General features: G+C 28.6%; 1 protein-coding gene across 2 annotated transcripts; it reads right to left on the bottom strand.

The window, feature by feature from the left end:
* Nucleotides 1-22,657: 22,657 nt before the first annotated feature.
* Nucleotides 22,658-56,233, bottom strand: LOC124819331 (uncharacterized). 2 transcript variants are annotated; one of them, XM_065818351.1, is made up of 6 exons: nucleotides 55,917-56,233; nucleotides 26,824-29,676; nucleotides 24,016-24,869; nucleotides 23,759-23,907; nucleotides 23,279-23,482; nucleotides 22,658-23,199 (listed from the first exon to the last, which is right to left on the bottom strand). In XM_065818351.1, the coding sequence occupies exons 2-6, from the start codon at nucleotides 29,646-29,648 to the stop codon at nucleotides 22,936-22,938; spliced, it is 4,296 nt and encodes a 1,431-aa protein (XP_065674423.1). In that variant the 5' UTR covers nucleotides 29,649-29,676; nucleotides 55,917-56,233; the 3' UTR covers nucleotides 22,658-22,935. The 2 variants fall into 2 exon arrangements, with proteins under 2 accessions (XP_065674423.1, XP_065674424.1); XM_065818352.1 differs by having other exon boundaries at nucleotides 55,770-55,970.
* Nucleotides 56,234-72,089: the final 15,856 nt, after the last annotated feature.

Raw genomic sequence — 72,089 nt, 5'->3', positions numbered from 1 at the left:
ATAATATCTATTGAAAAAATTTTTAAGAATTTAAAAGATGAATAAAAAGAATAAAATTGAAGTAGAACTAGAGCAGAAACTAGATAGATATAGCAGAATTATAGATGAAATAAAGTATTCTTATGAATAAAAAAATTACGAAATTTTTTAATAGTAGTAAGAAGTTCTAAGACTTATATGGGGCTCACATACGTGATGCTTCCAGACAAATCATAGTAAAAATCTGCCCATTCATTTTTTAATTTTTTTAGCAATACACAGACATTTTGCATCCAGCCTAAATTTAATTGGTTTATTTGAAGAGAAAGTATAGTTTATTTGAAGATAAAAATAGTTGTTAATATGTTAATACAAACAATGAGCTCAGTGATAGCGCTTTTGGCATTTTTTCCATTCGGATCACATTATTTTTATTTTTTATTTTTTTTTATACATGTTTATTTTGCAACTACAAAGTATTTACAAGTAACCAATCACAGATTGGCGGTAATGATATACAAATATAAATCATAAATATAAAGTTCGAAATATACGAAGTAAATAAAAGTATAGTTGCATACAACTCCAAGACATGATTTAAATAAATACCAATTACAACAATGTAATAAGGTGTACGTAAAAATAATCCGAGAAATATAACTCTATGTTATTCCAATTAAAATAAAAAATACAATAAATAAAAATAAATCTGCTCATTTTTCGGAAGAGTGTTTAGATGTTACAATATAAGTTTATTTACCACATTTCAAAATAATTTTAGTGTATTAATATGGTAAAAACGAAATTTGCGTAAGATTGATAAAAAGAATTACTTATTTATAGTTATAGGAAGCTCGCAGAAGACTTAAGTCAGTCTTGTCATCGAGTATCTTTTTCAGAGACGTGTAATACACATAAAAAATCAGTTGCATACGTGGTGTATATATATACCTTGTTATTAATATTATTTTTTTAATCGATTTGTATTAAAAGTTAAGTTGCGTTTATTTATTTTTTTGTTCAAATTTAAAAAATTCCTTATAGTTGTTTAATTTGATCATTGTAGTTTTTCGCTTTATTTTCAAAGAGTGTTCATTGTTTAAGTTTAATAGTGATTTGTTTCTGGAAACTAATTTGTTAAATAAATAGGAACCACGATATGTAATTGAGAATTTTGAGAGCCTTGTTGTTTCAAAAGGTATCTTAAAGTTGCCTGTTGGTCTTGTATTATATTTATTTATATTGTTTTTAAAAAAGTGTGTTGTAAAATGTTCCGGAACCAGACTTAGCTTATATTTAAACATGAAAAGTATATTTTGATAAATATTTATTTGGAATATATTTAGTGCGTTTATTTGTTCCAGTAAGGGTTGAGCATGAGTAAATTTGCTTTTGTTGTATACTAGTCTTAAAGCGTGTTTTTGACGTAAGTAATGTGGTTCTAATTTAGATTTGAGGGTACTGCCCCATGCTATATTGGCATACATGAAACAGCTATGTATGAATGAAAAGTAAATAAGTTTTAGACTTTTTTGCGACAAAAATGGTCTTGCCTTGTAAAGTAAACCTATATTCTTTGATATTTTTGTGGTTACGTAGCTTATGTGGGGTTTTCAGCAGATGTGTTCATTAATTAGAACGCTTAAAACTTTGTATTTAGAGCTCTTTTGATGGTTACATTTTCTATTTTAATTGTTGGTAGGTTCAGGGGTATTTTTTTAATTCGTTGGTTAGAGTGGAATAATATATATTAGTTTTTTCTCTATTGAGTGACAGTTTATTTGATTTAAACTATATATTAATTTTTTTTAGTTCAGCATTTGTTTTTTCAAAGAGGTCTGCAATTGTCTTTGACGAGTAAAATAAGTTTGTATCGTCGGCAAACATTATAGTTTAAAGATATTAGAGGCGTTTGGAAAATCGTTTATATAAATAAGAAACAAAAGAGGAACAATGGAACCTTGGGGTACAGCACATTTTGTTTTTAGTAAATTTGAGTTGCTTTTTCTATCTAATATAACACTGTTATCTATTATTAAGGTAGTTTTTAAACCAATTTAAAGCTTGATTTTTTATACCATAGTTTTTCATTTTTGCTAGTAAAATCTCATGGTTGCCGGTGTCAAATGCCTTTGACAAATCAATAAAGATCCCTAATAGTTCAATTAATTTTTTTTTTTTCTATTTGAAAACAGCCGTTTACCTTACTCATTTTTATTTTGAAAACAGTGAGAACTTTTTAAAGTCTTTTTAAAATCAGGTAATAGTGCTTTGCAATTCCTTTATACGAATGAATAACAGTTTAAAGAACAAATAAAAAAGTTATTTTAAAATACATGTAATGTATAAGCAATAGTTTGATAAACAACCGTGTGCATTTAAACAAACTATATTTTTATCTTTAAAAATTGATATCATTTTTGGTGCTTTTCTATTAACTCCAACACATATACGATTATTGTCTTATAATAAATCTAACGTTTATAACGTTTTGTCAATCCAATTTATAAGCTGGGGTGTGTTGGATGTTCTACAGTAAAATATCTTCGTTATTACTTTATCGAATCAAACTTAATCTAAAAGAAGGTTGCATTCAATAATGCACAATATTTAAAAAATAGCTATAATTTATCGACGCTTATAATTTATAATATATAATATACAATTTATACAAATATCAGCATACAATATATCTGCATTAGTTCTATAATATGTTGTGGAGCATTAAGACAAGGTTTCATGTTTAATTTATGTTTTATAATAAAAAATTTCATACATAATTTGCTTGGTATAACAAATCATTTTTTAATTACTTATCTTTAAGGTCGTTTACATATCTGATGAAGGTGATAATTTCCAGGGTTAGCTTGTCTTGCAAAAATGTAATTATTTCACCGTATCAATGTATAGGCGTAAATATTGATATATTAAATAGAAAACTAAACTCGTTTAAGATAGTAGGGATACAAATAAGCTGTATTTTAAAATTCTTTATTGATTATTTTTTAGTTGAATAAAACTGTTAAATACATTAAATGTAAATTATTTCAATAGCTTTCCAATCAAACCAAAGCGTTCTAAAACATTCAATACTTCTTAGCAACCATTTTTAAAATGAATTATAGCTGAGTTAACACCCATTTCTACAACTTCCCTGCTGACAATTAAAGTTTTTGTTAACATTGACTATTTGAGTCCATTTAGGGCCTACTCTTTATCCAAAGAGAAATTGTATTAGAAGGTTTGTAATTTTTTTGGTCCACGGACCAAAATTTGGACCAACTATTGGTATAAAAAGGGAAACATTTGTGACGCTCAGCGGATCATTTGTGTTTGTGAACTGAATATTACATATATGGCTTTTTTATAGCATTGGAAAAGCTTTACACTGTGCTCTCCTGAGACCGCCAGGGTAAAGTTTGGTTTACTCTAAATTTTTGTGTTTAATTAATAATATTGGGTTTAGGTAAGTATTTTAAAATAATTTTTAAAATCCAAACTAACTTTTAAACATATTTTTTTTGCAAAAATAGTTTTTACTTAAAATAACATATGGAGGGGGAGGGGATAATATGAGGAGGGCGGGGATTTTTTTCAAAATTTATAGGGGTGTTGCACTTCTAAAACAATTTTTGTTAAAAAAAATACAACTTTAAAATGAAAAAATGAAGTTCCAGATTGAAAATATAACATCAATGCAATAAATGTAGCAGTTTAACATGAAATATTGAAATTCCTTATAAAATAATTCAATCATTTCAAAGTTCACAATAATTAAAAATTTTAAAAATGAGAGAAAAGGACTACTTGAAACTGTTTATAACAAACTCAATCACACTTTTCTTAAGCTGTTTTGCATAATCATTGTGTTCCAAACGACACTTGTATCGCTTTCATACTTGATAGTGATAGTGGTGAGCACTTTCTCCTGCCTGTATATACATTTTTTAAATTCCACCATGTGATTCTTTTTGCATTTTCAATGAGCTTGTTGTAGTTGATATCAATTGAATGTTCTTTTTTTTTCCACTCTCAAGAGTACTTTCCCTTTCACACCAGAGACATGCATACTTGCCGCTGTGACTGCTTAAACCAAATAAAGAGTTACCACATTTTAAATCAAATGCTATTGAATATTTCACATCACTCAGAGCTAGTGGTTTCAATAGTTTGCTAAGATTACCATTATGCTCTGAAACATCTTCAGCTAAAGCCAAAACCAATGATCTTTTTACACCACAATCATCAAGACTTTCTGAAGATGTATGTTTACATAGTGGGTCAAAAACATTTATAACGCATTTAAGAAAAGCCTGTCCACCATCAATGGAAATTCTAGCAATAGTGCTATAAGGATTCAAACTTCTTTCATTAATCATATGAAGAATTAAATCAGAAGTATCTTTTACAAATACCAAACTCCAATTTATCTCTTCATCCCCTGAAATGAATGATTCAGTTTTGACATCATAAAAATCTGAAAATATGTTATGCAGCTCCTCTATCTGAGTTGATATATTAGGTTCTAACATTTTCTTCCTTAAATTTTGTCGCATATGTTTACAAAGTAGGTAAGTCTTTCTTTTACTCAGGTTTAGAGTATTAGAGATTTCCATTATAGTTTCTAGAGATAACTTTTTAACGGATGCTCTGATGCATTTATTATCAGGTGTGCCAACAACAACAAGAAGATTGTTTCCAAATGTTTTTAAAGGAAACTTGTCTCCAGATTTAATATTGTCTTTTTTCATTTTTATTTTGAGAATCCCAGAAGCAACTTGCTCACTGGATACATTTCCAAGACCTTCAGCCAACATAATTAGGTTTTTTACAGCTTCACTTTTACAGCAAAAGTGAGAAATTCCTTTGCCTAAATAGAAATTTAAAGTAGAAAAAACTCTGATATTATTATATTTGTAAAACATATAATAATAATACACTAATATTTAATAAGTCTATCATAGACTATGCATTGATTAGCATAGACTCTATGCTAAATTAAAAGTTTTTTTTTTTAATAATTGAAGAAATAGTTTATTAAATAAAATATTTCACAATTTTATCAATAATACCTTGATGATTATTTGTTGTGATCTGTTCAGATATTTTACTAATATCAGATGATCTTCTGAGTTTTTGTCTGTTTATTTGAGATATTTTCTCAATCCAATCATTTAATTTTAATGTTTCACCCCTGTTCAATGCATATAAATTTGTTTTGCAAGAATTTTACAAATGTTTTTTTGGACAACACTCTTTTTCTACATCATACTCTCTCCAAAATAAATTTTGAATATGAAGTTGTACTGCGGGAGTTACTTTAATAAGTTTATGTGATCCATTTTCATAGGAAATAAAGCAACATGCACAAATTAGACATTTTTCGTCTGCCATTTTGACAAAAAATATAAGTTTTATATGATCGCTTTTAACCGTAAAAATAATTATTTTCATCGGTATTGCAACATTTAGTACCAAATAGAATTGATGATGCAATCATAAAATGACGCAACTTATTTTAGACATTTTAATTAATTAAATCTAAATTTCTATGTTTAAAAGTTAGTTTAGATTTTAGAAATTATTTTAAAATACTTTATTTAACCCATTAAAAGTAAATAAACAAAAAAATTTAGAGTAAAATAAAATTTACCCTGGCGGTCTCATAAGTGCACAGTGTTTATCTAATTGCCCCACCATAATAATTATGCAAATAGTTAAATAATTATTCATGGAGTTTGGAGCATGGAGTTAAACCATTTATTAGTAAGTTAACATTTTTCATAAACAGAAGTTTTTGTATCTCTATAACGGGTGATGCGGAAGTTATCGGACAAAATAAAAACGTCAATAACTTATTTATAAATAAAAAAACAAACTACTATTACATTTTTTTAAAATAAAGCATTTATCTTTTAATAAAAATATATTATTTTTTATATGAAAAAACACCACCATCTGCAATTAATCTCAATTTTGCTCTGACGCCTTTCATATGCGACTGTAAAAAGTTTAAATCAATTTCTTGTAGTTTTAGTTTAATGCGATCAATCAAAACTTGCTCTGTTGAAGCTTGCCAATCTCCCTCGTAAACCTTCTGTGCCAAATGTCCCCAAAAATTTTCAATTGGTCGTGCTTGAGGCACATTTGGGGGATTGGATTCTTTATCAACGTAATAAACATATAGGTCCATCAAATTTAGAGAATCTTTAGAATAATGAGAACTTTCTAAATCTGGCCAAAATAAATAGTTAAAGTCTCCATGATACTTGTGAATAAATGGAAGAAGTCGTTTTTCTAAACATTCATTAATATAGATTGATGAACTGATCGCTACAGCCTTGGAAGTGCGAAACAATGGCTCGGACATACCACGGTCAGATATGGCTATCCACATTTATAATTTTTTTGGAAATATCTCTTTTCCTATAAAACGAACACTTTCTGGGCATGTCTTTTTGTTGTTTGTGTAATATCCAGAATTTCCAGGCATGTTGTCCCCTGCAAAACAAAAGTATTTTTCATCATCGATGACTAGAAGCGATCTTGTGTTATAGAGTTAGTTAACTAGTTTCCTGCTTCTTTTCTTTGCCTTTATTTGTTGTTCTATAGTGTATTTTGGAGTCTTTTTACGTTTTCTATATTTAATATTCATTTTTTTTAACTGACGACCAATTCTCGATTGATTTGCACCGAATTTATAACCTATTTTTCTCTGACTGACCCCTTTTCGATTGTTGACAAGTCTTGTTAATTCGGCTTTCTTTTCTCTAGTCCAGGACGTCGGACGACCAGGGTGCTTTCTATCAGAAAACGATTGAACAGTTTCAAGTCTTTTTAGGTTATCATATATTGTACTTCGAGCAAATCCTTCCTTTTCAAAATGAGTTACGATTTTTTTTTTTTTTATAATAGATTTATTTACAAAAAACATTTTTAGTCGCTTTCGAAAAGATTCTCGTTCAGCTGCATTCAACCTCATTTTAAATAACTGTGTTTCGAATAATAAAGTTTATATTTTATAGAACGTTTATGTCTACGCATAAAACCACAAAAACTAATTATTATGCTCAAATAATGAAATTAGGATTTGTCCGATAACTTCCGCATCACCCGTTAGTACTTAACAAGGTTGTGTAATTGGGTTTCTTAATTTCCATATTTCGCATCCAAAACGAGTGCCTTGACTTTACTACCATATCAATACACTTACCACCAGATACTGCAGTTGCTATTCTTTGAAATATAAAAAGACGCATGTCCTCTCTTTTTCTATCAAAACACTCGCACATGGTACGATTTGTACAACATTAATTTTTTGAACTTCTTTGGCAGCACATTCCATACTATTTTCTGCAACATTTTGTATATGGTCATTAATTACTTGTTCAGCAATTTTAAAAGGGAATAAAGTAAAAGAATTTAAGTTGATGATCGAAGCAAACTAAAAGATAAAAATTACCCCCTGTTTCCCAATCCACTCCACCTATTTTGCGAGAACCAATTACAGCGTTGGCATTGACATTATTTGTTTTGTGACCTTGAAAACCAGATTCTGGTTTGTAGAAAGTCTCAGAAAATGTTTAATAAAGTTTCACAAAGTGACAAAATCAAGCTTTATGTATATAAATTATGCAAAGCCTATTCGCTTTGCATTCTGAGCAATAACAAAAACATTACCAGCACGATCAGAACATGCTACAAGTTCATGACAGTTATTGCAAGCACATTAAAATAGAAGACCAAGAAAAAGTCATTAATACCTACAAAAACATCGGATTTTAAATCTAGTGTTTTTATAGTGTAGTCTTTAACATTACTCAGACAGATAAACAAGCATATAATTATATGCTTATTTATAAGCATATAATTATATGCTTATTTATTTGTCTGAGTAATGTTTTGTGCTTCAAAATGTGATATTTAGACCTCAAAATTTCTTAGACCTTAAAATTGAGATAATAATTAAAAATATTCTACTTGTTATGCACCACCAAATGATAAAATCAATTATTTAAATAATTTGCATCGAATCATTATCACAAATAAGAATGAGAATCAAATCATTCTGCGTTGGTCAACTTAACATAAATATGTTAAAATACAATGAACATCGTAATTCTAAAATAAATTTTTTACAATATATTTTAACATGGTATCTTTTTTATTATTAGCAAATCTATTTATGTCACAAAAAACCTCCATTAATGAAACCAATTAATTGTAAAATATAAACTTGGTTTGTAAAATATAAGCTTTATATAACAATTCTTTGCATTCTTTATTCTGTAACAAATAAGCTGATTTAAAACTAAGTAATAAGAATTCAAAACATTCAAAATAATAGTGTTTTTATGTTGTTTTCTAAGTTTCTATTTTTCTATAAAATATTATATTTTTTACATTACTTAAGTGGTTTAATATTACAGCCACGTGTGGGCTATATGTGGCTACCACTTAAGTCGTAAAAAGACTATAGCCTCCTATTTGTTACTTTGAGATAGGAAGCATTTTCTCTTTTTTAGATGTCTATTTGTTACTTTGAGATAGGAAGCATTTTCTCTTTTTTAGATGTCTATTTGTTACTTTGAGATAGGAAGCATTTTCTCTTTTTTAGATGTCTATTTGTTACTTTGAGATAGGAAGCATTTTCTCTTTTTTAGATGTCTATTTGTTACTTTGAGATAGGAAGCATTTTCTCTTTTTTAGATGTCTATTTGTTACTTTGAGATAGGAAGCATTTTCTCTTTTTTAGATGTCTATTTGTTACTTTGAGATAGGAAGCATTTTCTCTTTTTTAGATGTCTATTTGTTACTTTGAGATAGGAAGCATTTTCTCTTTTTTAGATGTCTATTTGTTACTTTGAGATAGGAAGCATTTTCTCTTTTTTAGATGTCTATTTGTTACTTTGAGATAGGAAGCATTTTCTCTTTTTTAGATGTCTATTTGTTACTTTGAGATAGGAAGCATTTTCTCTTTTTTAGATGTCTATTTGTTACTTTGAGATAGGAAGCATTTTCTCTTTTTTAGATGTCTATTTGTTACTTTGAGATAGGAAGCATTTTCTCTTTTTTAGATGTCTATTTGTTACTTTGAGATAGGAAGCATTTTCTCTTTTTTAGATGTCTATTTGTTACTTTGAGATAGGAAGCATTTTCTCTTTTTTAGATGTCTATTTGTTACTTTGAGATAGGAAGCATTTTCTCTTTTTTAGATGTCTATTTGTTACTTTGAGATAGGAAGCATTTTCTCTTTTTTAGATGTCTATTTGTTACTTTGAGATAGGAAGCATTTTCTCTTTTTTAGATGTCTATTTGTTACTTTGAGATAGGAAGCATTTTCTCTTTTTTAGATGTCTATTTGTTACTTTGAGATAGGAAGCATTTTCTCTTTTTTAGATGTCTATTTGTTACTTTGAGATAGGAAGCATTTTCTCTTTTTTAGATGTCTATTTGTTACTTTGAGATAGGAAGCATTTTCTCTTTTTTAGATGTCTATTTGTTACTTTGAGATAGGAAGCATTTTCTCTTTTTTAGATGTCTATTTGTTACTTTGAGATAGGAAGCATTTTCTCTTTTTTAGATGTCTATTTGTTACTTTGAGATAGGAAGCATTTTCTCTTTTTTAGATGTCTATTTGTTACTTTGAGATAGGAAGCATTTTCTCTTTTTTAGATGTCTATTTGTTACTTTGAGATAGGAAGCATTTTCTCTTTTTTAGATGTCTATTTGTTACTTTGAGATAGGAAGCATTTTCTCTTTTTTAGATGTCTATTTGTTACTTTGAGATAGGAAGCATTTTCTCTTTTTTAGATGTCTATTTGTTACTTTGAGATAGGAAGCATTTTCTCTTTTTTAGATGTCTATTTGTTACTTTGAGATAGGAAGCATTTTCTCTTTTTTAGATGTCTATTTGTTACTTTGAGATAGGAAGCATTTTCTCTTTTTTAGATGTCTATTTGTTACTTTGAGATAGGAAGCATTTTCTCTTTTTTAGATGTCTATTTGTTACTTTGAGATAGGAAGCATTTTCTCTTTTTTAGATGTCTATTTGTTACTTTGAGATAGGAAGCATTTTCTCTTTTTTAGATGTCTATTTGTTACTTTGAGATAGGAAGCATTTTCTCTTTTTTAGATGTCTATTTGTTACTTTGAGATAGGAAGCATTTTCTCTTTTTTAGATGTCTATTTGTTACTTTGAGATAGGAAGCATTTTCTCTTTTTTAGATGTCTATTTGTTACTTTGAGATAGGAAGCATTTTCTCTTTTTTAGATGTCTATTTGTTACTTTGAGATAGGAAGCATTTTCTCTTTTTTAGATGTCTATTTGTTACTTTGAGATAGGAAGCATTTTCTCTTTTTTAGATGTCTATTTGTTACTTTGAGATAGGAAGCATTTTCTCTTTTTTAGATGTCTATTTGTTACTTTGAGATAGGAAGCATTTTCTCTTTTTTAGATGTCTATTTGTTACTTTGAGATAGGAAGCATTTTCTCTTTTTTAGATGTCTATTTGTTACTTTGAGATAGGAAGCATTTTCTCTTTTTTAGATGTCTATTTGTTACTTTGAGATAGGAAGCATTTTCTCTTTTTTAGATGTCTATTTGTTACTTTGAGATAGGAAGCATTTTCTCTTTTTTAGATGTCTATTTGTTACTTTGAGATAGGAAGCATTTTCTCTTTTTTAGATGTCTATTTGTTACTTTGAGATAGGAAGCATTTTCTCTTTTTTAGATGTCTATTTGTTACTTTGAGATAGGAAGCATTTTCTCTTTTTTAGATGTCTATTTGTTACTTTGAGATAGGAAGCATTTTCTCTTTTTTAGATGTCTATTTGTTACTTTGAGATAGGAAGCATTTTCTCTTTTTTAGATGTCTATTTGTTACTTTGAGATAGGAAGCATTTTCTCTTTTTTAGATGTCTATTTGTTACTTTGAGATAGGAAGCCTTTTCTCTTTTTTAGATGTCTATTTGTTACTTTGAGATAGGAAGCATTTTCTCTTTTTTAGATGTCTATTTGTTACTTTGAGATAGGAAGCCTTTTCTCTTTTTTAGATGTCTATTTGTTACTTTGAGATAGGAAGCATTTTCTCTTTTTTAGATGTCTATTTGTTACTTTGAGATAGGAAGCATTTTCTCTTTTTTAGATGTCTATTTGTTACTTTGAGATAGGAAGCATTTTCTCTTTTTTAGATGTCTATTTGTTACTTTGAGATAGGAAGCATTTTCTCTTTTTTAGATGTCTATTTGTTACTTTGAGATAGGAAGCATTTTCTCTTTTTTAGATGTCTATTTGTTACTTTGAGATAGGAAGCATTTTCTCTTTTTTAGATGTCTATTTGTTACTTTGAGATAGGAAGCATTTTCTCTTTTTTAGATGTCTATTTGTTACTTTGAGATAGGAAGCCTTTTCTCTTTTTTAGATGTCTATTTGTTACTTTGAGATAGGAAGCATTTTCTCTTTTTTAGATGTCTATTTGTTACTTTGAGATAGGAAGCATTTTCTCTTTTTTAGATGTCTATTTGTTACTTTGAGATAGGAAGCATTTTCTCTTTTTTAGATGTCTATTTGTTACTTTGAGATAGGAAGCATTTTCTCTTTTTTAGATGTCTATTTGTTACTTTGAGATAGGAAGCCTTTTCTCTTTTTTAGATGTCTATTTGTTACTTTGAGATAGGAAGCATTTTCTCTTTTTTAGATGTCTATTTGTTACTTTGAGATAGGAAGCCTTTTCTCTTTTTTAGATGTCTATTTGTTACTTTGAGATAGGAAGCATTTTCTCTTTTTTAGATGTCTATTTGTTACTTTGAGATAGGAAGCATTTTCTCTTTTTTAGATGTCTATTTGTTACTTTGAGATAGGAAGCATTTTCTCTTTTTTAGATGTCTATTTGTTACTTTGAGATAGGAAGCATTTTCTCTTTTTTAGATGTCTATTTGTTACTTTGAGATAGGAAGCATTTTCTCTTTTTTAGATGTCTATTTGTTACTTTGAGATAGGAAGCATTTTCTCTTTTTTAGATGTCTATTTGTTACTTTGAGATAGGAAGCCTTTTCTCTTTTTTAGATGTCTATTTGTTACTTTGAGATAGGAAGCATTTTCTCTTTTTTAGATGTCTATTTGTTACTTTGAGATAGGAAGCATTTTCTCTTTTTTAGATGTCTATTTGTTACTTTGAGATAGGAAGCATTTTCTCTTTTTTAGATGTCTATTTGTTACTTTGAGATAGGAAGCATTTTCTCTTTTTTAGATGTCTATTTGTTACTTTGAGATAGGAAGCATTTTCTCTTTTTTAGATGTCTATTTGTTACTTTGAGATAGGAAGCATTTTCTCTTTTTTAGATGTCTATTTGTTACTTTGAGATAGGAAGCATTTTCTCTTTTTTAGATGTCTATTTGTTACTTTGAGATAGGAAGCCTTTTCTCTTTTTTAGATGTCTATTTGTTACTTTGAGATAGGAAGCATTTTCTCTTTTTTAGATGTCTATTTGTTACTTTGAGATAGGAAGCATTTTCTCTTTTTTAGATGTCTATTTGTTACTTTGAGATAGGAAGCATTTTCTCTTTTTTAGATGTCTATTTGTTACTTTGAGATAGGAAGCATTTTCTCTTTTTTAGATGTCTATTTGTTACTTTGAGATAGGAAGCCTTTTCTCTTTTTTAGATGTCTATTTGTTACTTTGAGATAGGAAGCATTTTCTCTTTTTTAGATGTCTATTTGTTACTTTGAGATAGGAAGCCTTTTCTCTTTTTTAGATGTCTATTTGTTACTTTGAGATAGGAAGCATTTTCTCTTTTTTAGATGTCTATTTGTTACTTTGAGATAGGAAGCATTTTCTCTTTTTTAGATGTCTATTTGTTACTTTGAGATAGGAAGCATTTTCTCTTTTTTAGATGTCTATTTGTTACTTTGAGATAGGAAGCCTTTTCTCTTTTTTAGATGTCTATTTGTTACTTTGAGATAGGAAGCATTTTCTCTTTTTTAGATGTCTATTTGTTACTTTGAGATAGGAAGCATTTTCTCTTTTTTAGATGTCTATTTGTTACTTTGAGATAGGAAGCATTTTCTCTTTTTTAGATGTCTATTTGTTACTTTGAGATAGGAAGCCTTTTCTCTTTTTTAGATGTCTATTTGTTACTTTGAGATAGGAAGCATTTTCTCTTTTTTAGATGTCTATTTGTTACTTTGAGATAGGAAGCATTTTCTCTTTTTTAGATGTCTATTTGTTACTTTGAGATAGGAAGCATTTTCTCTTTTTTAGATGTCTATTTGTTACTTTGAGATAGGAAGCATTTTCTCTTTTTTAGATGTCTATTTGTTACTTTGAGATAGGAAGCCTTTTCTCTTTTTTAGATGTCTATTTGTTACTTTGAGATAGGAAGCATTTTCTCTTTTTTAGATGTCTATTTGTTACTTTGAGATAGGAAGCATTTTCTCTTTTTTAGATGTCTATTTGTTACTTTGAGATAGGAAGCATTTTCTCTTTTTTAGATGTCTATTTGTTACTTTGAGATAGGAAGCATTTTCTCTTTTTTAGATGTCTATTTGTTACTTTGAGATAGGAAGCATTTTCTCTTTTTTAGATGTCTATTTGTTACTTTGAGATAGGAAGCATTTTCTCTTTTTTAGATGTCTATTTGTTACTTTGAGATAGGAAGCCTTTTCTCTTTTTTAGATGTCTATTTGTTACTTTGAGATAGGAAGCATTTTCTCTTTTTTAGATGTCTATTTGTTACTTTGAGATAGGAAGCATTTTCTCTTTTTTAGATGTCTATTTGTTACTTTGAGATAGGAAGCATTTTCTCTTTTTTAGATGTCTATTTGTTACTTTGAGATAGGAAGCATTTTCTCTTTTTTAGATGTCTATTTGTTACTTTGAGATAGGAAGCATTTTCTCTTTTTTAGATGTCTATTTGTTACTTTGAGATAGGAAGCATTTTCTCTTTTTTAGATGTCTATTTGTTACTTTGAGATAGGAAGCATTTTCTCTTTTTTAGATGTCTATTTGTTACTTTGAGATAGGAAGCATTTTCTCTTTTTTAGATGTCTATTTGTTACTTTGAGATAGGAAGCATTTTCTCTTTTTTAGATGTCTATTTGTTACTTTGAGATAGGAAGCCTTTTCTCTTTTTTAGATGTCTATTTGTTACTTTGAGATAGGAAGCATTTTCTCTTTTTTAGATGTCTATTTGTTACTTTGAGATAGGAAGCATTTTCTCTTTTTTAGATGTCTATTTGTTACTTTGAGATAGGAAGCATTTTCTCTTTTTTAGATGTCTATTTGTTACTTTGAGATAGGAAGCATTTTCTCTTTTTTAGATGTCTATTTGTTACTTTGAGATAGGAAGCATTTTCTCTTTTTTAGATGTCTATTTGTTACTTTGAGATAGGAAGCATTTTCTCTTTTTTAGATGTCTATTTGTTACTTTGAGATAGGAAGCATTTTCTCTTTTTTAGATGTCTATTTGTTACTTTGAGATAGGAAGCATTTTCTCTTTTTTAGATGTCTATTTGTTACTTTGAGATAGGAAGCATTTTCTCTTTTTTAGATGTCTATTTGTTACTTTGAGATAGGAAGCATTTTCTCTTTTTTAGATGTCTATTTGTTACTTTGAGATAGGAAGCATTTTCTCTTTTTTAGATGTCTATTTGTTACTTTGAGATAGGAAGCATTTTCTCTTTTTTAGATGTCTATTTGTTACTTTGAGATAGGAAGCATTTTCTCTTTTTTAGATGTCTATTTGTTACTTTGAGATAGGAAGCATTTTCTCTTTTTTAGATGTCTATTTGTTACTTTGAGATAGGAAGCATTTTCTCTTTTTTAGATGTCTATTCATTGCGAATTATATTAGTGTAAAATTATTTGTTACTTTGAGATAGGAAGCCTTTTCTCTTTTTTAGATGTCTATTTGTTACTTTGAGATAGGAAGCATTTTCTCTTTTTTAGATGTCTATTTGTTACTTTGAGATAGGAAGCATTTTCTCTTTTTTAGATGTCTATTTGTTACTTTGAGATAGGAAGCATTTTCTCTTTTTTAGATGTCTATTTGTTACTTTGAGATAGGAAGCATTTTCTCTTTTTTAGATGTCTATTTGTTACTTTGAGATAGGAAGCATTTTCTCTTTTTTAGATGTCTATTTGTTACTTTGAGATAGGAAGCATTTTCTCTTTTTTAGATGTCTATTTGTTACTTTGAGATAGGAAGCATTTTCTCTTTTTTAGATGTCTATTTGTTACTTTGAGATAGGAAGCATTTTCTCTTTTTTAGATGTCTATTCATTGCGAATTATATTAGTGTAAAATTATTTGTTACTTTGAGATAGGAAGCCTTTTCTCTTTTTTAGATGTCTATTTGTTACTTTGAGATAGGAAGCATTTTCTCTTTTTTAGATGTCTATTTGTTACTTTGAGATAGGAAGCATTTTCTCTTTTTTAGATGTCTATTTGTTACTTTGAGATAGGAAGCATTTTCTCTTTTTTAGATGTCTATTTGTTACTTTGAGATAGGAAGCATTTTCTCTTTTTTAGATGTCTATTTGTTACTTTGAGATAGGAAGCATTTTCTCTTTTTTAGATGTCTATTTGTTACTTTGAGATAGGAAGCATTTTCTCTTTTTTAGATGTCTATTTGTTACTTTGAGATAGGAAGCATTTTCTCTTTTTTAGATGTCTATTTGTTACTTTGAGATAGGAAGCATTTTCTCTTTTTTAGATGTCTATTTGTTACTTTGAGATAGGAAGCATTTTCTCTTTTTTAGATGTCTATTTGTTACTTTGAGATAGGAAGCATTTTCTCTTTTTTAGATGTCTATTTGTTACTTTGAGATAGGAAGCATTTTCTCTTTTTTAGATGTCTATTTGTTACTTTGAGATAGGAAGCATTTTCTCTTTTTTAGATGTCTATTTGTTACTTTGAGATAGGAAGCATTTTCTCTTTTTTAGATGTCTATTCATTGCGAATTATATTAGTGTAAAATTATTTGTTACTTTGAGATAGGAAGCCTTTTCTCTTTTTTAGATGTCTATTTGTTACTTTGAGATAGGAAGCATTTTCTCTTTTTTAGATGTCTATTTGTTACTTTGAGATAGGAAGCATTTTCTCTTTTTTAGATGTCTATTTGTTACTTTGAGATAGGAAGCATTTTCTCTTTTTTAGATGTCTATTTGTTACTTTGAGATAGGAAGCATTTTCTCTTTTTTAGATGTCTATTTGTTACTTTGAGATAGGAAGCATTTTCTCTTTTTTAGATGTCTATTTGTTACTTTGAGATAGGAAGCCTTTTCTCTTTTTTAGATGTCTATTTGTTACTTTGAGATAGGAAGCATTTTCTCTTTTTTAGATGTCTATTTGTTACTTTGAGATAGGAAGCCTTTTCTCTTTTTTAGATGTCTATTTGTTACTTTGAGATAGGAAGCCTTTTCTCTTTTTTAGATGTCTATTTGTTACTTTGAGATAGGAAGCCTTTTCTCTTTTTTAGATGTCTATTTGTTACTTTGAGATAGGAAGCATTTTCTCTTTTTTAGATGTCTATTTGTTACTTTGAGATAGGAAGCATTTTCTCTTTTTTAGATGTCTATTTGTTACTTTGAGATAGGAAGCATTTTCTCTTTTTTAGATGTCTATTTGTTACTTTGAGATAGGAAGCATTTTCTCTTTTTTAGATGTCTATTTGTTACTTTGAGATAGGAAGCATTTTCTCTTTTTTAGATGTCTATTTGTTACTTTGAGATAGGAAGCATTTTCTCTTTTTTAGATGTCTATTTGTTACTTTGAGATAGGAAGCATTTTCTCTTTTTTAGATGTCTATTTGTTACTTTGAGATAGGAAGCATTTTCTCTTTTTTAGATGTCTATTTGTTACTTTGAGATAGGAAGCATTTTCTCTTTTTTAGATGTCTATTTGTTACTTTGAGATAGGAAGCATTTTCTCTTTTTTAGATGTCTATTTGTTACTTTGAGATAGGAAGCATTTTCTCTTTTTTAGATGTCTATTTGTTACTTTGAGATAGGAAGCATTTTCTCTTTTTTAGATGTCTATTTGTTACTTTGAGATAGGAAGCATTTTCTCTTTTTTAGATGTCTATTTGTTACTTTGAGATAGGAAGCATTTTCTCTTTTTTAGATGTCTATTTGTTACTTTGAGATAGGAAGCATTTTCTCTTTTTTAGATGTCTATTTGTTACTTTGAGATAGGAAGCATTTTCTCTTTTTTAGATGTCTATTTGTTACTTTGAGATAGGAAGCATTTTCTCTTTTTTAGATGTCTATTTGTTACTTTGAGATAGGAAGCATTTTCTCTTTTTTAGATGTCTATTTGTTACTTTGAGATAGGAAGCATTTTCTCTTTTTTAGATGTCTATTTGTTACTTTGAGATAGGAAGCCTTTTCTCTTTTTTAGATGTCTATTTGTTACTTTGAGATAGGAAGCATTTTCTCTTTTTTAGATGTCTATTTGTTACTTTGAGATAGGAAGCATTTTCTCTTTTTTAGATGTCTATTTGTTACTTTGAGATAGGAAGCATTTTCTCTTTTTTAGATGTCTATTTGTTACTTTGAGATAGGAAGCATTTTCTCTTTTTTAGATGTCTATTTGTTACTTTGAGATAGGAAGCCTTTTCTCTTTTTTAGATGTCTATTTGTTACTTTGAGATAGGAAGCCTTTTCTCTTTTTTAGATGTCTATTTGTTACTTTGAGATAGGAAGCCTTTTCTCTTTTTTAGATGTCTATTTGTTACTTTGAGATAGGAAGCATTTTCTCTTTTTTAGATGTCTATTTGTTACTTTGAGATAGGAAGCCTTTTCTCTTTTTTAGATGTCTATTTGTTACTTTGAGATAGGAAGCATTTTCTCTTTTTTAGATGTCTATTTGTTACTTTGAGATAGGAAGCATTTTCTCTTTTTTAGATGTCTATTTGTTACTTTGAGATAGGAAGCATTTTCTCTTTTTTAGATGTCTATTTGTTACTTTGAGATAGGAAGCATTTTCTCTTTTTTAGATGTCTATTTGTTACTTTGAGATAGGAAGCATTTTCTCTTTTTTAGATGTCTATTTGTTACTTTGAGATAGGAAGCATTTTCTCTTTTTTAGATGTCTATTTGTTACTTTGAGATAGGAAGCATTTTCTCTTTTTTAGATGTCTATTTGTTACTTTGAGATAGGAAGCATTTTCTCTTTTTTAGATGTCTATTTGTTACTTTGAGATAGGAAGCATTTTCTCTTTTTTAGATGTCTATTTGTTACTTTGAGATAGGAAGCATTTTCTCTTTTTTAGATGTCTATTTGTTACTTTGAGATAGGAAGCATTTTCTCTTTTTTAGATGTCTATTTGTTACTTTGAGATAGGAAGCATTTTCTCTTTTTTAGATGTCTATTTGTTACTTTGAGATAGGAAGCATTTTCTCTTTTTTAGATGTCTATTTGTTACTTTGAGATAGGAAGCATTTTCTCTTTTTTAGATGTCTATTTGTTACTTTGAGATAGGAAGCCTTTTCTCTTTTTTAGATGTCTATTTGTTACTTTGAGATAGGAAGCATTTTCTCTTTTTTAGATGTCTATTTGTTACTTTGAGATAGGAAGCATTTTCTCTTTTTTAGATGTCTATTTGTTACTTTGAGATAGGAAGCATTTTCTCTTTTTTAGATGTCTATTTGTTACTTTGAGATAGGAAGCATTTTCTCTTTTTTAGATGTCTATTTGTTACTTTGAGATAGGAAGCATTTTCTCTTTTTTAGATGTCTATTTGTTACTTTGAGATAGGAAGCATTTTCTCTTTTTTAGATGTCTATTTGTTACTTTGAGATAGGAAGCATTTTCTCTTTTTTAGATGTCTATTTGTTACTTTGAGATAGGAAGCATTTTCTCTTTTTTAGATGTCTATTTGTTACTTTGAGATAGGAAGCATTTTCTCTTTTTTAGATGTCTATTTGTTACTTTGAGATAGGAAGCATTTTCTCTTTTTTAGATGTCTATTTGTTACTTTGAGATAGGAAGCATTTTCTCTTTTTTAGATGTCTATTTGTTACTTTGAGATAGGAAGCATTTTCTCTTTTTTAGATGTCTATTTGTTACTTTGAGATAGGAAGCATTTTCTCTTTTTTAGATGTCTATTTGTTACTTTGAGATAGGAAGCATTTTCTCTTTTTTAGATGTCTATTTGTTACTTTGAGATAGGAAGCATTTTCTCTTTTTTAGATGTCTATTTGTTACTTTGAGATAGGAAGCATTTTCTCTTTTTTAGATGTCTATTTGTTACTTTGAGATAGGAAGCATTTTCTCTTTTTTAGATGTCTATTTGTTACTTTGAGATAGGAAGCATTTTCTCTTTTTTAGATGTCTATTTGTTACTTTGAGATAGGAAGCATTTTCTCTTTTTTAGATGTCTATTTGTTACTTTGAGATAGGAAGCATTTTCTCTTTTTTAGATGTCTATTTGTTACTTTGAGATAGGAAGCATTTTCTCTTTTTTAGATGTCTATTTGTTACTTTGAGATAGGAAGCATTTTCTCTTTTTTAGATGTCTATTTGTTACTTTGAGATAGGAAGCATTTTCTCTTTTTTAGATGTCTATTTGTTACTTTGAGATAGGAAGCATTTTCTCTTTTTTAGATGTCTATTTGTTACTTTGAGATAGGAAGCATTTTCTCTTTTTTAGATGTCTATTTGTTACTTTGAGATAGGAAGCATTTTCTCTTTTTTAGATGTCTATTTGTTACTTTGAGATAGGAAGCATTTTCTCTTTTTTAGATGTCTATTTGTTACTTTGAGATAGGAAGCCTTTTCTCTTTTTTAGATGTCTATTTGTTACTTTGAGATAGGAAGCATTTTCTCTTTTTTAGATGTCTATTTGTTACTTTGAGATAGGAAGCATTTTCTCTTTTTTAGATGTCTATTTGTTACTTTGAGATAGGAAGCATTTTCTCTTTTTTAGATGTCTATTTGTTACTTTGAGATAGGAAGCATTTTCTCTTTTTTAGATGTCTATTTGTTACTTTGAGATAGGAAGCATTTTCTCTTTTTTAGATGTCTATTTGTTACTTTGAGATAGGAAGCATTTTCTCTTTTTTAGATGTCTATTTGTTACTTTGAGATAGGAAGCATTTTCTCTTTTTTAGATGTCTATTTGTTACTTTGAGATAGGAAGCATTTTCTCTTTTTTAGATGTCTATTTGTTACTTTGAGATAGGAAGCATTTTCTCTTTTTTAGATGTCTATTTGTTACTTTGAGATAGGAAGCATTTTCTCTTTTTTAGATGTCTATTTGTTACTTTGAGATAGGAAGCATTTTCTCTTTTTTAGATGTCTATTTGTTACTTTGAGATAGGAAGCATTTTCTCTTTTTTAGATGTCTATTTGTTACTTTGAGATAGGAAGCATTTTCTCTTTTTTAGATGTCTATTCATTGCGAATTATATTAGTGTAAAATTATTTGTTACTTTGAGATAGGAAGCCTTTTCTCTTTTTTAGATGTCTATTTGTTACTTTGAGATAGGAAGCATTTTCTCTTTTTTAGATGTCTATTTGTTACTTTGAGATAGGAAGCATTTTCTCTTTTTTAGATGTCTATTTGTTACTTTGAGATAGGAAGCATTTTCTCTTTTTTAGATGTCTATTTGTTACTTTGAGATAGGAAGCATTTTCTCTTTTTTAGATGTCTATTTGTTACTTTGAGATAGGAAGCATTTTCTCTTTTTTAGATGTCTATTTGTTACTTTGAGATAGGAAGCATTTTCTCTTTTTTAGATGTCTATTCATTGCGAATTATATTAGTGTAAAATTATTTGTTACTTTGAGATAGGAAGCCTTTTCTCTTTTTTAGATGTCTATTTGTTACTTTGAGATAGGAAGCCTTTTCTCTTTTTTAGATGTCTATTTGTTACTTTGAGATAGGAAGCATTTTCTCTTTTTTAGATGTCTATTTGTTACTTTGAGATAGGAAGCATTTTCTCTTTTTTAGATGTCTATTTGTTACTTTGAGATAGGAAGCATTTTCTCTTTTTTAGATGTCTATTTGTTACTTTGAGATAGGAAGCATTTTCTCTTTTTTAGATGTCTATTTGTTACTTTGAGATAGGAAGCATTTTCTCTTTTTTAGATGTCTATTCATTGCGAATTATATTAGTGTAAAATTATTTGTTACTTTGAGATAGGAAGCCTTTTCTCTTTTTTAGATGTCTATTTGTTACTTTGAGATAGGAAGCATTTTCTCTTTTTTAGATGTCTATTTGTTACTTTGAGATAGGAAGCATTTTCTCTTTTTTAGATGTCTATTTGTTACTTTGAGATAGGAAGCATTTTCTCTTTTTTAGATGTCTATTTGTTACTTTGAGATAGGAAGCATTTTCTCTTTTTTAGATGTCTATTTGTTACTTTGAGATAGGAAGCATTTTCTCTTTTTTAGATGTCTATTTGTTACTTTGAGATAGGAAGCATTTTCTCTTTTTTAGATGTCTATTCATTGCGAATTATATTAGTGTAAAATTATTTGTTACTTTGAGATAGGAAGCCTTTTCTCTTTTTTAGATGTCTATTTGTTACTTTGAGATAGGAAGCCTTTTCTCTTTTTTAGATGTCTATTTGTTACTTTGAGATAGGAAGCATTTTCTCTTTTTTAGATGTCTATTTGTTACTTTGAGATAGGAAGCATTTTCTCTTTTTTAGATGTCTATTTGTTACTTTGAGATAGGAAGCATTTTCTCTTTTTTAGATGTCTATTTGTTACTTTGAGATAGGAAGCATTTTCTCTTTTTTAGATGTCTATTTGTTACTTTGAGATAGGAAGCATTTTCTCTTTTTTAGATGTCTATTTGTTACTTTGAGATAGGAAGCATTTTCTCTTTTTTAGATGTCTATTTGTTACTTTGAGATAGGAAGCCTTTTCTCTTTTTTAGATGTCTATTTGTTACTTTGAGATAGGAAGCATTTTCTCTTTTTTAGATGTCTATTTGTTACTTTGAGATAGGAAGCCTTTTCTCTTTTTTAGATGTCTATTTGTTACTTTGAGATAGGAAGCATTTTCTCTTTTTTAGATGTCTATTCATTGCGAATTATATTAGTGTAAAATTATTTGTTACTTTGAGATAGGAAGCCTTTTCTCTTTTTTAGATGTCTATTCATTGCGAATTATATTAGTGTAAAATTATTTGTTACTTTGAGATAGGAAGCCTTTTCTCTTTTTTAGATGTCTATTCATTGCGAATTATATTAGTGTAAAATTATTTGTTACTTTGAGATAGGAAGCCTTTTCTCTTTTTTAGATGTCTATTCATTGCGAATTATATTAGTGTAAAATTAAATTCAAAATATTTCAAAGGAAGCGTATTATAATATTTTTATGTAATAGTAATAAAAAATTATATTATAGTATACATTATAAAAATTGTATATTGTCACAATCATTTTACAATCGCCTAAGTATTTGAAGGATTTTGAGTAAATGATTGAAATATTTAACACAGTCTTCTATTATATGACACAGTCTTCTATTATTTAACACAGTCTTCTATTATATGACATGTTACTTATATCTTAAACCAATCAAAAAATAGTTTCTTTAGTTTGTTTTACTGTTTTTTAAAAGATAAAATAGTGATATAAGTGATATATTAATATATAGTAGATATAATAATTTTTTAGTGTTTTTAGTTTTCTCAAAACATGAAAAAACGACTCAGGCAATTGCGAAATGACCGTGACAATATGATTTTTCTACTGCAAATCAAATAACGATACAAGGATACAATCAATAACGATACAAGGAGTTTTTAATTCCATTAAAAATTGTAACTACTGAACTAGCTTAGAAAAAAATTGACTAAATAATTTTCAGACAGAAATATGTAATAAAGCTATTTAGAAAAGCAGATGGATGACTTATACTCATTATGTTACTGTATTTTTAGTTCATTGCTAAATACTATAATGTTATTTTATTGTATTTGACTAAGTTCAAATTTTTATCGGACGGACGGAGCTCCAAATATTGTGCAAATACTATGAGTATATTGATAAGTTCCATCGGCGTCTGGAATGACGAATGGTATACATAAAACCTCAAGAAGTATTAACTCTGGCGATAAAATGTCTTTTATTCCATCTATTGTAAAATAATTTTCACCATTTTTCTTTTTTCCTCCGATCCACTTAACGATCGCTGTGTATTCATTGTTCCAAGAGTAGGGGGATGAGATCACAAAAATCCCGTTTGGCTTCAAGATTGCCTATTTGAAATAGTTAAAATAATAGATTTTTAATTATATATACAATTTTACATGACTTAAATGATGCTAATATATATACTTTGGACTGAATCAACCATTCTTTTGGCGTATGGAGAAAATCAATAAGATTACAACCAAGAATCAGATCAAACATTTGATAAGGGATTAACTTTTTTTGACAATGGCTATCTCCTTGAAATGTTATGAGGTTTAAAACATTCTTTTCCTTTTGTTTTATCTCCATCAATTCCACAAATTTACTTGAGTAGTCGTAAGCTACAACCTAAAATTTACATACTTAAAACACAACAATAAATAAAATATAATAGAAAACGCGCGAGTAACACGAGATATCATGAACTATATATTAGAAAGCATACATTATACTGAGAACTATATATTAGTAAGAAAGCACTATATATTAAAAAGAAAACATAATATATTAGTAAGCAAATATTATAATTTGACAAAAAGTATAATAAAAAAGATTATACTAATACTGTAATAGTTAAAACTACAAAAATAAAGAGAAATAAAAAGAATGTGGTTCCATTTTAACCTGCTTAAAAGTACCGCAAAGTTCAATTGCAGTTCTTCCAGGTCCACAACCTGCATCAAGAGCTGAATCTATTCCAGTTTTGTACTTACGCGCAGCCAAAATACACACTTCAGCAATATGCATCGGAAAGTTTTTTACTGAGAAAAGTTCTAAACCGAATAACAAAATGATTTTTCACTGCTGAGTAAAAACAAAACTAAAAAAGTAACATCTTTTAAATGCTTATTTTATTTACACTATGGCAACAAAATCACAACCTTCTCCGTAGTGAAGCAACTCATACGATTTTAAAGTGTTTTCATTGTCATAATAGTTGGTTGATTTATGTATTTCCATTTTACTTATTAGAGATGGTTGAATACAAATTGTATTATCTGTAAGTTTTTTCCACACAGATAAATAAGATATAGCGTATTTATAATTATTTTTTGACTCTTTGTACATATGTGGATGTTCAGTAGTCTCTAGGCAAACAAAATTTTGTTTTAAAAAACTGAAACAATCAATATTGCTGTCTTCCGCGTGTACATTATCAATACTTCCTAGAACAAGAGTTCCGTTTATTTTCAATCTTTTAGTAATTTCTTGTAGCTCATGACATGCATTATTGTGCCGGAAATCCGCCACAATCCAATCATAATCTTTAAAAAAAGGTTTCATGTTTTTGTAGTCCATTTGATAAAATGAAATTATGTTGTTCTTTTTCTCTAAAAGATTTTCTTTGCTTTCTTCAGGTTTTAGATAAAATGATGTTGACTCTGCTATCTCTCCCTCAAGTTTCTGAAGCCAACTTATTGATGATTCCTCTAAAAGACTTTTTAAAAGTTGCAGATTGTTTGCAGTTTTATCAGTAAACTCAATTTCAAGGTTACTACACTTTCTTAGTATTTCTAATGCAGCACGTCCAGCGCCTCCGTTAACAAACATAACTTTAAATTTTCTTTCTGTATCAAAATTTTGGTATTCATTAATGAGCTCTACAGCTTTGTTTCCAATAGTTAAAGGCCAATTTGAAACAGGTTTTTTTTCTACAAAAGTTTCTGCTACGAAGTTAGTATAATGTTCAGTCAGTTTTTCTCCAATGACCAAATTTGAAAACATTTTATGTACTCTAAAATAGTAATAACAGTAACCATAGTAATAACAGTAACCATAGTAATGACGATAACCTTGAAAAAATGAATTCATATTTAAAATGGACTAGAAACACTATTTTAAAAGGAACTTACAATTTTAAATTTTAAAACTTTTTATTCTATTCATTTATTTTAGTTTTTTGAACTTTAACTTTTTTAAAGATATCTTTAAAGTTTATTATTTTTTAAAGCTGTTTTTTTAAAGATGTCTTTAAAATTTATTATTTTTTAAATTTTTTAAACCTATTTGGCGCACCACCGAAAAAGCATTAAATCAAGAAGTTCATTCTTCCTTCGTTACTTATGGCTTTTAAAATTTTTTAAATATAATTTTCATTTAATATTGTTTAAACTTTTAAGACTTATAGGGACTAATATAGGAACTTTTGAGAGATTATCTCTCAAAAATAATACATTTTCTTAAGACTGTCTAGTTAACATTTTATAAACTATAACAAACTTTTTAACGCTGTTAAAAATTGTATAAGTTATTAGAGTTTCTATAAATTAGAATCCCATAAGGTTGTTTTTTTTCATGTGTATAAAAATATCGAAGGCATAGTTCTCCTAGGCTGATATATTATATATATATATATATATATATATATATATATATATATATATATATATATATATATATATATATATATATATATATATATATATATATATATATATATATATATATATATATATATATGATATATGTTATATGATATGAATGTCTACAATCATTTAAGAATTAGAAGTCAATACATCTTAAGCAAACTTCCTACTAGTTTTATGCTAGAAGTTTTTTTTGTGTGTTTTCGCATAGATTTTTAAAAACCAAAATATTGTTTCCAGAACCCATGAGGTAACATCTATTCTTGTCATATATTTGTTATTTATTTTCTGCTGAACTTTGGATCAAAGTCTCTATGTACTTTATATTTTTGTTATATTTTTGCGAAATCTTAGAGCCTAAGTATTTTATTTTGGAGCTTATGATATATGAGAGTATCCTATATGTGCATCATATTTTCTTTTCTTAAGATTGATTCAATTATATATTCCTATTTTTTAGGTATGCTAAAAAATGATAAACTGCAAGAACTTAAACAAATATTGTCACATCATCAGCATTAATCTTTTTTTAATCGATAGTACTTTTAGCTACCAAGAAAGATTTGACGCGGTATAATGCAATCCAGTCTGAGAGCTAGATAAAAATTATTTGAATAAACAGTTTGTTATGACCCGAGTTCGTTTTCAATTTTTAATCATATAATAATTTATTGTTAATGCGGTAATCTGCGGGAAAAAGTTCGATAGATATACAGTGGTGAGCACTTATTTTCTAATTAAGAGTTACGAAGTTAGGACCCCACTTCATTCTTAATATTGCGCTCAACTTGCTTTCATGTAAGCAAAAAATTTATGCCGCTTTCATATTTTTCACATACATCTATTGTATCAAAGATATTATTGTAAGCTCTGAACAGACATTTTTTTATTTATGTTTTAGCTTTTTTTTAATTTTTATTTATATGTAATAAAATCTCGAACGATCAAAAAGTGCCTACTTAAAAAATATCTTTGGCATCACATCAATGATGCTAAAGATATTTTTTCATCAAACAGTGAAATATGAATTAAATAGTAAAAATGAACCAAACTATATTACTTTTTTTGTAAAGACATAAAATATTAATCAAATTTTCATTTCAGTTTATTTTTTTAATCCTAATATTTCAGTTCTAGTTTTTATCTAAAGTTTTTGTATAATAATCAATTGATACCTATTGATGGTCAACCAATTTATTTTTATTCTGTTTATATGGTTAACTTGTTTCTTTATCATGGAGCGGTAACTAATATTATTACAACTTTTTTAAAACAGTCTGCAGACGCGTAAACGACACAAAAATAAAATGCATATTAAATTACCTTTTATTGAAATCATTTTCACTTTTTACGTATCTTATTCCAGCGTACTGATAGAAATGTCTTCGAAAAGCATATCGTGTATTCATATTTGCTGAATTTCCGACTGAAATCCAAGATCCTCCTAAAAGAAGATTGTGAAACCCATCTAATAGAGGTATAGTATAGTCATCGTAAAGCGGATCAATTTTGAAACCATTCATTATTGTTAGAAAAGAACAACTATGACGCCAGACGTTTCCAGAGACATCGTAAATCATTTTCCCCCCTATTAAACCACCAAATAGATTTACCGGTGTTGGTGAGGCGTATTTATTTAGATTTGTGTTTATTGTTTCGTTTTGTACAAGAGCTCTCATGTGAAACGATTCTTCCATAGATATAAGTCGTACCTCAATGCCACTTGTTTCACTTTTCCACCGACAAAATGCTTCTGCTTCTAGATTATTTACTTCAACTGGAAAATCCCATGGCATGGGAATTTCTTTTAAAAGAGACCTGTAAGTATTTTTATTCACCCAAAATCGTGGCATTGTAACTTTTAATTCAGTGACATAACTCCAGCCTTCAGTTGACCACCATTTTTTACCAAACTCTGTATACCCACCAGCTTCAACAAACTCTAAAAATTCTGCATTAGAGACAAGCATTTGACTGGCTTTAAAAGGTAGCATTAACTTTTCCTCGGATCCATACTCATTATCCCATCCATAGATATCACTTTCCAAATTGTCTTTTCCCATAAATATTTTACCACCAGGAATATCAACTAAAAGATTTTTGCAAGAGAAAAATGAGGATCCATTAATCAAGCTTTTTTTTGAGTAGTATGTTGGAAAGTTAAAATTATGTCTTTTTTTAATTAAAGATGGCGGCACTTGAGAAATAATCACAGCGCTTGTTTCAAGATGAACATTTTCATGTTCAATTCCCATTAAAATTACCCAATGAAAACTTCTTGAGTTAATCGGTAAAGTTATTGGGTGAGAATCAAGTAGCTGTAAAATTAATTTTTTAACCTGGATGCGATAACTTTTAATGCCTTCTATATATTGTACTTTTTTTTCGCTTGAATATGTGGACCAAACGTAGTTATCTTCACGCCAATCGTCCCAAGACATTTCGTCAACTCCCACAGACATTATTGATTCAATTATTGGATCTATTCTCATTTTAGAATCCAAGTACCCACTTACTACCAGCTTGTTTATATAGAATACTGCAGTATGGGCAAAGTAAAAGATGAGATGATGACGAAGAGGCTCGGCTCGAACAAAAAAAGCTTCTGGTTTTAAAACCGAGAATAGTTTCTCATAGAGATCAAAGGTGTGCAAAAATTGCCGGCGTATTCCGCTATCTTTTGTTTTAGTCAAAGACAAACTGTTCTTAAATATATTGGCAAATAATACAAAATTGTTTGAAGTGTTGTATGTCCAACAAGATACTCTTACAAATTTCATATGGGAACTTGTAAACTCAAAATTTTGCGACATCTGTTCTTCAGAATAACTGTAGTTGTTATTTCCGTTACATAAAAGGTTTTTATGGTTACAAACACTCTCTTTATTGCTTAAAACTTTTTTGGTATCATTATCTTTAATGGAATCTTTAGATTCATGTAAAAAGCAGTCTGGTTCAGTGGACTTAATAGAAACAAACACTCCAAAATCTTGAAATGCTTCTTGTGATTCCTTTAAGTTTTTTATTAAACAGTACTGACAACTCGTTAACTCAAAAGTATTTATAACTCTTTGCGCTCTTGTTTTGGGTAGCAAAGGTTTTACACCTAAAGTGTTTAACAAACCGTTGTTTAATAGGCTTGCAGCGTATTGCAGTTGAGCTTTGCCATATTTTTTAAAAATTTTTAATGCTTTAGACAATGTTATATAAGAGATGTATGTATCCAACATCCCTAGCCACAAGTACCCAGCTTTAATTTGAGCATATGTTTTTCTTTTGGAGTTGTTCCATCCATATGATATTGCTGGAGGCCTTGGACAAGCTTCAATAGTTTTAAAGCGAATTACACCACAAGTTTTAACATTGCCTATCCATTTGTGTGTACTCATAACAAAGTAGTCAACATGTTGAAGAATATTTATGTTTTCCTTTAAAAGAAGTTCGCAGCACTGGGTTCCATCAACAACTAAAACTATTTTTTTTGTCTCACAAAATTCACAAATTTCCTTTAAAGGCAATACTCTGCCACTTTCACTAGCAACTGCATCGCAAAATAGCACTTCAAAGTTACATTCGTTATACTTTTTTGTAATAGAACTTATAAATATATTGGCATCTTCTTCAAACAAAGCGTTTGTGCCAGGTGAGATGTATACAATTTTATTTATTAAATTATCATGTTGTAATGTTTCTAGTTGTGCTTGGGTTGCCTTGTATAGTGGATTCAGTAGAGCCACCGTTGAATACCTTTTTTCTCGTATCAAGTACTCTTGAATAGCGTTCATTCCAAATGTACAGTTTGGCACCAAAAGAACATTTTCACTGTTAAAGAACTCGGAGAGGACTTGGTAAGTGTATTCAGTTAATGGCACACAGAGTTGATCATAAAAAATATCTGGATTTTCCTCAGCAAAACCTTTTAGCTGCAGACTTAAAGAAATTACATCACTATATGCACGGCCAAATGCAGCATTGTCTAAATAAACATTTTTGTCATTTGTTTTAATAAGTTCGTTAATTTTTAAGTCATCGCTTATTTCATCAAAGATTTCATTAAAAATGTTTCCTGGTAAATATTTTTTGATATTCTTTTTAGATGAAAAATAACATTCAGCATATAAGTTTTCATTATCTTTGATCACACTCATGATAAAAAATTAGGCCAAACAAAACAGTCTAAAAAATGAAAAAAAGTTGTCATCAAAAAATTCTAAAATATAAACTATAATATCATATAACTATAATGCATCGACAACAATAATACATTATAATCATGTACCGTTATAAATTACGAAGTTTTTATAATATTATATTTGATCTTATAATAGTCTATATTTATAGTAATAATCTGATCTTAGTACAGATCAATGTAAACTTTACGAATACTGTATCAAAGCACCTAAAGGTTTTATATCCCCAAAATGTTCAATAAAAAAGTTTAGCCAGTTAGTTAACTCTAGCTTTAAAGGTAATGATGGTTATATATACATTGGTTCTTAAAAAAATAGTTCAGTCACACATGTACATAATGTGCTTAAGATATTACCTACACTATTGTCAACTAAATGTTTACCTTTTTGAATTCTTCTTACCTGAAAATTCATTTTTATTCCCCGATATTAAACATTATTTAGAACTTTAACACGTACAAATTTTTAAAATTTTTTTTCTCCTTAATCATATAACACAAACATATAAACAATATAGATTTTAGACTTGAAATGGTTAAAATAAAGTTATGTTGAGCTAAATCAATGTCTTTTTTACGAAAAACAAAAAAAATCTTAAAGGTATTTTTACTATTTTGAATATTAGGACTTATCAGAAATGAATGTTCAAATTAATAGAACTTCATTTTATACCAGAAATTAAATTACAGGAAGTCATAAATGTCTTAGCTATAGTAAATTTTTACCGTTATTAAAAAAATTCTTAAGAATTATTTACTACTGCTTTTTTTTAAAAAATATATAATTTTAAAGGTGGAGGTTGATGGGGGTGGGGGTGGGGGTGGGGGTAGGGGATTTATTGTTATTATTTTTTGAGCTTACTTATTTTAATAGTTTTTCAGGAAAAACTTATTTTCATGTCTGCATTTAGAAATCAATTCCGATTTTTTGTTTAACAAACATTCTTAATTCGCATGTGTAATTATTTCAAACTTTTCTTGTAGGCATAATATACATTTTTTTGAAATATTATTATAAATAGCTGTATTTTAAAGTAACCAAGATAATGATGATTATGGATTTAAAACAAAAAATACTCCACCTTTTATACCTGATTTGGAAACTTTTGAAAATGACCAATTGTATTTTATTAAAACAATAAAGTTTCGCCCTATAAAAAACAGAATTGAAGTCAGATGTTAAAAATAATAAATCAAACCCTTATACTTTGGTTTTCGCTGATAACTCACAATGAAAAACTATGAAAATATTTAGGCGACGTTATTACCAACTCTTATGAAATTTTTTAAATCTTAAGGACAATTTTAAGTAATAATTTTTTCCAAACTGATGAGTTTTTGTTCAATAACCAATCAGATCCAGACTTGAATTACTTTAGTGATGCACATGCTTTACAAAGCAACTGCTCCGATTACTATGCCGAGGAAATAAAAGAATTTCTTAATTGTAAATATTTTAACACTTTTCATTTTAATATAAGAAGCATATCAAAAAATTTAAAAATTTCTTTTTAAACATGAAAGAATCTCTTAACATTTTTAGTTAATTTTCGATGTCTGAAACCTGGTGTAACTCTGATATCTCTAATTTGAACTCAAATATTTTTTTACCAGGTTTCAATATAATTTCCTTAGATTGAAAAAATGGAAAGCGAGGCGGTGGTTTAACAGTTTATATTAGAAAATGTTTGCAGTATATTACCAGGCTTGACATGAGCAATACTGATGACGATAATGAGGTTTTAATAATTAAAACCTCATTATTAATCTCTTAATAATGAAGTTTTAATTATTAATCTCTTAATAATAATTAATCTCTTAAAAAAAGCATTATTAAAAGTAACATCCAGGACCACCTCCCTATTTTTTTCTCTATTAATATCAACACAGATATAATATCTCAACAAGATAAACTTTTAAAAAACGATATTTTTCTACTGGCAATTTATAAACATTTAAAGAAATCTTATCTTCATTGGAAACAAATAAATACCTGTGCTGACGCTAATTTAGTTTATAATACGTACAGAAAATAGAAAAACTAAAAATTTAATGTCACCATGGATCACAAAAGAACTAAGAAAATCCTCTAAAATTAAACAAAAATTATACATAAAATCATAGATCTCAAAATAATAACTTGATAGCGCATTCTATTGTTTTCGCAATAGTTTATAATTTATGTACTTTTTAGTTCTTAATTACCCAATGCTGTTTGCTAGAAGGTTAACACAATTGTATGGTGTGCAGCAATGTTGTAGGTAGAAACAGAGGTGCGCAGCAGAGTTTTGTAGGTAGAAACAATATTGTACAAATGCTGTATGAACTATTAGCTGAGGACTGTAAGTACACACAACTCAGAAGTTCCTTCTAGGATTATAAAAATCATTTTATTATTTAACACGTGAACTCTCAAGACTCATTAATTAGTGAAAATATAAAACAGTAGTTAATTTCAAAGAAATCTCTCAATGATTAAGACTCAAAGTCATTGTCAAACTCAACTGTGAATCATTATTCCTCAAAGTTTGAAGGATAATTATTGACAGTTTAACACATACATAGTATGCAAAGATGTAACATATGTATGTTACATGTATACATACTATGTAAAAGTATATTTTTAAATAATGTATTTCTTATTATATTATTTAGTCAATATCAAAATTAAAAATTTCTTTAACACAGTTATATTACAACCACTGATATCAAAATAATAACAATTTGAGATCGGTGTGTATTACATCACTATTAAATATTCAGGTGTTTATATTATATTATTACTATGCCAAGTTGCAAAATTAGAACGGGATCAAAAAACAGTGATCACAATTCAAAAGAAAAGTTTTCATTTCACAAGTGGGTGAAATTTATTACATTTTCTTAAAAATAAAATCTTAAGGGGTTGTTTGGTTAAACTAAGCAAAAGTATTGTTTTGGTATGCGAAGATACTGAAAAATGTTTCCAAAGGTTGCTTACATCAACAGATAGTAATCTGCCTAATAATTTAGGAATGAAAAATGTAATTGCAAGTGCTGTTTATGACTCTTATAGGTTACAAGTGCTGGTTATGACTCTTATAGGTTACAAGCTATCAGGAGTCATATATGTATATATACAATATACATAGATACATACATACATATATATATATATATATATATATGTATATATATATATATATATACATATATATATATATATATATATATATATATATATAATTTAGTATATTTATGTATACACTTAGATAAATGTACTAGATTAGTATATTTATGTGTGCGCGCGCGTGTGTGTGTGTATGTGTGTGTGTGTTTGTGTGTGTCTAGTTAGTAGTTTATTTGTATTAAAAGAAAAATCTGTTAAAATTAAACTAAAATAATTATGAAATTATGAATAACAAACTCTAGAAGGAACCTCTGAGTTGTGTGTACTCACAGAGCTCAGCTAATAGTTCATGCAGCAGATGTACATTACCAGTATCTATTTAAAACAAAAGAATTTTAAGAATGATTAATATTAAACAGGTACTAAGCTGTCTATCATGCAGTTGTGTTATTAACCTTCTATCACACAGCATAAGATAATTAAGAACTAAAAGGTACATAAATTGGTTATTAAATTTTCTCAAAGATTTTATTTATCTTATAATATAATAGACTTATGCATATTCATAAAAACAAAACAAAAAAATAAATATCGTCTAATATAAGTTTTATTTAACCTAATATATCATCATCAACAACAAGCTATTTATTTTCCGTAAATCATTTTTACAGTAGTTTTGATAATAACAGTAATATTAATAGTAATAATATATTATAATAATATAAGATAAAAAAAAATTACTTAATAATACAAATAATACAATAATACAAATTATATTAATAGTAATAATAAGTATGTTTACCATAATTATAATGAAAAAAATAATAATAATAAATAATATTATAATGGTAGTTATGAGCATAAAAATATTTATGATAATAATTTAATGATTTATTTAGGAAAGTGTCACTCATACAGAAATCTGATCAAAGGAGTGACACTAATTTTTAAACATAATATAAGTAATAATAAGCAAAGACATATATCGAAACATATGGACCGTAAACACATAGATTAAAGCACATAGAATATACATTAAAACAAACATCTAGAAATCATAATGTGCAGGTTTTAATAATAAAAAAAAGAAAAAAATAAACAAAAAGTACTGATGTTAATTGCAGTAACGACGAAAAGAAAATTAAAAGAATATTTTAATCGTAAGCATAATGTCTAAAAGTTAGAATAAAAAGTTTATGTATATATATATATTATATATATATATATATATATATATATATATATATATATATATATATATATATATATATAAATTATGTTTTTTTAAAAGAAAAATGTATTTGTGTTTAAAATTATATCTTTATCGATTACAATAAAGGTTTTTTAATTTTTTATATGGTATTTTCTACAGCCGTTGGCAAACTGCGCCGCTGTCTTGGTAGGCCAAATCTGGCTTTAAAAATTTTGCACTATCCAGTTATTATTTTGAAATCAGCAACAAAATATTTAAAGACAAAAACTGAACAAAATAGAGTTCTCTATAAAAACCACGTTAAAGAATTTGAAAGACAAAAAAAAAAAAAAAAAAATAAAAAAAAAAAAAAAAAAAAAAAGTTTACTATTCTAATTTGCTTTAAAAAAATAATCCTAATTCTAAGAGAACTCACTGACATGGAGAAATTAAAAACGAGCGCATTGCCTAAAGCTGTTAAAATTAACGAAGAAACATCATAGGATCAAATTGTAATAGCTGACGAATTAAATAAATTTTTTCTATCAGTTGGTCCTAATCTGGCCCAAAAAATTCCTATCTTGACCAACAATATGAATGAATATGCTTTTCCAATAATTTCGTTCTTAAATTCCTTTGACGTATCCTTTGAGGAATTTGAACTTTCTTTTAAAAAGCTTAAATCTAATAAATTAGTTGGTAATGACATATTTATTGCAATGTTATTATCGACTAGTACGAAGTTAAAGATATTCTATTTCAAGTTTTACAATATTCAATAAAACAGGGTATTTTTCGCGACAATCTAAAAATAGCCAGAGTTTCACCAATATTTAAAGGGGGTGACGCAACCGTTTCAAATTATCGCCCAATTTTCAAATTATATCAATTTTGCCTGTTTTTTCTAAAGTTTTAGAGAGAATTTATATAATGTAGTTTTCAATCATTTATCTTCAAATAATATACTGTATCAAAATCAATACAATCAAACACGCTATACTCCAAATTACTCGCAATATTGCTGAATCTTTTGAAAAATCTCAATATACGTTAAGTGTTTTCATCGATTTATTAGAAGCCTTTGATACCATTGACCACAAAGTCCTATTTAAAAAAATAGAGTATAATGGAATTATAGGAAATACTTTAATGATACTTAAAAGTTATTTAAGCAACCGTAAACAGTTTGTTTACAGTAATACAATTGTCTCTTCCAATTTGTTAGATATAACATGTGGGATCCCTCAAGATACTATACTAGGACATCTTCTCTTTCTACTTTTCATTAATAACCTCCCTAAAGCCTCAAATTTATTGACGGTCATTTTTGCATATATCATAACAACTTTTAATATCATAACAACATTGTTCCAAAATATGAACATTGAATTAACAAAAGTTTCTGACTAGTTTATAATGAATAAACTGTCACTAAATGTTGAGAAAACTAAATGGATACTTTTTCATCAAACTTCAAAAAAAAGATACTGCCTTCTGTCATGCCCTTACTTTTTATTGACAAAATTCAAATAAAAAGAGAACTAACTATTAACATTTTAGAATTCAATATTGATGAAAACCTTAGTTGGAAATATCACATTGATTTGTTGTGCAACAAAGTTACTCGAAATATAGGAGTAATGTACAAAGCTCGAAATGCTTTGAATAAATACAGTTTAACACATTTTTCTCTATAATCCATTGCCATATAAATTATGCAAATATTGCGTGGGGTAATACCAATAAGTCTAAACTGCTACCTCTTTATCGTCAGCAGAAGCATGTTGCTCTTCTTATTAATTATAAAGATCGATTTGCTCATGCCAAACCATTATTATTTCAAATAAAAATTCTTAATATTTATCAGGTGAATATTTTTAATATACTTTGTTTTATGTAGAAATGTAAAACTAACGTTTCTTTCCTAACGTTTTCTCCTGTTTCTTTTCATAATCTATATAAGATTAAAACCTATATAACCTTAAAAGATAAAAATAAATATAACTTAAAAAATGATCTAATTTGGCAACCGTTTTCACTTACTTATTTTGGTAAGTCATGTATTTCATTTCGAGGGGCTTTTCTTTGGAACAAAATAGTTTTAAAAAATGTTTATTTTTCCCATGAATGGAATTATCTTTCATTCAAGAAAAAACTGAAAGAAATTATTTTTTCTTTCGAAGACATATTTTTATATTTTTAAAATCTTCTGAAAATGAATATGAAGCTTATTACATAAGGTAATATATAATAGTATATCTGATTCACATCTCATGTGTTTATGAAAACAGTACTTTTTAAAATATTTTTGGATTTATACATAGAAGTATCAAGAATTTCTTTATACCAATATATTTATATATTCTTTAGAAATTTATGTTCTCGCTAATTATTACTACAACATTGTTTTGTTTTTTTATTTTATATTTTATGTTAATTTAATATGCTTGATATTCACGAGCGGTTCTCGATAATAAGACCTGAAGGTCTTCTGCGAGTCTCTGCGTTCTTTTTTTTATTTTTATTTTATACCTGTATATTTATTTATATTTTTTTATTGTATAATGATTTTTATCTTAATAATCTTATTGTACAAATTTATTGAATATTTAAGAAAAGAACAGAGAAAAAAAAGTTGGCCGAAATTTATTTTCAGAAATAAATTATGTTTACAACAGTGGAAAAATACAATTGATGTTATAAATTGGTTCTCTGTAATCTAAAATAAAAATGACTGCACTTTTATTCAATTCAACATTAATGATTTTTACCCCTCAGTAAATGCAAATATTTTAGATAAAACAATTGTATTTGTAATAATCCATACAATTATTCCAGAAAAGACAATTCGTATAACAAAACATAGCAGGAAAACCTTACTTTTTTTTTTAATAAGCAAAACTTAACAAAAGAAAAACAAACATGACTGCTTTGATGTAACAAAAGGACAGTTATAATGGATTTTAGATTTGTTAAATAAAATAATCAATATTAATGATTTAGGCCTTTATCATGAGAATGGTTTCACAGTAATTCGTAAAAAATCTGGTCCACAGCTCCATAAAATTATAAAAGATATTCTAAAAAATTTCTAAAAGTATTGGCCTCAAATCAAAATAAGCATAAATTTAAAATTGTGAAATTTTTTGATGTTACATTCTAAAAATTCTTATAAGTCTTCCAAAACAACAAAAGATGAATTATTGTATATTAGCTCAAATCATCCTCCAAAAAATCTAAAACAAATCCCAATTTCAATTAATAACAGGCTAAACCAAAACTTGTCTGATAAAAGCATATTAAATTCCCATAAACGAGTTTACAAAGATGCCCTTAAAAAAGTGGATTTCAAAATTTTTAACTAAAATTTGACCCTGAAAAAAAGAATACAAAAAAAGCAAAATATAACTAGAAATACAATTTGGTTCAACCAAATTTTTCCTATTTTAGTGTTTATTACCACTAACATAGAAAAAATGTTTTTAAAATTGGTCAATAAACACTTTCCGCCCTCCAATAAATTACATAAAATTTTTAATCGAAATACAATTAAAGTTAGCTACAGTTCCACAAAAAATATGGAAAGAATTATAAAATGTCACAATTATGCTTTGCTAAACAAAACAGAAATCCTAAATGAAAAAATAACAGAAAGTTATATTTATAAACAGTGCTCAAAGTGAGGCAGGATGCCATCTCACCTCCTTTATATAAATCTCTATATATAACAATGATCAGGTGGGATGGTATTTTTAATTTACCGATTACCATCCCGTTACTTTTACATCCCGTTTCTCCACTTCGAGCACTGTTTGTAAACAAAAATACAATTGTCCAAGGAGTGGAAAATGTTTGTCAAAAAACGTGGTATATAAATGTGTTGTTTCCACTAAGAATTTACCTGATAAACAATTGGCTTAACAGAGGGTAAATTCAAAAAACGTTTTGCGAACCATAAACAATCCTTTAAAAATAAAAAGTATTCAAAAGACATCATGCTGTAAAAATACATATAGGAATTGAAAGATAAAAATATAAATGTTTTTATATTGAATTGGTCCATCCTTAAAACAGCACCTGCATATTATAATATTTTCAAAAAATTATTATAAATCTCTAAATTTTTTTCAAAAAAAGCAGAAATAAACAGTTGTAAAGAATTCTTTTTATGATATTTTCAGCATATTACCCAAATATGTGAAAATTTGCAGTAATTAAGACATTTATGACTTCCTGTAATTTTATTTTGTAATAAATTTAATTTTTTTAATATGAACATTTATTTCTGATGTTTAGTTTTCAGTTAATTTTTTTATTATGTTAGTAAAAAGCTTGAATAAAGTTTCAAGAATTTCATTTATAAGTTTATTGTTCTGTTATTACCCTGGGCGAAAAAACAACTTATAGGCTAACATTCCTAAAGGAATTTAGTAGTAAAATATTTTCTAAAAAGTGTGAACATATAAAAAAAAATTACACATTTATTGTTCTTTTCCTTTTCTGTAAGTAAATGCCAAGTAGAGGAAACAGACTCCCAATTTTTAACTTTCATCCAATTTTTAACTTTTACCCAATTTTTTGCGACTTAAATGCAGGAATAAATATACGAGTAATATATACTTAAATGCACAAATAAATATACGAGTAAAGAATATAACATCGTTTGATTTTATATGTACGTTATGTACGTTATGTGTTTTAATTTTATAGGGGCATTGAAGCAAAGTCCCCCAACCACACAATCCACAGAAAATAACATTCAAAAGGCGAAAGTACATTCTTGGCGGGGGTAACCAATAGAAATGTTGGAAGGAAGGCGAGAGCCACAAGACTACTGGCTCTAGCCTTCCAACATATTGATTGCAGTAAAAAACTACTACAACCGAGAAAGAAGCTCGTTTTTCATAAGGGTGGGAGTTTAGGTTAGTTTTAGTCTACCTAAAATTAGCCGTCTAACTTTTTAGCCCAATTTTCTGTCCAAATAAAATTAGCTGACTAACTTTTTAGCCAAACTAACATTTTTTAATTTTTTTAATTTTTTGTTTTTAGGTGCCCCAAAAAGACCTAACGGTCTTGTCGCAGAGTACCGCGGAAGATTATTTAAATAGGAAGTTTATGCATCCTTTCTTACCGATAGCGCAAAATATGCCTAGTGCTTGCTTCGAACCCAATAACAATACCTCAACTATATTACTATAAACGCAGAATTGTTAATTGTTAATAAGTTATTATGTGAATATTTTTATTGCTTTAAGACTAAAGTTGTTTTTCGGTAAGCGAGACTTGCAAAATTGATGAAGATAATTTGATATCCGCATTTTAAAATGTAATATCCGTAATTTAAATCGTTGAATAATGTTAACAATACAAAATGTATTGAACAGTATCTAACTACTGGATAATGAAAACATCAAATATGGCTGACACGACTGAGAAAGCTAATTGAATACTCTGTTCAAATGACTGCAAAAACATGCATATGTTTGATAAGAATAAATAAATACTTGATAATTTATTTCAATTAAAAACACAGTTGGTTATGGAATGGCATATATAGTATATAAAATTTTTTTTTGTATTTAACTTATTTTTTATTTTTTGCCGTTTAATAAATATAACAGTTTCCATAAATTTACAAGTTAATGGCCGGAGCAAAAATAAGGCATTGATTTGCCTTATCGCCGAGCACAGTGTTACAATTTATAATTTTTACAAAGTTGTTTTAAGAATATATAGTATAAAAGAAAAATTGAATAAATGTTTAAAAAAAATATATTAAAAAAAAAGTAAGATATCGTTTAATACATAATATCATAAATAGATTGGATAAAAGTAAAATGAATATATAAAACTTTATATAAGTTTAATAAACTTTATATAAAAATATATAAAAGATAAAGTAAGATATCGTTTAATATCATAATATCATAAATAGATTGGGTAAAAAAAAAAGTGAATATGTAATAATTTTATATATATACACATAAAAAATAGAGAAAAAAGCGAGAAAATGTGATTTTTGATAATGGTTATTGTCAAAAAGTTTTAACCTTTTTTAATGATTACAAGGAATAATTACTTTGTTTTTCAGTTTTTAAATGATATATCTGATCTATTTTTAAAAGAAAGACTTATAATAGTATAAATCAAAATCTGTGTTTAATAAAAACTGTTTTCTTACGGAAACAATGTTTGGGAATCTTTTCCACAAAAGTGGTCCGCAATTCTGAATTGAATAAGAATTTTGTTTAGAATAAGATTTTGGTATAACAAAGTTGTTTGCGGGAAATCTTGTAGCATATTTATGGTATATTTCTTTAAAATAAGTTTCAAATATTTTGGGGGAAAGTCCATATTTTGTTTTATACATGAACTGTAGAACAAGATGGATATTAAGTTTGAAAATATTCGTAGCATCAATTATACGTAAAAGAGATTCACATGGAATCGCTCTACCAGCTCCAAATATGATTCTAACAGCATGTTTTTGCTTGCTATAAAGTTTTTTTAGTGTGATTAGTACTTGATGTTGCCGTAAGTTAAGTAACTATGTATAAAGGAAAAATATAAACTTTTTAAGGACTTAAAATTTAAGAGTAGCTTACCTCTATAGATCATGCCAATGTTTTTGAGAATTTTTTTTCTATATAATTTATATGAACTTTCCAAGATAGATTTTCATCAAAGTTCACACCTAAAAAATTTACAGATGTTTGCCTTTTTGATGTTAGTTTTATTCATCAAAAGATTGGGAAGAAGTGTTATTTTTTTTGTTTTGCTTGGTTTGTGGAAAAGAGAAAATTTAGTTTTTTGAAAAAAAAGATTCGAATCATCAGCAAATAAAATAAAATTTAACAGGATTGATGTTGAAGACCATTTATGTATGGTAAAGTAAGTAAAGGTCCAAGTATCGAACCCTGTGGGACTCCACAATTTACAGTTTTTTTAGTCGTTTCTAAATTTTCAAATTGTACATATTGTTTTCTGTTTGAAAGATAATTTTCAAACCAGATTAAGTTTGTCTCCTTTATTCCGTAATATTCCAGTTCTTTTATTTAAATGGAATGATTTACCGTATCAAAAGCTTTCGACAGATCAATGAAAACTCCTAACTTAAAACAGTCTTCTGTAAAAGCATTAGATAAGTGATTAACTAACTCTACTATCGCGTGATCTATTGAATGTGCTCTTTTGAAACCAAATTGCTTACTGTATAACATGTTATTTTCAGTTAAATAATTATACAGCCTATTGTACACTATACGTTCAAGCAATTTCGAGTAAACAGATATAGGCCTGTAGTTAGAAGGTTCCGACTCATCTCCGGACTTAAATACTGGAGTTATTCTAGCAACTTTTAAATTATCCTGAACTTTTCCAGATTGAAGTGACTGATTGAAGATATGAAACAAAGATGAGTCAATTATATCATAAACTAATTTTAATATATTAACGCTAAATTTATCCGATCCTGCACTTATGTTACTTTTTAAGCTTAGTAATGCAGTCCGCAAATCACGTATATCTAGCTTTGACTCATTCATTTTTTTAATTAGAATTTGTTAGATAAGAATCAAATGTTGAAGAAGTTAAAGGAATACTTTGTGTTAAATTAGAGCTAATATTAATAAAGAAACTGTTAAATTCTTCAGCTATTAGTGCTTTATCATGAAGTGATTCACAGTCCATTTAAAGTTTTTTTGGCAGAGCTTTATTTTTATTTTTCATTTTAAAAATGGTGACGCAATGGAACAACAAAAGGTTGTTGGAAGATGGCCCAAAAACCTTTTGTTGTTACTATTGCGTCGCCATTTTTTAGGCAAATGTTGACCCCTCCCCCTCTTTTGTCACCGGTTTTTAATTTTTTTTTACACTACCCCTTAAAAAGAATGTCATAGAATCTAAACCTAATTTTAAAAAAAAACTTTTTTTGATCTCATTCCATATTTTATGAACTTCTTTTTGACAATTGGCTTTTTTTGTGTCGGATAAGCGTTACTATTAGACATTGTGACAAATTTAAAAGACTGTTTTTATCCATCTTATGACATAGACATTAAATGTAAGATGAGAAAATGAAAGTTGTAATTAACAGAATACTTAAATCAAAATACAGATAAAAAACAACCAATAATAAAAAGTAAAAAACCACCAATTAATAAAGAAAATATTTTTATTTATGTGATGATGTTGAGTCTTTCAGAGATTCTAAAGGTTGAGTTAAGTTGTCACTTGTGCTGTACTTTTTAATGCAATAAAACTCGGTGCTTTTCATTTATCACTTTGGAATACATGTTTGACAAAAACAAACCTTGCATTCTGAGTTTTCGCACTGATACCATTCACTATTTTGAGTTGGTTTTTTTGAGCAAAGCTGAAGCTTTGCTCAAAAAAATGACTTGGTTTGTTGCTGGATGACTTGGTTTGTTGCTGGATGACTTGGTTTGTTGCTGATGTTGTTAGAGTCGCTGTTGTTGATTTATCTGCAGCTCATCATTAAAGTCAAGTATACGTTGTTTCCTAGCTCGCTTTGCTGCTTTTTTGCTGTCAGTATCTTTCAATCTTTTGAATATTTTGTATTTATTGAGAAATTCTCACCGGATCTTGGCATGTTTACATTTTTTCAGTTTTTTTAAGTCTATGTGTTGGATGCAAAACATTTGCTCCAAAGCTGCGGAAAGCAATTGGGTCAATTACAATTGTTTTTCAACTTCTTATAGTTATATTGAAGGTTGGTTGAAGGTGAGTTGGCAGTGGATTTGACTTTGAAGCTGGAGCTATACAATGTATGCTGATGCTAGAAGTTAATGGTTTAGATTCAGAAGACATAGGCTGAGATGGTGTACCAGTGGTGCTTGCGGTGGTGGAACTGACATAAATTCTGTGGTTGAGATGACAAAATCTCAAGTTGAGATGAAATTTTTCAAACGTTTTAGCAATTTTTAATTTAGATTAATCGATTTTCTTGATGTCGAGCAGAAACAAACCAATATTTTGAAATCCAGAGACTATTTGTAAAAACTTCACCAAAGCAAAGAAGTTTTGCTTGCAGTTTACTAAAACATTCTTTTGGCAAATTGCTAAACTTTGTCTCTGCATAAAACTTTTGAAGTAACTTGCGCCAAACTTTTTTGACGTGGCAATAAACACCGTTTTCGATACAAATGAATACAACCCAATAGGTAATATTTGCCAATTGTTCATCTACGACTAAAAGATGAGTACCAATAATTGGATAATCAAAGTTCGATTTATTTACTTAAATAATTATTTGATTGATAAATTTTTAACAAATTGACTAAACTATTAAACACGAATTTTTTAATGGCGGGAACGTACAGGCTGGTGCGCCACTGCACGAATTGTTTATCTTTCATCCATCCGGACGAAGATATTGCGTATACGGCATCGTCTGGACCACTTAAGCATTTATTTTTGTACAGATGTTTTTTTTTAATATAAAAATAATGTATTGCATAAGGCAATTGTGTTTGAACAACCGCCAATTACTTGTGTAATCAATTTAAAAGTTGAACGAAGAACTTATAAAAATTTATTGGTCATTTTAGACATAATTATTTAGTAAAAGCCCTACTTACCAAGCGAATGAGTTTCGTATTTCATTCCACCCCATACTTAACCGTTCCCATTTTTAACTCATAAATTTTTACCGGAAGTAGCAAATTTAATTTTGAAAAAATGGATAGAGATTATCATAACTATTTCATTCTATCCTCTATTTCACTCTACCCGCTTTAACTCTACTCTTTAAAGATAACTTCATAAAAGGTTTATATTTTTCTGTGTTATTAAAATTAAAAAAGAACTAAAAAAAGAAAACTATATAGTGATGTCTTTTTCTGACAAACCTTCCTTCCCCGTGTCCCTTTTATTTCGACCCCTTTCGAAACACACGTTAATTTTGATGTCAAAAGTGTAAAACATTTTGCTCATGCACTGACAATTTTATATAATTATTGATTTCCTTTTTTTAAATTTAAACTTACATTTTTATCACTATCATTTTCAAAATCATCATTTTCATCGTTAAATGATAACTTAAATCTTTTTGATTCGATTGTCACCTTTTTAACTGAAACTTTTTCACAAATTTTTTTGTTAGATAAAAATCTGACAAAAATTCCTTCACGAATTTTAAATATTTTTTTCTCATGCTTTCCAAAGGATCAAAAACTTTGATAATTTTGATTCAAAACTGTGGCGCATAGTAAAAAACAAATTATTCTCTAATTCCTATGAATCTTTGTACGTTTGTAAAGATTCAAACAAATACAATTTTAATAGCATAGTTAATGGAGGGGTTTCACTTTTTTCGCATCAAGTTGCTTCTCAAGGTACTTTATACTTGGAATAAATAAAGAACATGTTGCATAAGTATCAATTAAAAGTAAAACATTTACTTGATTGAAGCTTGCTAATGCACTTACCTTTTCTTTTAAGTTAACAACCATCTTCATCTCCGTTTCAGTTAAGTTAACATTCATTTTCATCGAGCAAATATTTTCCCATTTTTTTGTATTGCTGTTTTGAATTAAATATATCTTTTACGTAGGAGTGAAGTTTGAGTATTCTTTCTGTCATTAGAAACACTCCACGTTTCGCGCCAACGAGTTTTCATATTTTGAATCAAATGAAGGAGGTGATTTCTTTTAACACCTTGTCGCATTTGACTTTCTTCTAATAAATCATTAAGTTGAGTAGAATGATTGAAAGATGTAACAATTTTTTGCACTTGGTTAATGTATTTGCAATAAAAAAGAATTTAGACGAACTAACACTTTCACTTTCTTCAACTGAATCTATGACATGTTTTACTACTTATTGCAAAACATGTCCCATGCATCTTATTGCTTGAACGTTTAAACTAACTTTTTAATGAATTTAGACAGTTGCGCACGTATACTACGTCGGATACTACACTCATTTATCATCTCTTTGAATTTTTGTAGGATTTTCAGCAAAACCTTTTTCAAAATATCTGCATCATGACAACTAATAAGATATATAAAAAAACAAAACTGATGAAATTGGTTGTCAAAAATGAAATGTACAGTTGCTGATATGTAAGTATAGTTTTGACTGGACGTCCACCAATTATTAGTAATAGATAAAAATTTAATTGACAATAGTTTTAACTTTAAATTCAAATTCAAGTTCAACTTTTTTTTTATATAAATCAGTTAAAAGAGATCTTAACTTTTTTCGGGTAAGCACATTGTACTTTGGATTTAAACAAAAAACAAATTCTTTAAAGGCATTACTTACTACCAACATAAATAGGAGACAACAACCAATAATGAATATTAAAAGACTTCTATCAATTTTATCGCTATTTTCTTGAGACAAGCTACTCGTGTTTCGTTTCTTATTCAGCGTTATTATTTTGTGATCATGTTCAAGATGGTAACCTAGTATACTTTTTGATGTTTTACTTAAGTACCTTTTATATCTGTTACTATTACATTCGTTGCATACCCATTTAGATGTTTCCTCTTCAATTGAGTATTATTCGTATGCAGTTTTAGTTGCTTCTTCAATGGACTGTGTTTCAATTTTAATTTCTTTTTGACCGGATGAAAAATTTAAACTGGTTTTGCTATCACTATGATTTAAAGGGTTTTGTCCTTCTAATTTCTTCCTTTTTGCAAATCTTTTTTTTAAATCGGATATTGAAATGGGGTGTTCATCAGGAGAAAGCGTATTATTGTTTGACATAATTTAATAACTCAATTTCTTATAATAAGTTTATAGATATAGTTTAGAAGATCCTTTTATCTAGCATAAAGCAGAAAACCATTTCTGTTGTGTTGACAAGTTTAATGAACATAATAAAATTGTGACAATTAAATCAATAAGAGAAATTCGTTAAAACTCATTTAAATTTGAAAAATTTTAAAGTATAATTTGTGACAATCTATTGTAATAAAGATGTTTTATTTGTTCCTAGTATTTCCCCCAATTATTTTTTTCTGAACTTAATAACAATCGGTTTTTTAGCAGAATAACTCAGTCAAAAACAGCTGGTGTTTTATATCGAATACATAATTAGTTAATATTATTTTAAAAAACACAACAAGTATAGTTTTAACAACGTATATTATCAATTAAATAATATAAATATAATAAAAAACTTTAAATTTCAAATTTATACAATCTAATTGTCATCACTGTAAATACCTGCAATTTTACGATTGTAAAATTAAATAATTTAGGAATTATTACATTAAAAAAATGAATAGGGGTGTAATATAAAGGAAATCCAAAAATAGCTCCGTACAAAACACATTTTTAAAAAGTATGGAACCATCTGTTTTTTATGAATTGATTTCACACAAATGTTTTTTATAACTTATAACTCACTTCAGTTAAAAATTAAAAAACCTTTTCTCCAAATACTGAGGGCTGTCCATTAATTACGTATACAAATTAGGAAGGAGGGGGTCTGTATTTTTTTGATTTTGTTGACAAGAGGGAGGGGAAGAAGTCAAGACAAGTTGACGTCGTTAATGTTTTTTTTTTAAATTAATTAGTTAAAAAAAGAAAAATTAGGCAACGTTTGCAGCCCTGTTTTAGACACCCACCCAATCTTCAGTATTTCAATAAAGCTAATTATAAGGCCGGGTGAATAAAAATGAGCGATTGCTTTTACTCAGTAATCGATCAGCTATACGTGAATAAAAACTAAGGAGTTTTGCTTAAATTTTTATTCACGTAAAGTTAAGCAATTTACTCAGTAATTGTTCAGCTTTACGTGAATAAAAAGTGAAAAAAAATTGCTCAAGTTTTTATTCACGTAAAGCTGACCAACTACTAAGTAAAAGCAATTGCTCATTTTTATTCACCCGGTCTATATTCTTACTATTTAAAAACCGTGTTGTGCTTTAAAAAGATCAGACTAGGGTTCGGACTATTGTAATTGTAAAAATTAAATACAATATCACATTACAATACAGTAATATGGTATTGTAATACCAGAGATGTAATTAAAACATCATTTATTGTTATTGTATTGCTGTGATTAAAAACTGTTACAATAACTAATGCATTGCTTTTTTTCTAACAATACATTGAAGTTCTATAGCTATTGTATTTAGTGATCGACCGAAACCAAAATTTGAGCCGAAACCGAAAGTACCAAAATTTCGGTTCAGTAGAGCCGTAGCCGAAACCGAAACCGAAATTTCGGCCGAAATTTGGAAATGAATGTTTAAAATCCCTGAACCTTTTATGATCACCGAACTGAAGCAAAAAAACTATTTTACATATATGTAAGCAATCACCATGTAACATAGTTTGATAAAAACTATGACATGTCAAGACATTTCAATAATTTAAGGTAATAATTGAAGTATTTTCTATGCGAAATACATTTTTTTCATGTTTTCTGGCAAAAGTCTGTTTCTTTTATTTGAAAAAATTTCTCCAGCAGTTAAAAACAACCTTTTAACTTTGGTAGATGTTGGTGGAGGTCTAAGGAATCTCTTTGCTACTTTTGGCAAACCAAACTTTGCTTTTAATGTTGCTTTCTAATATAAACCTATAAAACTATTTTTTTTTTTTTGTTATTTATGTGCCCCAAGAAGACCTATAGGTCTTGTAACAGAGCACCGCGGAAGTGCATTTAACCAGGAAGTTTACGCCTCCTTCATTACCGTGACGCAAAAATATATCCAAAGCTCGTTTCGAGCCTGGATCTCCTGCTTTCAAGGCAAGCACTCTAACCACTGCGCCACGGTCGCACAAGAAATTTCAGTCCTTCTTTAAACTTTGAATCAATTTTTGAGATTTATAGGACTGCCGGTAGTTGTATTGCTTTTTCAGTTAGGAGATTTTTTAGAGTAAACCACTTATTAAATGTGATGAAAGTCCGCTAAGTGATTGAAGTTTTGGATTGTGCGATCCACGAGATATTTTCAAATTATAAGTTCCGTATTTGAAATTACCAACTGTCACGGTAAAATGATTCAATAAACCAGTTTTTTATCAATTATTTTCCATTGTAAAATTTAGCACTGAGAAACTTTTGATGAAACTATTGGTTTGGGTTGCTTCACTTAAATGTTAAATCATTTTAAGAATGATTTGAGAATAGTAACTTAAAACTATTATGTTACGTGATTTTAATTAAAATTTTTACAATTGTTATAATTAAAAATTGATTTACTAATAAACGATTACAATTAGGAAATCGTCATGATCTCACTCTATATTAAAACTTAAAAAAATCTTATAAAAGTTTCGGTTCATTTCGGTTGCGGTTTGAACCGAAATTTCGGCCGAAACAGGAAAAGTAAAAAAACTGTTGAAGCAGAAATTTCGATTTCGGTTTTGGCTGAAATTTCGGCCGAAGCCGAAAGTTCAGCCAAAGCATATTTAACACTGATTTGTTTATATTTTTGCCCACTTGTTGAACAGCATTATTCAAAGTAGCAATGCTTTTAAGCAAAAATTCACGATTTGACATTCTTGACGGTGTGTTAGGTGTATTGGTAGCATTTCCCATAACTAATGGACTAAATCTGTTGAAGAATCAAATAAATTTTCAATATTGTTGTTTTCGACAGCTTGAAACACAGCACCAATGGAAGTTTTTTTAGAAGAAATTTGCGAACGATTGAGTGAAAATATACCAGTATTTTTTAAACCACTCCGTGCATTTTCAGGTTTAAACCCACCATTTTGGATGAGATCCTTAGACATGGCCGGAAAATGTCGATTAGTCAGGCTTTGAAAGTGATTTTTAGTCAAATAACTTTTGACAATTCTCTTCCATGCGCCTTTTACTGTTTTAAAAACGCCAACATTAGAGCGAGTTATGTATAATAGGCTTTATTCTTTTTTAAATGTAAATAATATTCTTTACCATAAACAATTTGGATTCAAATCTGGCCATTCCACCGATCATGCAATCATTCACCTTGTTCAGGACATATTTAAATCGTTTGATGAAGGCAAGTATACCCTTGGTCTTTTTATCGATTTAAGTTAAGCTTTCGATACAGATATCATCAAATCCTTCTATCGAAACTCAAAAGTTATGGTATAAAAAATACTAACTTTTCCTGGTTCGAGAGTTATTTGACTAATAGGAAGCAGTATATAGTTTATGATGAAGGAAAAACTAATTATGAGACAATTACATGTGGTGTTCCTCAAGGATCAATTTTAGGGCCACTTCTATTTCTTGTTTATATAAACGATTTAAACAAATTTTCTAACATTTTAAATACAATTTTATTTGCAGATGATACCAGCTTGTTTTATGCCAATAAAGATATCAATATATTATTCCAAACATTAAACCAAGAACTAGACAAACTAATCCTATGGTTTAAATCAAACAAGTTATCTTTAAATATTACTAAAACAAAATTCACTTTATTCCATCGCCTACATAAAAAATCAGATATTCCCTTAGTACTTCCGGACCTTTTTATTGACAATCAATTAATAAAGAGAGAGCAATCAATAAAGTTTTTAGGCGTGTTTCTAGACGAAAATGTAACCTGGGGGGAACATATAGGTGTAGTTGAAGATAAAATATCAAAAAATTTAGGCATAATGTACAAAGCAAAGCAGTTATAACATCGATCTTGTTTAAAAAACATTTACTTTTCTTTTATTCATTGCTACTTAAGTTATGCGAACATTGCTTGGTGTAGCACTAACGCGACGAAAATAAAAAAATTGCTTAGCAAACAAAAACAGGCTATAAGGATAATTTCAAACGTAGATCGCTTCTCACACACACAAACACTATTTAATGAACTCAATATCCTAAATGTATACAAACTAAACCTCTATCAAGTTCTTATTTTCATGTTCAAACTTGATAAAAATATATTACCAATCTTATTTTATTCAATTTTTGAAAAAATAAATCACATATACCCTACTAGATTTTCAAAATACAACTACATTCAATCCAAAACTTATTATTCCGCTACTAAATTCTCTATTTTAAACCGAGGACCAAAGTTGTGGAACATAATATTAAATAATGAAATGAAAACTAATTATTCTCTAAACCAATTCAAAACAAAACTTAAGCAATTACTTTTGTTAACTGAAAATGAATTAAATTTTTTCTAATAAAACTTCTTTATATTAGAAATCAATAATTAATAGTTAATTAATTAATTACTTTAGATTATTAATACATAATTAATCAATAATTGTACATATATTTTTATCATTTTAAATGATAATCTTCTTTTTGAGAAATATATTTTTTATTTTTGCGTTATTTATTAATCTTTTACTTTTATTTTATACTGTTTATTTGCTTTTACTTAATTGGCAATGAAAACTATTATAAATATAATTAAATAAGTTAAACTATAAAATGCTCTACCAATAAAATGTTTTTATATAAAATCATATCTTCTTATTTTTCAAACCAATTCTTAAATGCTATTTTTGTCATTTAATATTTTAATAAATTTTGTTTCTTTTATTTTACAAAGCAATTGTTATATCTTATTTTTTGAAAAACTATAAATTTTAAACGATATGCGATATATTTAAATTTTCTTTTATAATATATATCAGAGATATATACATTGAAACTATATTTTATTGTCAAACTATATTTTGTCTAGTAATGACGCATTTTTTGGGGCTTAATGATAAGACTAAATTTGTCTTCTTCTAGCCCCGGTCATGTAATTATTTTTTTATAGTTACGACTGTAAATTTTTTTTTATCGGCAAAGTGTAAATAAAATAAACATCTAGTGGCTGTAAAAAATGGCTCGTATGAGCCGGCAAACGCCAAAGTTAAATAGAATTTTCTAAAACTTTTTTTTTCAACTCTAAGCTCATATGTGAAGCATGGCCATCAAGTATTAGAACTTTAAATCCTGAAAGTTTGTTTGCGTGAGGCAAAAAAACTGTTTTAAACCACGACAAAAATGTTCGGATTCCATCCAGCTTGAACTACTACTGTTATAATAAACATTCTGGGCACCGCCTTTGCAACAGTCTTTCATAACATGTTTGCCTTTATAAATTATTTGATGAGATAAATAATTACCGAATGCGTCACAACAAGTCAAGATTGTCGTCATTTGCTTTTCATTCGATAGTACAAGCTTTTTAGGGTTTTTTGTTCCTTTTCTACAAATAATTTTGACTTTGCCTTGATCAAATTGCAAACTAGACTCATCACAGTTAAATATTTGAAACGGCTTATCGCCTAAATTATGTTCATTATATGCTACTGCTAATTGCTCAAACCAATTGTCAATTATAGCTGGTTGTGTGGCCACAGCTCTAATAGTTTGCATACCGCTTACTTTTCTTGTGCAAATTTCTTTGCGATATTTATTCATGAAACCGGAGTACTATTTTCTAGTCGGTCTGCCGTCTTTGAATAGACTAGGTTGGTTTGATTCTTTTAAATAGTTTTCAACAACAATAAACACGCCTCTTCTATTCAAGCCGAAGCCTATATCACTCATAAAATTTAATAAATCAACAATAATAGCTTCAGTAATGTTGCTCATCTTTTTTGGCGCTCTTCGATTATTAGATGATCCTTTTGTTCTGTCAAAAAGTGTAGATTTTGCCACATTAAAGCAGCTTGTACGTATGACATTTTTTTTTTTTCAGTAATAGCTTGAATAGCAAGCTGGATTCGACTCTCTCGCTCTTCTTTTTGTTTAAAATTATCCATATTCTTTAATACAGTAATACAATTAACACAAATGCGTTAACTTTATGGATGCTAAAAAAAATAGCTGTATCTGGATTAGTGTAAATTATTTTTTCCCCGGTGGCTATTTTATTTTTTATTACTTTCATGAACATAATATATTATATTATGTGCATGAAAGTGATAAAAAATAAAATAGCCAATTGTAATTAACTGTATCCGGGACTCAAAAGTGTATTTGTTTATTGCTGCTGGCTAATTTGTTTATTATTTTTTATAGGTACATAAAATAATAATTACTTCTATCCGGAATTAGGTGTCTTTTTTTTTTGGCTGGTAGCAAATTTGTTTTTCATTTTTTTCAATTATTTCAAAAGGTAATTTAATTTTTTTTTGGCTAAAATAATCAGCATAAATTTCTGCACAAAATAGTGTTTTTACTTTTTTAATTTTTTTGTTGCAAGTCAAAGTTATTTTTTTCCTTTTTTTTGTTTTTTTAGTTATGAGAGATTTCAAATTGAAATCTTTCATGATTGCATTAGTTTATATAATTTTTTTTTTTTATTTTTCGATTTGTCTGGTAAAGACGTTTATTAATTAAAAAAAATTATTCATAAAATTATTAAATTAAGGGAGTTATGAAACTTTTTACTAAAACCATCCGAAATTAGGTTACATCCGGAACTAGGGGTTTTTACGGTAGCTATTGTATTTTAAAGTATTTAGATTCTTTTTCCGCGCATTTTTTACTATTTGGACACTAGAAAATTCAGAGGTGCCCGTGACGCTCGTTTTTAGCAGTCATTTGTATATATAAATTTTATTTATTTTGAGAAGTGAAGTAAAGCCAGGAAAGCCAAAGAAGTATATATATTACGTATACTTAATAAATATTAAGTTCAGAGGCGATCATGGCACCCGTTTCTAGCAACCATTTTCATATATAAATTTTATTTATTTTGAATTCAATAATATAACTGTTTAAGTAATAATTTATTTAGAATTAACATTAATTATATTCATTCAAAATCATATAAATATATAATTTATCATATGCATGTAATTAAATAATTATTTACTTTCTGAAGTGAAATTTTTGATTTCTTTATAATTTTGTCTAAACTGATATTAAATGTTTCACCGGATGATGACGTCTAAACTAATTGATTAACTACATAAAGCGCATGAAAAGAATTTTTTTTAATATAATTAACCGCTAATGTGTAATAAATTACAGCATTATGGAATCAGAGAACTATCGACCTGGGTAATTATCGATTAGATTGTCTAAAAATGTAAACTACTTTTGTTTTGCAAAAAAATTGTCTACATTTTCAGATTGTTCATTACCTATCTGACCGTACCAGTAAATTTTGAAGAGGGTCATTTTTGAAAAATGAGGCAGTTTAGAATACCAAATTAATATTGTTCTTGATTTATGTAACAAAGTTCTTGTATAGCTTTGCAACTAGATCCAAAAGTCCAGTTACTTTATGAAACACAAACTGCCATAAAAGCCTCAGGGAAACAAAAGACAAAGTTATATTACAGTAAGTGTTAGTTGAGTAAGTATCAAAACAATTGGGTAGATGCCTAATGTAAAAGCAAATGACTAAATGGAAGAAATGGTAGTAATTGATCATGTCTATCCCCAGCAGTAAAAGAAGTACAGGTCAGATCAAACTCACTTTTATAGAGCTATATAAAGTTTGCAACAAAGACAAGTAAAATTCAATAAATAAAATAGAAATAGAACTAATAATTAAAAAAAAAAATTTGTTAAATTTCTCGTCTCGTCTTGTTTCATTCTCGGTCTCACGAGAAGTACTAACTTCTCGTCTCGGTCTCGTCTCGGTTTGAAAAAACCTAGTCTCGCTCATGGTTAAGTATTGTTATTGTTTCTAAAAAAGTTAATACAATAACAATAGTTATTGTTTCTGTTATTTTTTTCATTACAATTACAATAGTCTGAATCCTAGATCCGACTTCAACAACTAGTCAACAACTTGCGGCTAGCAAGCTTCGTATGGTATTTTCGAAGTCAAGATGCGGCTCTTTAGCTCTATGCACAAATATTAGTACAATATTTAAATAAAGTTGTTGAAAGCTCTTTAAAAACTGAAATTTTTTGTTTTTTTTACTTTTGACTCTTCCGTCTCAAAAGTTTGCCGACCCCTGCTTTATGCAATTTGATAAATGCATTTTTGTTATACGAAACTATATTATAAAAAATTGACTTTCACTGTGAAAACGGACTAGGTCTAAAGTTAAAGTGGAAAGGATTGCCATATTCACGGAATGTGACTCTGCACTGTACATAAATTATGATAAGTATTTAACACTATCATCGAAATTGATTCATTTAAGAAGGAAGGAGCCATGGAGTGTTGACGTAGTTTTATTGAGGGGGTGGGGGAGGTGAGGTCTCTGAAAGTTTGACTAGGACTTAACAAGGGGAAAGGGAAGGTAAAATTGCTAAAAAACTGTTGACGTAATTAATAGACAGCCCCCTACCTGTAAATAACTTACACCAATTTGTTAAGGCAAATGAATAAATACTTGGCGATTTAACCACTTCACATAAAACGCATAACCAGATTTATAAAAACTATTTTTGCGTAACAGTCATATTATTATGGAGTAGAGGCAATATTTATAGCAAACTTAAATAACTTTTTTATGTATTGCATTCCTTAAGATATTTCATTTTAAAATTGGTTTCAACCACCTCTGTAGCTTATTTAATTCTAAAGATATTTGTGTTTTGCCATTTTCAATTTTTGGAGATTTTAAGAAAAATTTCTGCAAAGTTAAATTTTTGGCACCAAAAACTAAGAGAAAAAAAAAAGGTTCATTGATACTTTGCTGTATTTTTCCAAAAATTTTTGCAGTATTTTTTGAAAAATTTTTTCGGTATTTTTTCGAAAAATACCACAAAAATAAAAGTATTAATAAACTTTTTATTTTTCTTAGTTTTCGGTGCCAAATATTCAACGGAAATTTTTCTTAAAATCTCCAAAAAATACCGAATTCGGTAAAATGATTATGTATTAACAAGTATGTATAAAAATTCTATTTGAAATAATATCATGAATCCCAATTAATTATATTATATATTAATTATATTATATTATAGATTATTTAAATATATAATATATTATTTAAATATATTACATATTATTCAAATATATTCCATATTATTTAAATAAATATTATTTGAATATATTATATATTATTTATATATATTATATATTAGTATAATTAACTATAATCATATAATATAAACTAATTTTATCATAAAATTAACATATTTTTAGTTAACTAAAAAATTGGTCTAATAATTTCATTTAGTCGACTAACTTTAGTTGAACTAAAAAGTTAATCGACTAAGAATAAAAGTTAGCCGACTAATTTTAGTTAACTAAAAAGTTAGTCAACTAATCGTAGTTAGACTAAAAAAAAAGTCGACTAAGTTTTGGTTAACTAAAAAGTTAGTCGGCTAATATTAGTCGATTGACTTGATTGACTGATAGCATACAACTATTTTGTATGTAAGCGATAAAATCTAGATCATACATTAAAAGCAAAGAATATTTTATTTCCTTTGAAAATGACAATTAATAGATTAATTAAAAGCATTCTGTTCGTGACTGCTATCACAAACAGAAATTTCAATAACTATAGTTATGGTTAGCCGTTGATCTGCCAGCTCTTGTCCTGTAGTGGCTAGCCGCTGTTTTGCCAAAAAAAATCCGTAAAGCAAAACGGAGCCTCACCAACGTCGGCAGCTGCAGTCAGTCCAGCGCGTAAGCCTACGCAGGACTAGTGCGGGACCACTATACCCTTGCTGTCTAAGATATATGTGAGTATATGTGTACTCATCGACTTATGCAGGAAAAGTGCGCTTTGCACTTAGGTTCTATTTGGAGTTCAAGGTTCATTTTATGTAGTTAAAAAGTTTAAGTTTAAGACAGGTAACAACTTTAAAAAAATAAATTGAACAATCTTAAGAAGGTAAATAAATATAAAAAAAACTTCTTTAAAATTGTGTAAATACTCGAGTTTATGTGTAAACGTAAAACTTATCAGGTTAATGAGTATACCTATTTATTTACCCAAACGCTCAAAGTCAAATCAACATCAACTTGGTATCATTTCAAGGTTTTAAGTTTATTTAAATTGAAACAACGTTGACTTCTTGTTGAAATAAAAGTTATTAACAATGTATAACAAATTAAAGCAAAAAATACCTTCCTTGATCCTAAGGCAATCTACTCGTTTAAAGAATGTAGTTAATTGTTTATTGCGAATTGTTCAAAAGGCTCATTTTTAAAATAAACTCAAATTTAAGTCGTTATTTAAATCATAATGCAAACAAAAGTTTCTTGGCAGTCATAATAGAATTTATTAAGGTTTTTTGTTGTGTTGCTAAGTGGTTAATACCCGTAAATCAAAACTGAATTAGGATCAATACCTAAGAATTTGTTTCATCAAATTACAATCAATCATAGTTCCAAAGCAAAAAAGTGATAAAATCCAAAATCCCATGGTTGCAAAAAAATGATTTAATTTATAAACAAAAAACTGTTTACTTTCAAGACCGCATTTTGTGACAAGATTGTTATCTTGTTACAAAATGCGGTCTAGTTTACAACGTTTATGCGAAATATAAAATATTTTTCAAGAAAATATCAAACATTTAATTAGTTTAATTTCAGAATCATTCCATAAAATTTTGGAATTTATGAACATTATTTACAGTAATGAAAACTATAAAAATAAAAAAAGGCATTAGTTTGTAGTCATATTTGTCATTCGGCATGTTTTAATTAGCTTTAAAAGCTGAGTCTATTAAATCATACTTTTACGTTTGAAATAGAAGTTTTATATTTATTTATAATTTTATATTTTTCTATATATATATAAAATATCTAGAGATAATATGGTGAATAATAATTTCTGTTCTTTTTAAGTTTTGGTCTTTTCAAGTTTTGATTGTTAAAATAACATCAGATATCACTATGCCTCATAAGGTGATTAAGTAACAGAAACTTTCAACTTTTTTTTATAATCATAAATATATTTTGGTGATATATGGATATTAGGATAAAATGTTCTTTATAATTTTAATAACTTTTTAATACCTAGATGTATAATGGGGAATGTTCTTTATTATTTTGAGTTAATATTAAGTTCAATGAACAATAGAAAAGTTACTTCATCCATATTAGCTAAATGCTTTTTTTATTCAGATAAACTTTATAAAGGCGATACACGTGCAACCACGTCTTAAGACCTAATTGCACTGTATATTAATTACTGCAAATTATAATATTTAAGCTTTACTTTTGTTGTTATAATCGATAAATCCATGGAAAATGAAAGAAAAAAGAAAACAATTATTACATAGGATATTGTAAGAACCGTAATAAAGTCAAATCTTAAAGAAATGAAGTTAAAAGAAATTGCGGAAGAAGTTGAAACATCAATTTCTGCAACTCGTTTTATTTCTGATAAAATCAGTAAAAGACTTAATGATGATGAAATCGGATCGGTAGAAAAAGGAGGGTGCAGCACTTATGACAAGAAACTTAATGATAAATTTGATTGCAAATTGAGTATGATCCATCTCATGCTTTAGCATCATTGAGAAACATTCTCGTTAAAAGGAAATTAATGTATCTTTAGCAACGTTATCTAAATATTTGAAGTTGATGGCCCAGTGGGCACAGTACGTTTTTAAAACGTTCTTTGGACGTTTTTATTAGGTTTAAACCTTATAAAAACGTCTAAAAAACGTTTTAAAAACGTACCGTGCCCACTGGGGGAGTTCACTAGGAAACGACAGTAGTACCAAAAGAATTCACTGCAAATTACTGATTTAAGACAAAGTTTTTGTAGGATTGTTTGATTCCTGACAATAACTTTGTGTTTCTAGAAATAGGCTTTAACTTATATACTTCTAAGCAATATGGGTATTCCATAAAGAATACAAAATGTTTTGTTACATTGCCTGCAAATCGTGGAAAGAATGTAAGTCTTATGGCCGCTATAATTGTTAATGGTATTCTAAGCTTTAACATGGTGCCTAAAATGGCAATCTTTTTTGTGATTTTATAACCAATAATTTTAGACCGTAATTCTAAACCAACTCCCATTCTGTACTAGTATTGGATAACTGTTTATTTGATCGTCGGCCAATTAAGTATTTCTGTTTATTTCTTGCCTCGACTCACCGCAATTTAATCCGACTGAGATATACTTCAGTTGTCTTAAAGCTAATTTCCCTTCTATAATCAGACAAATATTTCATATTTAGATACTCATTTAGGTTTTGAAATTAAAATATGACTGGGCTTATAAATCGTCGTTACAAAATAAAAATATCTTATTGTTTATCATAAATAAGACATTTTGAATTGATAACATTGTTTTTTTTTATTTTAGCATTAAATAAATTTGATAATTTATTTACTTTTTTCCTACGGATTCTTTAATGCATTAAGTTTATTTGTTATATTCTTATTTTACTAATTAAAAACTAGCAATAAAGTTTAGGCCTTGAATTTAATTATACCAAGAATTGGCTTTGATTTTTGTAGTTGACATCGCAATATAAAAATTTGGGTTTTGAAAGGTATAGCAAAGCAAAAAGTTTATGAAAGTGTATGCATTGAAAACTCCTGACTTTTAATTAAAATTATCTTCTAAAATACCATTAGGGATTTTAAAATACTATATAAGGTATAGCGATATTAGGGTAATAAGATAATGTTAGGGGATCCTTTCTTATTTATTAAAAAAATTTTGTTTTAGAAATTATGCTAAAAAATATTTTTATTTGTATACATAAAATCATTGTTAAAGGCATATTAAAAGCTATAAAGAATATTAAGTTTTTTTAATAAACTTTTACTTTTAAAGTTAGCTATTAAAAAATTCACAAATAACTCCAAAGTATTTCCAACTTTTTTGGTCTTTACTCTAAGCAAAAGCAATGTATATAAAAAGTCCAACTGCACAAAATTGCACAACTTTGTTTAATTCACATTTCAACTTATTTTTAAAAAGTAATAAAAAATACCGTGTTTTTTTCCTGTAATACAGTTTTTTTTTTCTATGCATCAACATCCTTTAAAAACCATTGTTATACAAATACCCAATAGAGTCATGTATCAAAATAATTGTTATGGTTTGAAGATTCAATTCAAATTATTTTTAAGGCATTTATAGATATATGGACAAATAGTGCATGTACTAATCTTAAGTAGAAACCATGCTGAAAATAATAACAATAAATACTACTATTATAATAATAATTAATAACAGCGGCAATAGAATATTTATACACAAATTTTTGGATATATTACCATAAATTATTAAGGAAGGAGTTGAATAAGTTACTTTTAAAAATAGTATGACTGGAGAGATTTTAGGTCAAAGGAAAGTTTATTCAAAAATTTTATATTTTGATATTTGATCGATCGTTTTTTTGTTTTTTTTGTAGTTATTTTAGGTACTCCCAGAAGACCTTACGTTCTTATCACAGAGCACCGCGGGAGAGATTTTAATAGGAAGTTCACGCCTCCTTCCGTACCAATGTCGCTTGCTGGACTGGAGTTGGCGTCGAACCTCTGATCTCTAGGTTCTGAGCCAGAACTCTAACCACTGCGCCACGGTTGCTAAACCATATTTTATGGATTTATGTCCATAAATAGCAGAACGATGTATTATGAATGGTTTGTTCAGATTGTTAATTGATTAAAAAAAGTAATGGTTATTTGCAATTTTAGTGAAGAAGTTGTTGGAGGTAAAATGTAGATTTTTGTGTTAGTGGTTCCAGAAAAACTCGAAATTTAGAAGCTGTACGAGTCTTAGAGGTAAGATAAAGAACGTTAGGACTGAAATTGTAGTTCTGAAAATATAAATTCTTTAATACCTTGTTACATATTCTTTAATGTCTTTTATTTTGCGCGCATAAACGTAAATACGCGCATCGTACGTGTCAAAGCTGTTTATAAAAAAAAATTTATCAATAAATTTGAATTCTTTTTCACCAAAAAATATTATTTTAGTATATAACATGTTTATTTACAATGTTTTTCAAAATTAGTTGAGTTTTTACTTTTTTTTGATCATTCTAAGGCATTGTGCCATTCTAAGGCATAAGCCACTCTAAGGCATAATGCGCCCCTGACAATTTTATAAATATGCTAGTAAATTACATGGTAGTTTACCATTCAATCTGATCACCTGTTGCAAGATATGCCATCTGGCACCAGGTGATCAGATCAAATAGAGAGTGTCAAACCATTTGTAGCTCACCTTCCAGGGGTAAAGCTGGCTTTGGAAGACTTGCTCCAGCTAAATCTTACTCCAAAAACTAGAAACAAGATTCGTGGAACAATTTTTTATATTAGTACCTTTACCTGCATCATAATGTCAGTTGTGTAGCACAGAATATTTATTCCTATTGACATTTGTAACAAAGTCATCCAAGCCAGTAACGCAATTTTAGATATGGAAGTTTCAAATATAAAAAGCTTACTTTCAAAATTGGTAGCTATTCGTGACAGTTGGAAAGCAATATGGAATGAAGCTAGACTTATTGCATCTAGCCTTGATATAAAATTGTCTAAGAACGATGGCAGAAAACAATTCCACGATAAAAATGTGAGTAAAATGAGTGACGCAGGCGAATCTTCCTTGAAATCTCGATTCCGAAAACAAATTTTTTATGTCATATTGGATAATGTTATTGGAGGACTTACAGTTCGTTTTAGCGCCGCAAAACAGATTTCTGAAACATTTAGCTTTCTATGAAACTACTAAAAAAAGTCAGAGGAGGAAGTAAAACATGAAGCAGCTAATTTTGCAAAAATATATTTTAAAAATATATAGTCAGTGAAGACTTTGTGCTACTAAAAATTATCTCTGGTTCAAAATTTTTAAAACCACTTTTTTTAAGACACCGTGCTGCTTTTTTTAAGACACCATGCTGTCAAAACACATATGGGAATTAAAAGAAAAAAATGTTGATGATTTTATACTGAATTGGTCCATCTTTAAAACAGTACCTGCATATAACAATATTTCCAAAAAAGGCGTACTATGCCAAAAATTTGAAATTATTACACATGCAAACCAAGAATGTTTATTAAACGAAAAATCGGAATTGATTTCTAAATGCAAGCCTGAAAATAAGTTTCTCCTAAAAAACTATAAAAATAAGTGAGCTCAAATAATAATTACATAAAACCCCCCTTTATAAAAAATATTTTTAAAAAAAAGCAAAAGTAATCAATTTTAAATGATTCTTTTTTAAGATAGTGTTAGCTAAGGGTCTGCGTCTCGGAATCGTTTTCTCGAAACGAACCGGAAAAGCGTATAAAGACGAGAAATTTCCCGGAAAAAAATAACGAGACAAAGGAAACGATTATCCCGGAATAAAGTTATAAATCTGGACATAAATTTTTTCTTGGAATTTAAAAACTGTGTCCTGGATAATTACGAAACATTACGAGACAGATCAATTATATTAACTAGATATCTGACTCGCACTTTCGCAGTGAAGAAAATTTTTTGCTAACAAAGTTTGTTTTGCCAGCCAGAAATGACGCAATTATAAAAACAAAGTTAAACAAAGACTTATTAATTGTCCAGTTTAAATAAAGCGGGTTTAAAATCTTTAAAAACTTGCTTAACTTTTTCTTACGGAATTTTTTTGAAGTTAGACATCTAGTTAATAAATATTATTGAGACAGATATTTATATCTCTCTGTTTCAATGATATATATTAATGCCATAACCATGCCATAACGATTCGAGACGTGGCATAAGGATACGAGACATTCTATTAAGATACGTGACAAAACAAGACATGCCACAACGATTCGAGACAAACGAGACATTTCGAACGCGTGGATTAAGGATTAACAAGTTAAATCCTTGATTATTAATGAGCAGTTGGGCAGATTTGGTTACATTTGGCTACCAAGACAACTTGGCAGTAACATTAAAGGTCAGACTTGGCGATGTATGGCTGGCAGAATAAATTTGCTGTTAAAAAATGCAAATCATTCACAACAAAAACAATAGCAATTACAAAAGTTTTTAAATAACCAAAAAGTTTAAACTTATATATTATAACTCTTTTTATATATTAGTGAAATTTAATGCTCAAAGCATTAAAGTGTCTTTCTTGGACCATCTGTGCACTAAAGCAGGTAAAAAGTTTTTATATTTTTAGATACTACGAGAAAAACAGAGACATCAAATAATCAATACCAGACATACTAATTTTGAATGCTATGCATATTTTATTAAAATAAAAAAATAATTTTGTTAAGTTAGTGAATTACTAAATTAGTTTAGTAAAGTTGAACTGTTGTTTTTTGAATTGTCCTAATTTTTAAAGACCCGCGTAACATAGTTTCATTTTTCGGGAAATGGCAAGGCTATCCCAGTACTCTCTGGAGAGTGAGCATGTCAACATATAGCTCCTGGATTTTAATTTATTCTTTAAATTTTTAGTGAGACTTTTACATCCGGCGCTGTCTGAGTATAGTCAAAGTCAAATTGTCAATCAGTCTGCAAGATGCCACGAAGCAAAGGTTATATCTGGAAATTTTATGAGGAGCAAAAAACAAACGAAACCCATGATGACCGTGATATAAGCCAGGTCAATGGTTGGTGCAAACTTTGTGCCATTATTTACAAGGTCAATAATGGTAACACATCTGGCATGCGTAAGCACCTACTTCGTGCCCATACTCGTGAGTTCAAAGAGCTGGAGAAACATAAAGCCGTCCACAAGAGAGATTCTGATTTGGACGAACTTGAAAATATCTATAATGAAGATGAGACTTCTGAGCCACAAAGAGGTGAGTTAAAAAAGTAAAATGAAGTTGCTTGTCGCAACTTTATTTTATAAAGATATTGTAACGATTTTTTTAAACTCTTTATTGAAATAAACGATTTTGTGTATTGTCTTTTTAATTCCCGCACTCAGTCCCGCACAATTTTTTTTTACCTCAGCATAACGAGACTTAGCAATACTAAACTATTTTAAGATTTTTTCCAGGCGTAAAAGCTCCATTAAGAAAAGACGACTTTCCATGCCAGATTGTCTTATTGAGCGCAAGTCAAGCCAGGCAAGACTGAGTCAGTGTCTGAAGTACAAATCCAGATATCCAAAGCAACTTCGAGGTGACTTGAAAATTACGAAACTTCTGGTAAGGATGAATGTTCCATTCAGCTTTGTTGAGGCAAGACCTTTCAAGGAGTTTATCCACTACTTAGATCCAAAGCTGAAAATCAAGGCTGCCACAACTTATTCTAGGTACAACCTGCCTTTGTTGTATGACAATGTCAAGACGGCTGTGGATAAAGTTTTGGAACTGATCTGCTAGAAAGTCCGGGAATTGCTCTGAGAACGGACATTTGGACTTCAAGGAACTTTGATCCATACAATGAACAAGTTTGTCGTTTCTGTTTGTTCATTCAGTGAGAGGCACACATCAGACAACATTGCCAAAAAGATTGAAAAGTAAGTTAAATTAAAAAATGTACTTTTTTACACGAGTTAAGTTAATTTTTTTAACAGTTAAAGTGATATGCCTGATCTCGACATTATGCACGTTTATAATCAGTGCAAAGGAAAGTTAGTTATTTTAGTGTTTGTATTAGACATAAATTACTATACTTTGACAATACTAGACATTTCAGTTTGCTGTAATTTTTTGTTACTTTTTTAGGGTTGTTGCGGATCTATCTGCATCAGGAACTGTTTCGGTTGTCGTAACTCATGACAACGCTACCAATGTCAAAGCTGCAATTCAAAAGTGCACCTTTATTGACGAGTCTTTGCTTTGTGTGGACCATACCTTGAATTTTTATCAAGGACACTGTCGATGCCACCACAACAGTAGACCATGCAATCACTCGTGCTCAAAGGCTAACAGAAAAGATGCACAAGAGTCATTTGGCGAATGAAAGAATCAAGGCCAAAATTGCAGCTATGAAAAGAGACATTCGCCTTGCCATGGAAACAGATTCAAAGGAAAATGTTACAGAGTTGGTCTACAAAAAGTTCATCACTGCCAACAACACTCGCTAGAATTCTACAAACATGTGTTTGCAGAGTGTCTTTGACATGAAAGAACCTCTTTTAACAATTAAAGCAAGGCCACGCATTGACCCAACAGATGTTGCATCTCTTGTGCCCTCTGAATTGGAGTTTAAAATCTTTGAGGAACTGTTGCCTACTTTCAAACTGTTGGACTAAGACATCTGAGAGACTTAGCCATACCATGTTTCTTGGTATTGGTCATCTCCTTAATCCCTACTACAAGGGTGTGGCATCCAAAAAATTTGGAACCTATGATAAAACCTACAAGTACTTGGTTGAAAACCACACCAATCATCATGAATGGCTTAACAAAATCATGGATCAACCAACAGCCACTGCAAACTTGGAGGAGGAAACAGATTCGTTGGCTCAAGACGTGATTGAATTTTATTCTCAACACACAGCAATTTCGGACAAGTTTAACATTGCCAAGGAATTGGATGTCTACAAGAATTTGCACCCCTGGCCAAGGAAAGAGGCCCAGGAAAATGTTCTTGGGTTTTGGAAAAACATGAAATGACTTTACTTCTTTTGGGTGAAGCAGCATGGTGTTACCTGGCAATTCCAGCATCTTCGGCTACTTCCGAGAGGGTCTTCTCTGCAGGAGGAAACATAGTCACACACAAAAAGACCAAGCTTCAGTCTATGACTTTGTTCAAATCAAGTCCTGGTAACTGACCTTAGAAGATTACAAAGATCCTGGTTGGGCATTCACAAAAATTCGAAAGAGAGATTTTAACTTTATCTTTGCCTTTAGTAAAATCTTAAATTTTGCTACTTCCATTTATTGTTTCTATGTTTTTTGTTTTAACTTTAAACTTTTAAATTTTTTTCAAACTGAAATTTTGCTCAGTTTAAAAAAATTTTGTAAATATCCTTCCAGATTTGTTGTCTCAAGAGAGTGATCAAGCCAATGTTGTTAAATCTCATGATGTGGTTGAAATTCAGTTCCAAGACTGCCAAGTTAGCCGATGTCACGAGCAAGTACAACCTCCTTTAGAATCTCTACTCCTACAACATCTCATGTACCAGGTATTATACCACTGATCACCAGTTCAAGGGGTTCTGCTCCAGCTCCTTTTGCTGGACCATCCAAAGCTCCAGCTGATGCACCTTCAACTAGTGACACAAGTAAATAAACTGTTTGACAAAGTTTGTAATTAAAAACTTTTATTTATTGTCAATAAAAATTAGTTAATGTGCATTACAGTACAACATTACAAATAAAATAAATGAGACACATGCAAATTTTCATTTCAATTTTTATTTGTCTTGTTAAGTCTTGTTTCTCCGCGCAGCGGCCTTGTTCGTCAAGGTTCGTGTTTCGGAGTTAAAGAGTTGAGAAAGGGTTATAACCACAAGTAGCCTCTTCATCTGGAGTGGCCTTCTCGGCCTTGGGGAGGTGAATTATAAAAAAAAAAAAAAAAAAAAAAAGTCTCGGTAAATAGTTTAATTACGATAAAGTAGCCAAAACAATTGTAATGGCCAAGCCCTCCAGCAGAATACTAAATTTCACATTAAGGATTAACTAGTATGTCTCGTTATGTCCCGTTAAAAAGATGAAAATTCCGGGAAGTTGTGAAGCTCCTATTTTGTCCGGGACATCTCGTCTCGTCTCGGTATCGTTCCGACTGAAAATTGAAATTTTCAGTCGGGACCATACTCGGTATCTTTCGACTGAAAATTGAAAATTGTCTCGATTTTTATCGCTAATTGGGACAAAGCTTTTAGGATCTTCTCGTCTCGATTAAAAAAAATAACGAGACGCAGACCCTTAATGTCAGCATATTCCACAAATGTGTGAAAATTTACAGTAGTTAAAACATTTGCGACTTCCTGTAATTTAATTTTTTATATAAATTGAAGTTTTATTAATTTGACCATATATTTCAGATGAATCTTTTTTGAGGAAACACAGGAGCATTCTTCACATATTCTACAACTATTGGATAGAGGTGTCTATTGTCATGTCAAATAAGCATGGAAAGAAGTTCTTACAAAGTATTACAAAGACTTAAAATGTAAGAATTTAGATAAACAAAATTTTTTATCGTTGCTCAAACTGCTGTACGAGAGTGGTAAATGTTTTACGAGCTTGCATATATATTTATATATATATACACATATATATATATATATATATATATATATATATCTATATATATATATATATATATATATATATATATTGTATATATATATATATATATATATATATATATATATATATATATATATATATATATATATATATATATATATATATATATATATATATATATATATATATATATATATATATATATATATATATATATATATATATATATATATATATATGTATATGTATATATATTAGAGGTGTAACAGAGGAGTATAAGATGTGTAATGGGGGTTATTTATATATTAGTAGAAAATCACTTAACAAAATTTTATTTTCATTTTACTCTGTGTTTCATCACCAAAAATTCATCAGATTTCTAATGAATTTTTGTTGATTAAACACAGTGTAAAATGAAAAAAAATTTTCTTAAGTGATTTTCTACTAATATATAATTGCACTGTTCTTTTAAGAACATTGAGCACTCTATTGTGTTGAATACATTTTAAAGTTGTTTAAAGATATATATTATATATATATATACATATATATATATATATATATATATATATATATATATATATATATATATATATATATATATATATATATATATATATATATATATATATATATATATATATACGAATGTTTAGCTTGGTTCAAAATCATTATTTATTGTTGATATTTTACGATAATAAACTGAATAAATAATATAAAATATCTTAATTAAAGAAACGTCCTTATATGTTATCAGATGCGCTAGAACACTTTTGGAGCGTTCGAGATCGTTCGAGAAAAACTCCATGAATATGATAATTTGCAGCAACATCAAAAAATGAATGGTTTTGTAAACATAGAATAGCAGATACATAAATGTTTCGTAAGCAAAAATTACATCAAACTAAGAGAAAAAGTTAGAATCAATCTATCGTAAACAACCGGCACATCTATACTACTCTACTGCTTGTCTGGAACTGAATATGGAGCTCACTCTCAATAACCATAAGGAGGTTGTCAACTATTATTTTCCATCATTCCGCAACAAGCTTGTTTGAGTTACCCCGCGTTCGCCATAACCCCACTCTCCCCTATTCTTCTAGTTTTTGACATAAGTTGATACTCCTTAATCTTGATCTTCCAGAAATTTTAAATCTTCAATCTTGTTTTTTAGCGATATTTTTTTATCTTTACTGATCATGTTTTTGAGATTAGAACTGCCTGCCAAAAAAAGTTTTTTATTTCAATCTCAAACTCATTTTGTTTAGTCAAAACTCATTTTGTTTAGTCAAACTCTTTTTGTTTAGTCAAATTTCTACTTTTTGTTCATAGTTCTACTTTTTGCGTTCTTTTTTTTTTCAAGTAAGAATAGGTCTTAATATTTTTTTAACTAAACTTAAATCAGTTAACACACAAAAGCCAACTTTAATCCAGGGTCTCTTAATTTTAGAAAAAATACATTACCAAAAATTATCTAAAGATCTTAAAAAATTTTTTTTACAAAAAGGAGACAAGCAATAATATTTAATATTGCGCAGGTTTGCGCAGGTTTACATTGTTAATTTTATATTAAATGTAAAAGAATATCCAAGCCTGTTGGAAGCTGTAAACCTATATAGACAGATTTTTAAATAAATATTTTAGAAACCAGTAATTTTATAATTTTATTATTGATAAAAATCTTTCTACCTGATATAGCTGGTTTTGCCTCTTTAATAATAAAAATTTTCTTTTTCATTGACCTAAGTTGTAATTTACTCATTTTAAATATGATTATTGTATGTACTAATCTAAAACTATTAGAAAAATTAAAAATGATAAACTATATATATCAAAAGTAAAACTTTTCAAAATTTTAACTTACATTGCTTCTTATACGGTGCCCCACCCTAGATATTACTATACAAATTTTTTTAAATTATATTCATATTTGGACAAGTCCATCAGTTCCCGCAATGAGCTCCTAAGTTTATTTTTAAACTATTTTGAGTCTTTTTTAATCAAATTGTAGGGACTCTTCCTAACAGACTATCTTTGCAAATTTATTTTTTTAAAGCAAGTTTACATCTTGTTTTCACTTTTTGCAACAGTTAAAAAAATCATTAAAAATTAGCTTTTATTCTTTACAGCTTCAGTTTGATTTATGGTACTAATCGTTTGTTTATTGTGTGTGGTACCAATAGCTATACACATTACACATGTTGTTGTTGTTTTAAGTTGTGATTTACTGGATAATAGGCTTTTAATTTTTTTACAGTTCTTTAAACTATGACATTAAAATTAATTTATAATTTGAAATACTGCCCTTTTAAATCGTTTCCATCTTTATAATGTTTTCAGAAAACTCCGAAGCTTTCTTCGATTGATTTTGAAACCAGCTTTTAGCAATATCCTCATTCGTAATTCTATTTAACACAATTTAATCAAGATCCAAAGAATTCTACACAAACTAAAGCTTTTTAAACAGAGGATAGTCTGATTTATTTGTGTTACTGCTTGGGTATATGTTTTAGTAGTAAATAATGCATCTTTTATACACATGATTCATGATAATAGGAGTAAATGTATGTCAACCTCTGTAGCTAGTTTAATGCATGTCAACCTCTGTGTCAAGTTTAATACATGTCAACCTCTGTAACTAGTTTAATGCATGCCAACCCCTGTAGCTAGTTTGATTACTCCTAATTTTTTACCAACGTTAAAATTATTAGTATCAAAAATACATTCTTGAAACTTGACTGTTATCTCAAATTTGTTAAGATATTCCACGGTTGCTGTTTTCTGTTCCTCTATTGTACTTAAATTGAGACCAGGAATACCAATTAGTAGAGACATTAAAACGGTAAACATTTTCTAAATCTCTAGTACCAAGCTCTTTCTGTCTATTTATGCTGATTATTACAGCTAGTCAGTAATGTTGGTATTCTTTCCGACCTGTGAAATCCTGATTGAAAAAATGACCTGTCATCAAAGTGTAAAACTATAGGAGATACTGATGGTTGCGCAAGAGTAGTTTGCACTAACACTGGACACAATTAATATGTGCTGTTTAGCTGACATTATAACATTAAGTGCTTTTTTTTTTAAGAATATCCTTTAAAGGAGAATTAGTAAACCAGATTCTTTTTTTGTCTAAATCTGCTGTAAAGTCTAAGGCAGAATTATTATTATGAATACTTGCAGAGCTGTGTGAAATATTAAGAACATTTGTAGCATCTCTTGCTCTTTCTCTGGTAGGTAAAAGTTTTCTCGGTGATCTTTGAACATCCTTTGAGAACCTTTAATCATTTGACTACAAAGTCTTCTTCTTTCTTACCAGACCGTCTTATCAGTTCTTAAAGATTTTTACTAACCTAAAATTATATCAGAAGATTGTAAGAAAAATCTCTTCTTTCAAGAATCTTCTCGAGTATTTGATGGATTGTTCCTATGAGCACTCTTTTATAAAACTGAGCTACAAATCTTTACTTTATAAATTGTAAATCACGTATAAAGTAAATTCCTATTCTATGAAAATAGGCACCTTAAACAATTTTAAATAAATACTTTATACACAATTTAAAGAATGTAACAAAGAAAAATATGAATGCATGCTTCTACTGTGTAAATACAAATGGTAAATTAAATTAAATATACAAATATAGTGTTTTTTTAAACATTATCAAAGAATTTAAAAAATTTGCCTTGTATTATGTGTTGTAGTTAGAAAGAATCCAGGATTGCATCGCAAAACTAATTTAAACATCACAAAGCAATAGTTGTTCTTTGGATGGCACAGTAGCTCAAAAAAAATTCATCTTTAATTGGCACTTGATTAAATCCAATTGCTTGACAGTTGAATTTAGATTTCTATGATGTAGATAATACTACAGAACATCTTTGCCGTTTGAAAGTTTATTACTTGGATGAGTATCGCTCGTTTTATTCACAAGTAATATTTCTGGCATGTCTCTAATGCGTTTTGGTTTTTTCTATGGAGGCATTTTTTAAATTTTTTTAGATTTTTGGTTACTGAAAATATAGATATATTGATATTAATTAAATATATTTATTTACTAAAAAAAAAAAGAAATTGGCTAGCTAATAGCTAGCTATAATCGTATATTTTCAACTATGATCCTATAATTTCACTGCTTATCGTCGTATGTCAACTATCACATTACAATTTAATGAAAACAATAATGATTTTTACATTAACTACCGCTGCATATAAACAATCTATATTTGAACTTGGTTATGTATGATAAAAAGAAATGCAATTTAAAATAAATGGAATTATAAATTTCATCAATTACAAGTTAATTATGAAGATTAGTCAGATCACACGAAGCAAAACGCAGATCGGATGATATATTGAATGAAGACCTTTCTGGTAGATTCTGTTGAGCAACTTGTTAGAAGAAAGAGATTCTATTTGTAAAAAAGTATTTAGTTGCTTCAGAACATCTAGATGACAGAATTTCTTCAATTAAATTCTTTTCTTTTACATCATTTACGTAGAGATTTGCCAGGACCGTGCATTTTTCTTTCTGACTAAGTTTTTCTTCATCACTAGAAAGAGATGGACAACACAATATGAACAAAGAAATATTTGTCGATTTTTTATATAAATCCATTCTACATCTTATCTGCTGGATTCCTTTGATTCATTTCCGTGGAATTGGGTTGTGTTCATCGCGATTCAAAGTGTTTTTGATTTTCCTTGTCCTCTTCTCAACAAAATTATTTTGAAATTTAAGCAAAGCTAACCCAGATGCAGCCAGTTTTGCTTTTTGGAGGATTTTGGGCCAAGAAAAACGTAGATGGTCAAGATTGTCAATTAGAGTCTTTAAAACCTTTGTCTTATTATCCAATATGGCCTCCTTCTTTAATTAGAAATGCTTTCTAATTAAAGAAGGAGGAAGACATTGTTGACACATAGGAGAGCTTTGAACCAGAAAGAAGTCAAGACAATGAATTCAAATGATTGAATCCACTTTTTGAGTCCCTAAACAAAAGTGAATTGATGATCTTTTAAATCAAGTTTTCCAAGAAGTTTCAGGGACTTCAGTATTTCTTTAGGTCGTTTCGACAATGGACGGACAACCTCAATGCGCACATTCCATTTTGTTTTGGAGGTTTGGTCAATTGACTGCCCGGTTGTCTCAGTCAAAATTTTCCAGCGCATGGGGCTACTACTAAAAAGGTTATACGACGATTGGATGTTGTCAAAATAGTTCTTGACTATAGTAAAGGAGTCTGCAAAATGAATGCCAGCTAGATTAAGACTATGCGCACTGCAAGGCATGAACAAAGCTTGAGGATTTTTCTCGAGAATAATGGCTTACACTCGTTTGTATACACCGGACATATTAGCCTCTTATCATAGCCCTGGTCTTTACAGTTCTTTAAATCAGTTAGGGTTTGATCCAAAACGTCTATAATCACTTCGCAATGTCAGAATCTTTTTTTCTCCAGATTTTTTACCTTCAGAAAACGCTCTTTTACTATCTATTGGTTGTCATATCCTAGGCCGACAAATTGAACAACGAAAGTGATTTGTTCCGTATGACGGAACAAATCACTTTTTTGATGGAACTCCGGACGTGTTGTCCGGAGTTCCATCAAAAATAATGGGAGAATAAATGGCCGTGTGAACCTCTTCGATAATAGCGGCGAAAACAGTTTTATCAACTGCCATAATGAAGTCATAATAATGCGCTTGCATTTTTGTTCCTTCTTTTTGGTGTCGAGAAACTTCTTCTAAATGGAACTGAAGTGTCTTATTCTGTTTCCCCAACAGCTCAAGGCTGGCTAAAAAAATACCATTAAAACACTCGTCCAGCATTTTTGATAAACCTGCACAAACATGAACATAAATTGAAACAAAGATTACATCTAGATTAATATTCCAAGCAACATTAAAATTATATTATGAGCACAAATTTCTAACACGTCTCAAAAACTTAGATTTCTTGAAGCTTAATTGAGGGTGACGTCAAGGACGCAGCGCAAAGTTTCATACTACTTAGATGCCTCATTTCTTATTGAGTTTTCAAGTTCTGAATTGATCCTCCCAGTGAAAAAGCGCACATGGGAAACGCGTGGATTTTTTCCATATGTAACCCATGTGGGGATTATTATTTTGTCCCATGTGGGTTTCATATGGTAAATCCCACATGGATTCCATATGGTAAATCCCATATTGGATAC

The sequence above is a fragment of the Hydra vulgaris genome, chromosome 14 (genome assembly GCF_038396675.1).
Source record: "Hydra vulgaris chromosome 14, alternate assembly HydraT2T_AEP".
Classification (NCBI taxonomy): domain Eukaryota; kingdom Metazoa; phylum Cnidaria; class Hydrozoa; order Anthoathecata; family Hydridae; genus Hydra; species Hydra vulgaris.
The sequence above is the reverse complement of the archived record's forward strand: the minus strand, read 5'-3'. Positions and strand labels throughout refer to the sequence as shown.

Bases quoted from the DNA above. Each gene is read 5' to 3' on its own strand.
- LOC124819331 (XM_065818351.1), bottom strand. From the start codon at position 29,648: ATGAGTGTGATCAAAGATAATGAAAACTTATATGCTGAATGTTATTTT. The intron at 23,908-24,015 runs GTTGTGATTTTG...TATTCGGTTTAG, and splicing joins GTTGCTTCACTACGGAGAAG to AACTTTTCTCAGTAAAAAAC. The intron at 23,200-23,278 runs GTATATATATTA...TATTTCAAATAG, and splicing joins AATGGTTGATTCAGTCCAAA to GCAATCTTGAAGCCAAACGG.